Genomic DNA, 72,089 nt, shown 5'->3' with positions numbered 1-72,089 from the left:
CTCTCCAGTTATTACTCTAATTGATTTGCTAATTTGTGCTTATTAGGCGTATGTTAGATGATTAACATAGTACGTTGATAATATGGGTCGAGGAAAATAAGGCTACCGCCTGGCTCTGTTCCACCAAGTAGTACGTCAATAGTGCACGCCAGGTTAGAGTAAATGTCCGAAAAAGCGAAAGACGTGATATGGTGTGATTGAGAATAAAAAACTTCGCTTGCCCTAATTGGACGACAACTGGACATATCTTTGTGACTGAATGGGTTAATATTAATGGGTAAAAATTTTAAATTTTTTAATATTACAACTCTTAAGATTGGATTTGATTTGATTTTACTTTCACTTTGACCGAGACATATCCGAGAGAGTAGCAACACACTGTTTTTAAAAATATTATAAAGTTAATATGTGCAATTAATTTTCCTAGCCTTGTGGATAGATGGTAGGTGGTCTGGGCATAGGCAAAAGGACTATCTATTTTAATCTGGCTCGTTGGATGTCTGAATTTTAATCTTAGCCGTTGATACAAAAATTGTGTAGGATTGAATTTGAAGTTGAACATTATTAGTGGGTCCAAGTTGTCAGTAGAGGTCTGAAAGCGTATAAGGTATGCAGGTGGACGGTAGCAGATAAATGTCTGGTTACTTTCGCTTTCACCGAGAGATATTGGAGAGAGTAACAAGACACTGTTCTGAAATAATATAAAGGTAATATATCAAGAATAGCAATTAATTTTCCCAGCGTTGAGGGTAGAGGGTAGGTGGTCTGGGCATAGGCAAAAGGACTGCCCATTTTAATCTGTATCGTTGGATGTCTGAATTTTAATCTTAGCCGTTGATACCAAACTTGTGTAGAATTGAATTTGAAGTTGAACTATACTTGTGGTTCCAAGTTGTCAGTACAGGTCTAAAAGCATGTAAAGTATGTAGGTGGACAGTAGGAGAAAAATGTCTTTTACTGAGAGGGCATAATCGGTAATCTTGCAATATATGAATGTCATTGCATTTGTAAGGCTTAAAACAACAGCATGTAATAATAATAATATTTATATTTTATTTCATGAAGATCACAAATATTGTATCTTTAATGCTAGTATTTAAATTTATACACATATATATTAATTTTAATCTAATTTAATTTCAATTCAAGTGTTGCAATTTAATAAAATTTCAAATATAATTTAATCAAATTTGATTTAATTTAATTTCAGTTAGTAATATTTTAATGTAATAAAACTTCAAGTATAACGTAATCAAATGTAAATTAATTTAATTCTAATTTTAATTAAATTAAAACTTCAAGTGTGACTTAGTCGGATTTGATTTAATTTAATTTCAATAAGGATATCTCAATTTAATAAAATTCTAAATGTAATTTAATCAAATCTACTTTTAAGTGTAACTTAATCAATTATTACTTAATTTAATTTTAAATGTGGCTAAGTTTGACTTAAGCAATGGTGGCTCAATTTAATTCAAATTAAAATGATTCACTTTAATTCCAATTAGGTTGTTTTAAAATCAATTTAATTTCATACATGACTTAATTTAATCTTAATTCTTATAAAATTCCAAGTATAATTTAATTTAGTTGAAATTAGAATGTCTTAATTTAATTTCAAATGTAATATAACACTTAATGTAATTTCAAACGAGTGTCTTAATTTAATTTAACTTTAAGTGTACCTTAATCCATTGTGATTTAATTTAGTCATACTTAGTTGTCTAAATAGAACTTGAAACGAAATGTGACTTAATCAGTTTATTACTTAATTTAATTTTAAATGTGACTAAGACTTTAATAAGGGGAGCTAATTTAATTCAATTAGCATGTCTTGATTTAGTTTAATCTCAAGTCAGGTATGGCTTAATTTAATTTCAAGTAGGATGTCACAATTTGATAAAATTTCAAGTATGACTTAATCAAATAACTTAATTTAGTCCCATGAAGGTATTTTAACTTAAATTAATTTTATTTCACATGCAGCTTAATTTCATTATGATTAAGGTGTCTTAGCTGAATTCAATTTAGTTTCAAATGCGACCAAATGTAATTTAATTTAGTTCAAATGAATATGTACTAATTTAATGTAATCTGATTTCAAATGTGGCCACTCAATCAATTATAACTTAATTCAATTACATTTGATTATTTAAATAGAAGTTTAAAATAAATGTAAAAATCAATTGTTATTCAAATTGACTCCAATCTTTAGGTGTCTTAATTTAATTTCATTTAATATAATCTAATCAAAAGAGACTTAACTTAATTCAAATTAGAGTGACTTGATTTGCTTACTTAATTTAGTTGCAAATTAATTTTAATTTAATTCTATTTCAATTTAATAAAATTTCAAGGTTGATTTGATTTAACTCCAATTATAGTGGCTTAGTTTAATTTAATTTAATGTCAAAATGTGACTAAATGCAACTTAATTTAATTTCAACCGGATGTCCTAATTTAATTTGATTTCAATTGTGACCAAGCGTAGTTTAATCAAGGTGACATTATTGTCTAAATAAAATTTAAAATCAAGTGTGACTTAATCAATTATTACTTAATCCAATTCAATCAGTGTCTTGATTTAATTAATCCTCAAGCCTGATCAGATACGACTTAATTCAATTTCAATTAAGTTATCTCAATTGAATAAAATGATAAGTTTGACTTAATTTGGTTTCTGATAATATCTAATAATAAAATATATAAAACAATAATATAGAAAGATACTAAACTCCTAAATAAACTCTAACTAACAGATAAATTAGGATTCATATTATCCTTATTTAACTATAAATTATTTCTCCATCAATATAAATATTTTCAATTAAGCTTAGAGGAGGGCTAATTCACAATTTCTTGTTTCTCAATTTCTGAGAACCTAGCAGGTCCAATTTGGGTACTTTAATTTAAATTAATTTTTATTTCAAATATGACTTAATTTAATTTCAATTAAGTTTTCTCAATTTAATAAAATTTCAAGTGTCTTAGTTTACTTATAAGTAAGCTGATTATTTTAATTTCAAATGTAAAAAAATATATGTCACTTCAATTCCAATTAAGGTGTCCTAATTTAGTGTAATTTAATTTCAAGTGTTACCAAGTTTGAGGCAGTCAAATGTAACTTAATTAAATCACATTTGATTTCTAAATAGAACTTGAAACCGAGTGTAATTTATGAGTTGCTACTTAATTTAATTCCACTTTAGATATTTTAATTTAATTTCATTCCAAAGGCAACTTAATGTGATCTAATTGTAATTAAAATTGACTTAAATTAATTCAATCCTAAGTCTGATTAAGTATGATTTACTTTAATTTCAATTAGAATGTCACAGTTCATATTTCATGCGTAACTTAATCAAATGACTTAATTTAGTTTTAATTAGACTGTTTTAATTTCAATTAACTCAAGTATCATTTAACTTAATTTTGCGTTCCCACACCAACTCTTCTCACCTCAACATGGAAATTACTAATAAACAGTTTGATATTTAATTACTCATTTATCCCTCCCCCTCAATAGATATACTTTTAGGCATGATTTTTTTGTCTGATGCGGTTAAGTTTTGATTTGATTTTATTATCGCTATTACTTTCTCTTTGACAGAGAAGTAGGAGGGGAAAGTAATAAAATACTGTCTTAAAAATAATATACAATTAATACGTCAGAATAACATTTTATTTTTCTTAAAAAAAAGAAAAAAGAAAATAGGCTTGTGTGTAGATGGTCAAGGCAACGGGCAAAAGCACCGGATCGTGGCAGCAGCAGCCTGTGCTATATCAGTTTCCAATATATTGTTAAAAGAATCTGGATCGTTGATGGCTAAATTTAAATCTAAGCCGTTGATTAAAAACTATATAGAACAAAAAATGTACATAAATGTAAAAAAAATTATTTATGAATGTAAAATTTTTTTATTTAGTATATTAATGTTTATAAAGAAATTTAAAATTTATTTATAAAAAAATTTTATAAAATTTTCCCTGTTTCTCAACAATTTCTTTGCCTTTGTGTGTTTCATTTCACATTTTCTGTTCTCAATTTCCTTAGCTTTATTTATTTCTTTCCTTCTCTCTCTGTAAATCTAACCTAAAATAATTTTTTTCTCAAAATGCACTTTCAGAAAATTCTATTATGAAATCAAACTATGAAAAATTCAAGAATTGGAAGGATCAAATTCATCTTTCTCTGTTCCTCAATCAATTTCCTTATCTTCGTGTATTTCATTTCACATTCCTCTGTTCCTCAATTTTTTAATCTTTATTTATTTCTCTCTGTAAATTGAATCCAAAATAGTTTTTTTCTGAAAATGCACTCTCAAAAATCTTATTCTGAAATCAAACTATGAAATATTCGAGAATTAAATGGATGAAATCCAAAAGAAAATTCAAGAATGATATGAAATTAAAGTTTGAGTTTATTATATTTAATTTAGACTTTTGTTTTCATGACAAAAGTTATACTTTTGATTGTCTGATCTCAAATTCTTTTGTTTAAAAAATCAAAGTTTCATAATAAACTTTCATTGGGAGTGTTAAAAATGTATACATTTATGTAATGTGCAGAATGAAAGTTATTTTTGTCTTTTCTGTTTCTTTACCTTTGAACAAAACATTTTATATTTTTAACATTTTCTTCCTTATTTTTACATAAAAAAATAGATTACAATTGTCTCTCTAATAGATAAGCTTCATTTTTCAAGTATTTTCTATTTTGCTTTTTCTTAAGTATGTCTATATATATATTAATGGAAATTTTTTATTTTTTTAATAATTTTGAGATTTAATTCTTTTTTCATGAACTTCTATATATATATAAATTCTAAAATTCAGTTTTATCGCTTACCATTTTTCCTCACTTTTTTTTTCATCCATCTAATTTATTGTTTTTAAGTTTGAATCTGTAAAATGACTAAATGAATTTTTTTTTACAGATTATTTAAATGAATTTTTAGGCTAGCATATAATTATTAAAGTAGCTAATAGTATACCGTTAATTATTTTTCAATGGTTGCATTTTTATTCTCTCCATATTCATTTTGTCTTTCCCCTCTCCCTCTCCTTCCCGTTTTCCGGTCAAACGACCATTGTTTTTGGCGAGTGAGGCTCTAAAATCATCTATTCGTCGCAAAGAGTTCGATTCAAGCCTTGGTTTGCGCGATTTGAGCCCGGATCGAGAGAAAGTTCGACCGAAAGGGTTTGGCGCCGTCGCAGCAACTTTCCCAGCCATTCACGCCGTTTTAGGCGACCTAAAACTTCGAGGTAGGTGTCGATCGATTCCTCTCCTTTCCCTCTTTCATTTGACTGTTTCGGTGTTGTGTATGGTGGCCGGAATCGGAAAACCCAAAGCGGTGTCCACCGAACACTCTAGGTCGATTTCCGGCCAAATGGTTCACACCCACCTTAATTTGATCACATATCAGCGATCCTCTCGTCCAAACGAATAAAATATTGTATTGTTTGTAAATTTGGGTGAAGGTTCGATTTGCCGGCCAACGTGCACGGCTGCCGGCGGCTACGGACCAGTGGCCGGTTGCTGGGGACCCTAAATGCAGAATCTCGGGCTCTTCACGTAGAACACGATGGTACCGGCTATATCTTGAACCGGGAGCAATAACTTCAAATTCTAAATAAATTGCAAATTTTTTCGATTTAAATTGTTAAATTCTCATTATGCGCAGAGGAAAAAAAGGCTGGCGCCTGGCTCTGCTCCACCAAGTGTAGGACAATAGTGCACGCCAGGTTAGGGTAAATGTCCGAAAAAGCGAAGAACGTGATATGATGTGACAACGTGGGCATATATTTGTGACTTAATGGCTTAATATTAATGGTATTGCACGTTTTTGTGCACGCTTTTGTTCGGTGATTAATTGGGGTAATTGGTTGGAATTACAAAGGGTAAAAATTTTGAATTTTTTTATATTTCAAACTCTTTAAGATTTGATTTGATTTGATTTTCACTTTGACCGAGACATATCAGAGAGAGTAGCGGCACACTGTTCTAAAAATAATATAAAGGTAATATGAATAGCAATTAATTTTCTTAGCGTTGTGGATAGAGGGTAGGTGGTCTGGGGACTGGGCATAGGCGGGTGGAGGGTAGGTGGTCTGGGGACTGGGCATAAGCAAAAGGACTGCCTATTTTAATCTGGGTCGCTGGATGTCTGAATTTTAATCTTTGCCGTTGATACAAAAATTGTGTAGGATTGAAGTTGAACTATATTAGTGGGTCCACGTTGTCAGTAGAGGTCTAAAAACATACAAGGTACGTAGGTGGACAGTAGGAGAAAAATGCCTTGTCTTGAGAGGGCATACTTGGTAATCTTGCAATATATGATTGTCACTGCACCAAGTGAAATCGAGTTTGTGTCCCCAAATTTCCAAGTAAAATTCCAGCTGTCCACGTCCAATTTTTCTTTTTTAAATAAAAAGTTAAAAAATAGTTTACTATTAAAAGAAAGCATATAAAAACACATCACTTTCTTTGAACAGGTTTTCACTTTCTTTCTCTGTCCTTCTGAGAAATTAATGGCAGCTGAACAGGTTAATAGGCCACCATCACTCCCTTGTTACCTTGGGTATAAAAGCATCACCTATTTCCATTTTCACTGTCTTCTGAACAAAGAGAAGGAGAAAAAAAAAAAAAAAATGAGAAAGGGAAATATTTTTCCATTTATCATTCTTATATTTTTCAAAATGATAATAATAATATTAATTTTAATAATTTCGTGATTAGATTTTGTTCTATCTATAATTGGTCTATTATTTTTCATCTGTAATTATTTTTCTTTATTTATCTGACCTTTTTTTTTAATTTTTTTTTTGTTTTCTTTTTCATGTGTCTAGAGATGAGATTATACCCAGTTTGAGTTTAGAGCGGTTTCTGGAAGCTCTTGTTTAACTTCTTAAGTAAGAAGAAGAAATAAATTTGGGGTTTTTTGTTTGGGATTTTTTTATTGAATGTTTTTATTATGGATTGATAATAAGAGGCTGTTGCCTGTTTGTAATTTGAATCTTTTTGTTTAGGTGTATGATTTGAGACTCTCATTTGTTGATGCTGCTTATTTATTGTTTCTACTTTGATGTCTGCGTATCTGTGCATGAATTTGGGCATGCCGTTTCTGCTGCTAGGTCACTTCTTCTTTTAGTTTTGTTTTTCTTTGTTCTTGTTTTACAGAATTCCTTGGTGATAAACATAAGTTTTACAGAATTCATTGAGTAACAACGGTGTTCTTGTTTCCTTCATTTGATGTGGCAGCTTCCTTTCCCCTTTTTTTTTTTTTTTTGAAAACCCATTCGTAGCCGAACTTTAGATATTCTGAGATTTTCAATAGATTATTTCTATATATTAAATTTGTCTTATTACTCTATATATTAGCTAGGTTATTAACTTAGTTTAGCCTCAAGCTCATGATTGAATATGGATATACATTAAAGCTTGTTGTTCACTTTGTTGGATTCTGTTCTTGTTTGCTTTTTGCTTAGTGTGTTAAACATTTCAGTTCTGTTATTCTTTTTTTTGGCTTTTAAAATTATGAAAGCATGGGATTGTCTTCTTTCTTGATTACTTTTATGGCCTTATTTTTCCAGATACCAATTTTTTTTTTTTTTAATTCTTGAAGTTGCTGTTTCACCTAAGTTCTAGAGATATTTGTTTGCGTTTTTTTTTTTTTTTTTTTTTTTTTTTTTTTTTTTTTTTGTTCTAACAATACTATATCAGCCTAGAGATTGGCTACTGAACTTGTTAACTATGTATGCAGACATATCACGATGCTAAATTCAATCCTGTCCTTTTGTCTGAACTTCATTTGTCATGTCATTGTTTCTAAAATCTTTTCGTTTATTTTGGATTGTAGGACAAAGGAGCAACTTGGTTATGTTGATAAATGCAGCCCAAAAGTTATACTGCTAGTTTTATGGCTTCTGGTAACTAGTTCTTTTCACCTATGCTGTCTAAGTTGTATGTTTATTGGTCCAATGGTACAACCTTCGTGTTTAATTAGATGCAAAATCATATTATGTTCTAAGTTAGACGTCCAAATATAATTTACCCATAATAATCACACCATTAGTAAAATATTTTGAACTCAAAAGTATAACAAAGTAATTGTCTTCATTAATCACATAATTATAATGGTCTTAATAATTTAATCATAAGCAAGGAGTCATTTACTTTTTTCCTCTTCTTCTTGACTTGTTTTTATTAAATTAATCTTAATATTTAATCTTGAATTTAATATCTCTTTAAAAAATCTTAAATCTTAATGTAAATTCTTGACACATTTTAGATTGCAATTTGTAATTAAAGAAATTTAATCGTATTCTTTTTAAAGAAAATCTTAATTATTTATATGTATTTATTTAAAATAAATGTTAAGAAAATAAAAAATTTCAAATGCCTCATATTTATGTATATTTGATTATTTAACTCAAGTATCATTTAATTTAATTTCAATTATCTCAATATTAATAAAATTGAAAATTCAGTTTAATCAAATGCGATATTAATATTACCAAAAGTAATTTACCGGCAAATATTTGCATTCCGAGATTAACTCTTTTGACTTCAGAATGGAAATTACTAATAGATATTTTGGTATTTAATTACTCATTTATCCCTTATCCTCGATGAGCATATTTTTAGACATGACTTTTTGTTTGATGCGGTTAAGTTTTGATTTGATTATATTATCGCTATTACTTTTGCTTTGACTGAAAGGTGGGAAGAAAAACAATGAAATGCTGTTTTAAAAATAATGTAAAATTATTATGTCATAATAGCAGTTAATTTTTCTGAAAAAATTAAAATAAAAATAGCGAATAGGCCAATGGAAATGTGGTCAGGGCAATGGGCAAAAGCCCTGGATCAATGTAGTAGCAAATATCTGGATCGTTGATGGCTAAATTTAAATCTAAGTCATCGATAAAAAAACTGAGTAGAATAAAACTTTTTATAACTGTAAAAAACTGGAAGTTATTGATAAATGTAAATTTTTTTTTGTTTAGAATATTAGTGTTTGTTTTGAAATTGAATGTTTATATATAAAAAAATAAATCTTTTGTTGTTCCTCAAACAATTTTTGTGCCTTTGTGTTTCATTACACTTTTTCTGTTCTTAGTTTCCCTAGCTTTGTGTATTTTGTTTCTTCTCTTTCTGTAAATCTAACCAAAATTAATTTCTTTTTCAAAGTGCGCACATAGAAATTCTTATTATGGAATCAAACTATAAAAAATTAAAGAATTGGAAGGATCAATTCCATCTTTTGTGTGTCTAGTTCACCTTGCTCTGTTCCACATTTTTCGTGTTTTTGTTTATTTCTATCCTGTCGTTATAAATTTAATCCAAAATAATTTCTTTCTCAAATTGCATTCTCAAAAAATCTTGTACTGAAATCAAACTATGCAAGTTGAGAATGATACGAAATTCGAGAATGATGCGAATGATCCATCTCCAAAAGAAAATTCGAGAATGATACGAAATCAATGTTTCAGAAGCAACTTTTTTTGGGAGTGTATGTTATTTATGTAATGTGCAGAATGAAAGCTATTATTGTTAGTAGTTTTTCGTTTTGACATCTGAACAAAATATTTTCTACTTTTAACTATCTCTATATTTTCACATAAAAAATATATTACAATTGTTTATCTAATGGATATGCTTCAATTTTCAAGTCTTTTTTGTTTTGCTGTTCATTAAAGAAGTCTGTATACACGTTAATGAAAATTTGTTATTTTTCTAATAATTTTGAGATTTAATTTTAATTAAATAAGTTATAAATCTCAGTTTTATGGTTTATCATTTTTCTTCTCTTTTTTTCTCATCCATTTAATTCTTGTTTTTAAGATAAAGTTTGTATAATGACTAATCCTGGGCTTAAAGTTGGAATGTTAGAGAATTTTTTTTCTGTGTAATGTGTGCTGGGGTGTTTGCTGGGATAGTTATTGTTTTGTACACTATTTAGATGGATTTTTTAGCTAGTCTGTTTTTGTTAACGTAACTAAAGGTATACTGATAATTGTTGTAGCATTTTTAAATAGGTGGCACAAGTTAATTAATTTTGAATTTTGTAAATATAAAATTGGTGTGTTTTGATAGCTTTTGTTTGCACAAAAGTTAATAATAATACAAAATTTTCATTGAATGCATTTTTAAGGAATTTAGTGCTTAAACATGGAACTGTGGGAGGAGAGGAAAATAGATAACAAAATAGGGGTGATGGTGGTGACGATGACTGAGAAGAAAATGCCTCATTTACTCTGGAATTTCAACTAGTGGGCATCTTGAGTTTTAATTTAAGTTATTTTATTTACTGATATTGAAAAATGGGGTTACTTGAAAGGAAGAGAGTTATGCAATGTGCTAGTGTACATGGTAAAATTAAGGGGGAGGGAGATAAGACAAGGTCGGATCAGCAAAGCTGACATGGTTATATTTTTTAAAAATTAATTTCATTTTTTGTTAGCTTTCTGAGAAATCACCAGTGGAATTAAGCAGGATTATTATAATTAGATGGGGTATTTTCATCTCTGCCCTGTGACCATTATCAACCCTATTTTGTTCTGTATGTTTCTCTTTTCTCGCAATTCGTTGTTTATGTATTCCATTAAATTCCTGAAACCATGTATGACTCTCAAAAACGTGGATAATGTCTTGAATTCCTGAACAAAGGCAAAATTTAACGAAATTATTTGTTGGAGCAAAGTTATAGACTAGTGTTGCAATTAGGAATGATGTTCTGCCTTGCCAATAGTTCAAATTTTGTGTTCAAACTGACTGACTTGTGCCATTTCTTCTAGAATGATGCAACAATTAAGAGTATATCTTTAGCTATATTAATATAAACATACAAGTCCGAAAATTCATCTTAATGGTCTGTAAAAAATTTAGTGAAATGGAAACAATAAATCAATTTTGGGAAATAAAAACAATAGCTATTCTCTCAAACGTCATGACATATATATGACATAGAAAAAATTTTCTCTAGTATTCTAGCTTTAAGTTAATACTAGCTTTAAGTTGGGCAGGTCATTTTACAATTTTGAAAACAAAAAATTAAATGGATGAGAAAGAAGAGGGGTGGGTTTCAGAGCTTATATATTTATATATATATATATATATATATATATATATATATATATTTTAAGATTGCTTTCATTTTGCACGAAAAATAAAAATGCACATTTTTAACACTCGAAAAAAATTTCATCTGGTACTTTGGTTTTTTAAGCAAAAAAATTTCTTCTGGAACTTTGGAAAATAGAAAGGTGAATTCGATATTAGAAACTCAAAAGGTTAAACTATTGTAATAAAAACAATCGCTTAAATGAAATGGGTTAAATTCAAATTTTGATCTCGTATTATTATTAAATTATCCTTTGGATTTGATCTATTTAATTCTTGAATGTTATATCTGTTGATTTCAGTTTAAGATTTTTTGAGAGTGTATTTTGAAAAAGAAATTATTTTGGGTTAGACTTAGAAGGAGAAAAATAAACAAAGAGAAGGAAACTAAGGAACAAGAGCCAGGTGAAATGAAAAACACAAAAATAAGGAAAAATGAATTTGATTCCATATAAGATTTTTAAAAAGTGCATTTTGAGAAAAAACTCTGTTCGGGTTAAGAGTTGCTCAGAGAGAAGGAAGGAAATAATCATCAAAGCTAAGGAATTAGAAATGGTGAAATGAAACACGTAATTTTGAAGAAATTGATTGAGGAACTGAGAATATTTATAGATAAAAAAATTTTTTGTCAATAAATTTTAAATTTATAAATAAGCATTAATATTCTAAATAAAAAAGTATAACATTTATAAAAATTTTTTATTTTACACAGTTTTTTGTTAACGTGTAGATGTAAATTTCACCGTCGATCCAGATTCTAGATTCTTTTCACAGTACATTGGTATATGATATTGCACAGGCAGCTGTTGCAACGATCCAATGCTATCTGCTATTTGTAATTTTTTTTTTAGAAAAATTAATTGCTGACATATTAATTCTATATTAATTTTAAGACTGTATTTTATTACTTTTTCTTTACTTTTTTAGGTTGAAGTGAAAGTAACAGCAGTAATAAAATTAAATTAAAAATTAACCGCATTAGAAAAAAAATCGTGTCTAAAAGCTCTCAAGAGTGATGGGTAAATGAGTAATTGAATATCAAAATGTCTATTAGTAATTTTCATGCCTGGGAATGCAAAATCAAATTAAATGATAATTTAGTTACTTCTAATTGAAACTAAATTAAGACGCTTGATTAGGCTGGGTATGGAATATGAGATCCTAATTGAAATTACAGTAAATCATGCTTGGTTAGACTTGGAATGAAAAGAAATTAAAATATCTGAAGTGGAATTGTATTAGGTAACAATTGATAAATTACATTTGGTTTCAAGTTTTATTTACATTTGATTCCGTCACAATTGACAACACTTGAAAGTAAATTGAAATAAAGGTAAACTATTGATCAAGTCATATTTGAAATAAAGGTAATTTAAGTTAAAGTGGCATTCATATATTGCAAGATTACCAATCATGCCCTCTAAAAAGAAGACATTTTCTCCTACTGTTCACGTAAACACCATTTATGCTTTTAGACCCCTACTGACAACTTGGATCCACTCATATTGTCCAACTTCAATCCTACACAATTTTTATATCAACGGGTAAGATTAAAAGTCAGACATTCAACGATCCAAATTAAAAAGGGCAGTCCTTTTGCCTATGCCCGGACCACCTGCCCTTTACCCACATGGTTAGGAAAATTAATTGTAATATTAAAAATATTAAAATTTTTAATAGGCTCCCACGAAAAACCGACGCGGATTTACCGTTTCACCCTCTGGCTTGCCAACCATTTGCACCCAATTAATGACCAAACAAACTCGTGCAGTACCACTAATATATCAACCCACGTTGTCGCCCAATTAGTGCACGCCACGTTCTTTGCTTTTTTGGGCGGTTACCCCAACCTGGCGTGCACTATTGACCTATACTCGTGGGGCAGCGCCAGGCGCCAGTCGCCAAGCTTATTTTCCTCCTCGTATGTTATCAATGTACTATGTTAATAGTCTAACGTACGCCTAATAAGTACAGGTTAGCAAATCAATTTGAGTAATAATTGGAGAGGGAGAGCGAACTAAAATGTGCAGTTGGTGCTTGGGTGACAACCAAAGCTGAGGCTCCAAAATGACAGGTACTAGCCTTTCGCCCGTTGTTTTGATAATAACCGTTACGGTCTGTCTGGGAAGAAGGGAAAATTGGAAGGAAAGAAAATAACCTCTAAAAGTTACTTTCCCTTGTTTGAAAACTTTGGAGAAAATAAGGGTGAAAGGAAAATTTATACCATTTTCCATCCGGGCCCACCACTTTTTAATCTCTCCAAAATGGAGAGAATTTGTGAATTCTTGATGGAGCATAACAAAGAAAGGAGCATTAACATTGAAAAGTTGCATAACAAAAAGTTGCATAACATTGAAAACTGACATCCCTCAAAACTGTAATATCTCCAATTAGACTTGCTTTGATTTGAAGCAGGAAGGATTAGATTTGCACTTATGATTTATATATAAGCCTCCAAAGTAGAAATGTAGGTATAATACAAACCCACAAATTGCCATCTTTAATGGTAATAATTATATATAAGGCTGTTGTGAAAAACTTTAATTACAATTAAATACTCTTTTTCCGTCGGCCATTGGTCTCTCTAAATCCATCTCATCAATGAAATGTGTACATTCATTAAACCCTTCTACGAAACGCAGCTCAAATTCTTCAAGACATTGCAACATCTTCGACATTTTGGAGTACAATTTGTAATAAAAAGAATTTAACCATACTCTTTTTAAATAAAATCTTAATTATTAAGATATATTTATCTAAAATAAATTCGAAAAAATAAAAAATTTTCAAATGCCTCATATTTACATATATTCATTTAAAAGAATAATATTGAAAATAAATTACAATAATAGTAAATTAAAATAAAAATAAAAAGATTTATTATTAAAATTATTAATTTATTATTAATAATTTATATAATAATATAATGAAATAAAACATAATTAGACATAATAAGATAATAATATTAATCCTTAGTCATCTATATGTATTTATCTATTAAAAAAACATACAATCAAAATTATAGAGATATTATATATAATTTTATGTTAAAATTTTTGAATTAGCTATAACTAAGGTTATTTTAGAGTATCTAAAATTTTGTAAACACATTATAGGAAATCTCGCTATTCTCCCTCGTTCCAACCCTTATATACAGTATAGATTAATTTAATTACCAATGATAAAGAACAGATTTCTTCCCATAATGTTAAGAGAAACTAAAAATAAATCTTACCTTAATTGTCGTAAATGATTTCTCAAATCAAATTGCATCTCAATAATATTAATACATCTAAAATATATTTAGAAATGTATATCAGAGAATGATTTTGTTCTAAAAAAAGAAAAAAAATGTATATAATATCAAAAATAAGCAAAAAAATAAAAAGAAAGAAAAGAAAGAAATGGAATCCTTTTTAATTTCCTTTTCTTTTAATGATCAAAATTAATTAGGCCAAAATAGTTCACTTAAATTATTAGTTCGGTTATATTTGGTTAAGTCAAAATTTTGGTTAAAAATATTATTACAATTGACGGAATAGGTCGAATGCTCACCCTTAATCATAATATTATTGAAGCTGTCAAAAATTTATAAAAAGGAATTGAACTCATAAGATATGATTCAAACTGATAAGACACTTGAATTCACAAGAAATGTCAAACATCAAAATCCATTTAGAGAAAATAACAAAGATGGCATAATTTTAGGATAACACTGTATTAGTATTAATAGTGGCATTAGCCAACTTGGACACAGTAAGTATCACCTTTATTGTTTTATTGTAGCCATAAGCTGTTTGAAATTACATATATATTAAGAACACTGGACCAATGATTCAACTGAGTTGAAATTAAATTGAGAATCCCAAGCATAGTTGAAACTGAATGATTCGAATCCATGAAGAACACCTGAATTAACTTTTACCACGCACGTTCCACCCTCCAAGGCAACGATTGAAGCGTTAAGTTTTTCTGTAGTTTGAAATCCATTGCAACGTATTGCAATGGAGGTTCGAGTACATACACAGTTATTCTTTACAGTCACTTTCCACTCTGACTTGTTTACCACTTTCACTCCTGTTGCAGATTGACTAATTACAAAATTTGACTTATTATCACATTGTTGGCCATTCCCTGCAAGTTTACAACATAAAAAAATGATGTTAATTGAAATTTAATTTTATAAATTTGTTTAAACTGTTATTAAAAAATTATCGAAAAAAATATTTTGGAGTTGATTTACCCTTTTCTTTTAAGATAACACTTAATATATACACGAGATAAGGACAGAGACAGGATACATTATTTTTTCGTTTATCAAGATAACGACAATTTTGTAGTTTAACAAATTTTTCAATTTGTGAACAGTTAGATAATGGCTTTAAACTAATTTTCAAATAATTTGAAAAAAAAAATAATCTCAATGCAAAATGAGATCATGATAATATATGTTTTGATAAAAATATTTTATAGGAAAAAAGAAAAAACAATAATAAAGTGGGCAAAAAAAAAAAAAAAGTGAAGAACTTTACCTTGGCTCACAAGGATGAGGAACAAAAGTGCACATAGAGCATCAAAGAACTTGGCCATTGCAAATGCACAATATTTTTGAACTAGACTCTCTTTTTGCTTATGTTGAACGAGAATGATTAGCAAGGAGCGATTAAGGTAAGATTTATTATTAGTTTCTCTTTACATTATGGTATTCCAACTTTGTTTATCTCCTTCTTTTTGTATTCTTTTTATGTAGAAGTCACTCCTAAACTTGTTCCTCAATTAGTGGATTTCAAAGGACTAATCATTTCACATGTCAAAAGTCATCTTCAATTCCTTATTTCTTAACCCGTTTTTTGAAAATTTCTGATTTTTTGCTTTATTTTATTTTAATGTTACTTACATGGGTCTTGCTTTGTTTTGACCAGATGTACAGAAGTTTGAGAATTGATCTAAGCAAACAAGGTATATTCTAGAAGGATTTGTTGGTGTTTTTTTATATAAAGACCATCCCAAAATTTTTTATGTTTAAAATCTGCATTGGATTCTGAATCATCCATTCTTGTTAGTGTGATCGCATAAATGGAAAACCTTGTATTATACTTTCCCCTAATGGTTCTTATATGGAACAGAAAGAAAGAGTGTATATGAGCTATAAAATTTTTTTAATATAATGTAAGCCATATATCATCCACGTGTGTTTTTCAATTTTTGAACTCCTTTGAATTCAATTTCATTATTTACCTTTCATCTAAAAAAACAGAATAAAATGGAATGAACCTTTAAATTTTAAAAAAATTTTGCAATTAAAATTAAAAAAATAAATAGATCTTTTGAATATTAATGAGGTTGTTGTAGCATTTTTGTTAGACATGTGAAATATCTCCAGCTTATATCATATTATGTTTGATGATTAGGAAACTAATTTGCTAACTATCCCCTAAATTAGGTGCTTTTAAAGGAATTCAATCAAATCGAAATAATACATCCCTTATTTTTCCTTTTTCTTTTTTGATTCTTTTTTTTTTTTTTATTATTTGAAAGGTATTCCAACACATCGGGCTAAGAATAATCTTACTCATGTAGAATTTTTTCTATTACTTTACCTCTTGCTTAATAAACCTGAGTCATTTTTAACCATCGTTGGTTCTTTCTTTTTTATTGTCAATGAGTCTACAATTTTAATAAGTCTACAATGGTGTTTACTTGCAAAAAATAATTTTTTATTTCCTGTTTTCTATTTTCTAAGAAAATTATTTTCTTAAAAAATGAAAACCAAAAATTAAAAAAATGGAAAATACGTTCACTCAGTAACAATAAAAAATCATCATATTTTAATTTAAAAACTTCTCAAACATTATTCATAACTTCCATAATTAAAAAAATAGAATATTATAAAATAAATTTAGAAATTTTTATTTAAAATTTTTTGAATTTTCATTATTTGATTGTTTATAATAATATTATCATTTTTTATCATTTTGAAAATTTTGGAACATCCATATTATCTCCAAAAGAAAAATGATACACAATATGAGAAATATATAAAATAAAAAATGAATACAAAAAGGATCATACCTTTCTTTTAGTATTCCACAGGACAAGAGGATCCTCAATAGTTAGATATTCAATTTTCAATCCTTCATTGAGGCGGTGGCAAAGGAAAATTATTACTTTGACACGGTCTATTTTGAAGCTCGATTTTCATTTTTGATGGTGTCTACAAGTCCCATTGCATCTAAATGAATTTCAGCATCTAAAATTCATGACAGATAATTCTTGCCCGAAATATCAAGGGCCACAAATTCAAATTTTGCAAGGTTTGCCAGAGAGAAGAAAGAAGGAAATAAAATTATTTTACCTTAAAGTTATTTCAAAATAGCAGAGTCTCGTTCGTATAATATATTATAAAACTAAAAGATTGAGATGGGAAATATTTATAGAATAATAGTATGGAAAGAAAATTGAAAGAAGACAACAAAGAATATTTCACAAGAATTCCACTTTCATTTCTATTCAAGTATATCTCTTTATACAAAGCACCTCTATTGATAGGCTCTCGATCATAAATATACTTTTATAGTTACAAAAATATAAATAGGATAATTAATATTCATAACTATAGAACTTAAGTATGTTGGAAGTTGCAAAATTTATGATATTAAATTGTATATTAAATTTTATTCCAAAGGATATAACTTATGAAGAAGATAAATAATTTCTTTAATAAACTTAGTGGACATCCATTATATAATATAGTATTTATAATTGTTCATATATTTTTGGGAGTTATAAAATTGAATTGGGGGTTATGGATATCTACATAAATATATTATTTATAACACTCCTCTTGGATGTCCATTAATAATATGCCTCATTAAGACCTTACTAGCAAAAACTATGTGGGAGAAAATCCAATGAAAGAAAATGAGTATACAATATTTATAAGGAATATATTCTAAGTTATCTCATTAAAAACCTTATCAGCAAAATCCAATGGGACAAATTCTTGATTAAGAAAAAAGGAAAAAAGAGTACAACGTGTCTTTTTCGAACTTATGCATTTGAATTTTGTGGATTCATTCTTCAAAAGTTTGTAATAAGATGTTCTTAATAAGCAAATCAGTAAAATTTTGGCTTGAGTGAATTTTTTGAGCACCAATATTCCCATTTTTTTTTGTAGATTGTGTGTGAAGACTTTGGTGAAACATGTGTTGTCTTGTCTCTTTTAGCATACCCTTTCTCAATTGATGTATGCTTGTAGCATTATCTTTGTACAATATGATAGGAAATTTTATTCCAGATAAATAGATAATATGTACTTCTCAAATTTTGATTATGTACTTCTCAAATTTTGATTAGTGTAACTTCCTCTGCATATAAGAAATGGTCTTTACGGGATCTATCATTATGTGGATCAAATAAAAAACTTGCATTTTTATTGTCAATCAATTATAAATTTAACATATTATTATAATATAAATCTAAATCGATGATGTCATGGAGATATTAAAATATGTATAGCCCCAATAATTTCTTCATTGAAGAAGAACCATATCTTACCAATAAAATGTTATATTGATTTTATCAAGAGTACCGTGGAAATTATTGGTTGCTTTAGGGTTTCTCTCCTCTTCTTTTCTCTCTGGTTTAACTAACCTTAGTTTTTGTTTGGAGCTGTCACTATTAATCAGAGGTAGCCTCCTCCTTTTCTTTTTTCTTTTTATTCCTAATCTTTTATTTGATATTAATAAATTCAGATTTATTTGCTTCTAATAGATCCGTTTTTCTTTGTTTTTTTTTTTTTTTTTTTTTATCATTGTTGCTTTGTCTCCATATTTTGAGTTCTTTTGTCCCTTCTTATGTGAGAGTTTAGTTCATTCTTTGTGAAGGTTTGTTATCAAAATGTATGATATTTGATTTTATTTGGTTAGAAAATTTAGATCTTATTTTACTGATTTGTATCTTCGATCAATGGAGCCTGATATTGCGGCATATTCCTCTATTGATCTGTGTACATCATATGCAACAAGCTTTTAGAAAAACAATCCAAGTATAGAAGATTCAGAGAAGTTATTTTGTCGTCCAAATCAATTAAAAGACCAGTTGCTACTATGATGATTTATATCGGTCAAAGTTATCTTCAAGCGGAAAAATCCAATATTGTTTCTTTTAATTTTAGTTTTTGATTATTCAAAAGAATATAGATAATTATTTTGTTATTAAAGGATCATCTAACTTTCTATTAATTATAATAGTAAGTTCTATATCTGGTTTAATTGAGTATTTGTAATATTTAATTTTATTATTAATAAATTATATTTTCAAAAAAAAAATGTTCTATCAAGTCAAATATGGCCAGCAAGATAAATTTGTCAACATTATTCAATAAATTATGGTACTTCACGGCAAAAAATTCTTCATCATTTGCCTAAGGTCAAAAGATGATTTTTTTATCTTATTAAGTGACCTCATAACTATTTATGTACTATGTCTATTATATCCCTATAATTCATTATAATATCTTGAATTATATATATATATATATATATATATATATATATATATATATATATATATCTATATATATATATAGAGAGAGAGAGAGAGAGATTATTAGATAAAAGTTCCATTATCAAGTGCTCGATCTTTTGATCGAGATAAAACTTTATTACCTAATATTTTTTATCTCAAATTCTTTCTTTAAAGAAGCTATAATTTTTTAAATATTCTTCAAGAGTTCTAATAATATTTAAATTAATAATAACAAATTCAAATCTAAATCTCCTAAAAATGCAAAAACATTTATAATAACTTTCAAATATCTTAAAGATCTCTCGTTAACAGCTATCGATTTGATCATTGATGAAAGGAACAGACACTTAAACAAGTTCAATTATGGCACGTATCATATTGAATTGGGATCCCCTATGATTCAAAGAAAATATGGTGTTTTACGTGGTATGAGCAAAAGCAGGTTGCTTCTTTCTTTTTCTTTTTTTTTTTTTTTAAACCATCGATATCCGGACTCCATTATCAGCGATCGTCTAATCTGGTTCGGGGTTTAGTCACAGTTAAGATTCATTATCATTCCCTGCAGATGCGTTTAATGAGGATCAAATCCAAGAGCTCTTCCCTGCACGTCAATGTAGCAGGTTGCTTCTTTACTTTGCTCAAACTTTCATATTTTCACTTTTTTTTTTATATTTATAACAACCTTATCTTTTTTTTTTTTTAGTTTAATTATGCAAAAGATTCATAAGCTTTTTTCAAGGATTTGGTACATTAAATATTTTTCAATTCTTTAGCTTGATTTGATAATGGTTGGAATCTTATTTCTCTTTCGACCAGCTTTACTAATTTATGGAAATGGTTTATAAGAAAGATTTGTAAAAATAGAGAAATTTCCATCATCGATGCAAATCTCTAAGTAATAAATAGAAATTTCACCTTAATATCTAAATTATTTATAGAGAGAAGTAATAACTAGGGATAGAAGTGGGCGGATACTCACAAAATTTGTACTATTACATACAAATCCGATTAAATATTTCAATACTCGTATTCATTTTAAACCCATTTAAAATTCCTTTTTAAATATTCATACCACCACCTATGTAAAATTTTAAGATAAACAGAAAAGCCCGTTTTAGAAAGAGTTTTCCAAAATCTAAATCTATGGCAGATCACATTCAGTGAATCAGAAATTGTGTATAGAGACTTAAGTAACACAACAATTTCCACACACATTATATTGCATGCTTGTGCTACGTATATATCACGACCCGTTTCCAAGGGCCAGATCGGCAATAGGATCTGAGTGGGCTTAAGGCCTTATAAGCCTGTAGTAAGTCTATATTAGTTAAACTCATATTCTAATCATAGTCATGGCTTCAGGCCCATTAATTATATTCCATAGACATATCAAAATACAATTCACATAATTAATATATGTACCCATATTATTCAATTACAACCCATTTGAAATACAATTGTGAAACTCTATAATTTTCAGTCCTTTACATTTACGTGCTTAATACTATTAATAAACTTCTTATATATTGTACATGCTAATTTAATCTCATTATAATTCTTTAACTAAACAATTTTCCGTAAACATTAATTAATAAAAATAAAGATAAAATTTTTGGAATCAGTGTAGGAGGTTGTTCTAAAGTGCCTAGACCTTATCCTATGAACATGAACCTAAAATTCCAGAGCAGTTCCTTTTTAGATCATGAGTTCGTATAGTTGGATGTGCCCCAAACCTTAGTCTAATGAACATATACTTTTAAATTATAAATTATTGACTATTTGACATTTTTATAATCTGAAGTGATACTTGGAATTTGATTTTTAAGTTAAATTTATAAGCATTTATAAATTTTAATGATCAATATTACTGTAATAGTGTTTGGGACAAATTCTTTTGGATTTGACTCTTATAATATACCTACTGCTTTAAACGATAAATAGGGAAACTTTAAACTTTGTAAATCAACTTTTAATTTTTTGCGATATAACCTATTTGATTTAGAAACATGTGAGATTAATTTTATAAAATTTTAGAAAAAGGTTTTGATGTTCGAAGCAATTATTATTTCTCGACATTTTGAAATGATTGGTAATAAAAAAAAAGGATTTTTAAAATATTAAAAAATAGCTTTGAGCAATTTAAAAGTAATGTGCTTACCTATATATATATATATATATATATATCACGATCACATTTGTTTCAATTAAAAAGTTTTAAGTTTTTACTGACAATTGCTTTCTTGAATACATATTAAATTGTAATAAATTTGAAATAGAGGAATAATGGGCTTAAGACCTCCTAATCATGTAGTAAGCCTATATTAGTTAAATTCATATTTTAATTATAGTTATGACTTCAGGCTCATTAACTATATTCCATATACGTATCAAAATACAATTCACATAATAAATATATGTACCCATATTATTCAATTACAATCTATTTAAAATACAATTGCGGAACCCCATAATTTACCGTCCATTACATTTACGTGCTTAATACAACTATTAACAGACTTCTATATACGTTATAAATGTTAATTTAACCTCATTATAATTCTTTAATTAAACAGTCTTCCGTAAACATCAATTAATGAAAATAAAAAAAATAAAAAAAATAATTAATCTAATTATCTAAAGATACGTCGATAAAAATTCAGCAACATCTCCCCTGTAATTGAACAATCTGCCTGTTTCCAATTCAAGGAAGTTCAGCATATAATCGCAGCCTATCCGTCTGGCAAATCAATCAATTAAGCCCTTCCTCCTTCCATTATCAACACAATCTAGAACCAACCATTTCAAGTCATCAATTTTGATTATATTATTTCTCCTGCTTAATAAGTTTCTCGACAGTTTTTTTTTCAGTAATAGAATACAACATAACGAGTACTTCATCTATGTAATAATAAATTATACTCATTTAAATCCCAACTAAAATAAAGTTTAACTAGAATAACTTGAATTAACTAGTTCTAATTGAATTTCTTAGGAGAAAATTCAAAGGACTTAGGGCTTACCGATTAAAAATTAGATCGAAGATTTGCGATCACCACGGAAAAGGAAAAATTATGTCTCTTGGGTCCTCGCCGGAGCGTCACAGGCCGGTCACCAGACCGCACGGTGGCCGTAAAACCGAACCTTCACCCAAATTTACAAACAATACATCATTTTATTCGTTTCGACAAGAGGATTACTAATATGTGATCAAATCAAGGTGGTGTGAACCATTTGACCGGAAATTGACCGGAAAGGTTCGGCGGTGCCCATTTTGGGTGTTCCAATTCCAGCTATAACAGTCGGCGGGAAGGCCATCAAATGAAAGAGGAAGAAGAGAGGAGTTGTTTGGTACTGAACTCACGCCCTGGGCTTTCCCGAAACGGCGTGAATCGCCGAAAAAATGAGCCGCTATGGTACCAAACTCTTCTTCTTCTTTTTTAAGCGATTTCTCTTGATCCATGCGACTAATGCGTGAACCGAGGTTTGATCGTGCTTCCTTGCATCGAGTAGATAATTTTAGAGCCCTCACTCGCCTGAAACAATGGCCGTTTGGCCGGAAAACGGGAAGGAGAGGGAGAGGGGGGCTGTCGGTGATGGGGGAGAGAAGGAGGAAGTGTTTTTTTTTTTTTGTTGATTTTTCTCTCTCCTTGATTTTCTTTAACTGGTTTGGTTCATTCCAAAGGTTCGGTTCAATTATAAAAAGCTTCTAGGTTTATTGGTTTGATTTATTACTTTATTTTTATTTATTTATTTTAATTGGTTTAATTAGATTCTAGAACATTTTCTCAATTTATTCAACAATAATTATATTATAATATAATACAGTAATTATTTAAAATTTAGGGTAATCAATGTCAGTAGTATATATATATATATATATATATATATATATATATATATATATATATATATATATATATATATATATATAATAATTAATTTAATATTTAACGTCTAATAGTAATCTTTGAGAAATTTAGAAAATTTTCGATTAGGTATTGCGATAATATGCTTTAGGCTTGGTCCCAATTTGCAAATTTGAACTCGGATTAAAATTATTTAGTATTTATAGTCCATGTAATCGAAAATCTAAAATTTTAAATTTATTAAAATTCAAAAATTTTAAAAATAAAATTATAGAATGTTTCAGTACATAATTAAATATTTTATTTTATAAATTTTAATTATGAAATTGAATTAATTATTTATTTTAGATGATTAAAATAATTAATGACAATCAATAGTTATTTCATTCTTCCAAGTTGAGTTTTATGAGAATTAATTAAAAATAATATTTATATGACAATAACTATAAGAAAAAGAAATGTCAAATTTAATAGTAACCTTTTTTTTTTTTGTTATTTCTTGTTTCAATTAAACTTGTTTAAAGGTTTTTATCATAGCTTGAACCTATGAACCTATCATAGCTTGAAACAATTTATGACATATAGGTTCAAACAATTTGTTCACTCAACCTTGTTTTATCTCTCTCCTCCTTATGCCTTACCATGGACACTCAACACTGTATCACTCTCCACCCTTCTTTATCTCAAGCTGTCTCGGATCTTACTCACAACAACATGTAATTCAAATTTTATTTCAATAATGATCTTTTTTTTGCAAAATCAAAAACTTAGACAGGAGGGAGTAGCATTCTACCATAATATTTCCAAAAGAAGAAATATTTCACAGTTTCTCTGACAAATTTCATTAATTGAACTGAATAATTCCCTTAAAAGTATTTCTTAGGCAAAATCCTATTTTCCAGAATTTAAATGTTTTAAGCATTTAAACCCAATTGCCAAAAGGAGAAAAAAGGGTCACACGAACAAAATCTATCTTTCCCATTCCAATTTCAAACACAGATTGAGAAATCAAATCTCAGATATTTGAGATAAAAATAAACTCTTTTAAGAATAAATAAGAAGAATCCAAGAGATTTAAACTGCTAATTTGTTGATTATGGAGGAGATGGTGAGCCTGAGAGAGTCGATCCACGAGAGAAAGGATTCGCACGTTATCTGCACACACTTGATTAACAGACTCAACTTCTATCTCACCCAACTGAGTGCAAAGTCGCTCCTCCACCACTTAGAGTCTCTGCCATGCCTCCTGCAACTCTTCTCTCATATGCTCTTCCCATTGCTTGCTTTCCTTGAGCGCTCTTTCTAGCTCTTCGTTTCTTCCTTTAGTTTGCTTTGCTTGAGCGCTCTTTCTAGCTCTTCGTTTCTTTTATTTAGGATAAACTGCTCCTTCTCTTCTACCTTGACTATGGCCATTGCTTGCTGTTGCTTTTTTTTTACGAAGCTTTGTTTATTTATTTATTAATTCCAAAAAATGGGGATGCTTCTAAAGGAAGAGAGTGATACACTGTGTTATGTGTGCATGGTAAGACTTGAGGAGGAAAGAAATAAAATAAAGTTGGGTGAGCAAGGCCGACATGGTAAAATTTTTTATTTTAAATTAATTTAATAACGTCCATGTCTGCTTTCAATTTAATGTTCAATGGAAAATTAGACGGAGTCCTTTTTGTGTAACACTAATTAAAGTTTATTTATTTTTGCATAACAAATTGAATTTTAGAGTTATAATCCAGAAATCACCAGTAAAATTAGGCCGTTATTTGTACTATTTCTCTTACGTGTCATTGTCTCATTTGATTTAAAATGGTTTACTTTTCAGAAGATATACTTTCAAAAAGTACCCTTTGGGAAAAGTTAAAAATATGATTCACAAGTGTTTAATATGCAAATCAGCTTTTCTAAAAATGAGTTGTGCTCAGATTAAAAATGACAATATAATAAAAACAGTCAATAATTATTTGTAGAAAAATATTTACGAGATCTTTGACAATAAAAAAAAAAATTTCATCGGTGTTTGATGAGTAATCGTAATTACCGCTCAAATTTTAAAATTTATTATATAATTTTTGTATGAAGTATCTACGATGGCATTTTCTGTGACGGAGTCAGGAGAGCCACCGCCCCCACTAAAATTGAGTGTAGAAGATTGTTAAATGTCCTTCCGAGGTTAATTGAGCTGCACTTTTGTAGTTTTACTGTTCTTGATTAGTTTTCAGATCGAGCTGCGCTGTAGTTATTTTAGACATGAGTTCGAGTTACGCTTTTGTTGTTTTCTTGTTTTTGGTTAGTTTTTAAAGAAGCCCCGCCTTTAGTTATCTCATACTCTAAAGCAATAATTTCTGAGTGAGTTATTGCTTAGGTGGCAAAAATATAACAATTTTATTAGTTCCGGTATGCCATGTCATATGTCCGACACATTCTCCATGTATAGTCCTTTTAATGTTACAAAGTGCTAAGTTTAAATAGTTTTAAGAAACAAAAGAAAGACACAGAACAAGGGATTACCATCTCAAGTGAGGAACACTAGGTGAAATTAAGCGAGAGGAATGACGTGTATTAAGTTAAAATATCATTGAATGTGAGACCCACTAAAAATAGTATTTTGTAATTGAGGATATGAATTGGATAAAATTAACATAAAAGTTAAAATTAAATTGAAATTGCAAAAGGCAGTGAAGTTAAGGTATATACTAGGCCTATTAAAACAAGAACACAGATATTCGATTGGTACAATTACATATTTATCAAATTTACATTAATTAACTTACTGATCGAGTATTTTATCATCAATTACGTGAAATTATTAAAGAATTTTACTATAACCTCAGTTTTACTTGGCAAATAAATCAGTTTTCACTTATTTTAGCGACCCCTACTATTTCAAATATCAATTTTAATTAAACTCATAAATACTTTTTTTTGCCCTACCACAATTTCTTTTTCACGAAACAAGATAAACAATTTAATAAGCAGCTAAGACGACAGCAACAACAAATAACAAAGAACCTTAAAACTAATATCAGTAATGCCAAGCATTAATAGCAGAATTAATATTGTCTTTGGCTTTTAGGATTTTTTTTTTTTTTAAGTATCAAAAAGTGATCACAAATCAAAAAGAAAAGATGGACTATCTTTTTAGCACGGAGAGAGTATAATAAACAATGATGAGCTGGTGGAACCATGGGTCTCTTGCTTGGTAATATAAGTTGAAACAAATCTTGAGTGATATTTCAGTCAACCAAAAGCTTTTGTGTTTTGAAGGTTAAGTTCGTGTCTCCATATTTGCATTCTAAACCTTTACTCTACATTTTTATTCATATATTCTTTTTAATTTTTATATTAAGAGTCCATAAATGTGTGTTCACACATTTATTAGATTTTTATATTATATATTAATGTAATTCTTAAATATAATTAATTTTTATAGAATTCCTAATAAACAAAATTATAAATCTAACGATTATAAATAAATAGCCTAAAAGTTTATTGTAGAATATATATATATATGCAAACTCAAAAAGTAATTATTTTAAAATTAATTAATTAAATTATACTAAGATAAATTTTTATTTATAGTACATTTGTTTTATATAACATTTCCATAACTGTATATAATTATATTCTCAAGACATTTATTGGAGTTTTGTATTATATATTGATAGAATTCTTAATGCAATAACTTTTAATAATATTCTTGTAGAATTCATAATAAACAAATTATATACCCAATATTATAAATAAATAGTCTAAATTTTTATTATAAAGTATATTTCAATTTTATATCCAAACTCAAAAAGTAATTATTTTAAAATAATTAATTAAATTACATCAAAATGTATTTATATTGCAGAACGTTATTCCTTTCTCTCAAATTATTCTCCAATAATTATATAATCAACGAAAACTAAAAGCCGGTTTGTTATTGTTTTGCTTTTTAGTTTTCTTTTTATTTTTATTGAAAAAAGCAAAACTTGTTTGTTTAAAAAGCATTTAATTTTTTAACTCCTATCAAAAATAGAAAACACGTTTTAGAACACCACAAATTGTGGTTGTGGTTTACGTAACTAACAATTGTTTGGCCATCCACTCATCTTTCTCACGCTCATATCAAATTGGTGATAAGCTGTCGTATCAAAACTTTATCTTTAATATATTATTTTTATTTCTATTCTTTAATATATTATTTTTATTTCTATTAGGAGCTAGTTTTTTAATCTGAAAAGGTAATATTTATTAATAATATTTCTAAATAAAAATACATTTGTAATCCAATATATTCATTTTTATTATAATACTCCTAAATAAGAATTTTTAAAAATGAAATTAACTCTTATCCAAGTTATATTATGAAAAATATAACACCTAAAATATAAAATTAAAGAGTCGCGATGGATTGAACTAACATAATAGAGTGAGAATTTAGGCACGAGAACTATATGATCTATAGAATACTAGACGTCTTTTATTAATTACTAACAGACATCATTTTTAGGTAAAAACATTTCATATTGTTTCCTACTAATGTACTTCGTGCATGTTAAGTTATTTGTCATGTAGAAACATGTGATCAACATGATACTCGGGAAAAATTAAATTCTTTCTGAGTAATTGGTTTTGTTTCGTGGGTTAGAGCCGAGAACTAGCGATAAAAATAACATTACAAATGACTAACATACATATGTAAATTCTAAAACTCAGTTTTATCGTTTACTATTTCTCCTCTCTTCTTTCTCATCAATTTAATTTCTTGTTTTTAATTTGAGTTTGTAAAATGACTAACTGGCCTAAAGTTGGAATACCAGAGAAAATTTTTTTCTGCGCAATGTGTGCTGGAGGCGTTAGCAAGGGTAGCTATTTTTTCTATTGTACTAGAATTTTTAATGACGGTAAAAAAGATCTTCGGGACTGGTATTTTTCTATTATTGCAGCTAATGCTATACTATTATAGCTACAATACTATTAATTGCTGCATTTACTGCATCATTCTTAAATGAAAATATGAAATAATTAATGAATTTTATAAATTTTTATTTATATAAAAATTATTCAAAATTATATAATTAATAATAAGATTGAAAATTATATAATTAATTATTCAAAAATTATAAATTTTCATAAGAAAATATGGAATAATTTTTATTTTATAAATTATTCATATTATTTTTATTTATATAATTAATGAATAAGTTAGGAGTTAGGACTAATAATTATTCAAAATATAAAAACTATAACAATAAGATTGCGACTAATAATGTCACAGATTAATAATACTTAGTATTTATTAGGAATTTCCATATTAAAAGTCAAATTACTTATTGGAAAAACTCATTTATAATAATTATTGATTTAATTTTGTGTTTCTTTACTTCCATCCATTTAAATAAATAAAATTTTCAAAAGAGTAATTGAAATATTTATATATAAATAAAAAAGTTATATAATTCATTAATTATTCCATATTTTCATATGAAAATTTATAACTCGTGCCACTTCTTTAAGAATGATGTAATAAATGCAACAATTAACAGTAAACCATTAGCTACATTAATTAAAACATACAAGCCCAAATATTCATCTAAATGGTCTGTACAAAATTTAATGGAATAGAAACAAAAGCTATCCCCAACATACATTACACAGAAAAAAATTTTCTTTAGTACCCCAACTTTAAGCCCAAGGTTAGTCATTTTACAAACTTAAAAACAAGAAATTTAATTAGTGAGAAAGAAAAGAGGAGAAATGGTAAGTGATACAACTGAGTTTTAGAACTTAGTATATATGTTAGTCATTTATTAATGTTATTTTTATCACCAGTTCTTGACTTCAACCCACGAAACAAAACAAATCACTCATAAAGAAATTAGTTTTCCAAATATCATGTTCATTACATGTTTCTATATAACAAATAACTTAACATGCAAGAAGTTGTTAGCATTGATAATTGGTAATTACTGAACATTAATTTCCACAGTTGTATTCACCTTACGATAGCATCACCAGCAGAGGATTTTTTGCTTCATTATCACTATTAACTCTTTGGATTACTGTTACGAGATTACTGTCATATTTGTTCATAGCCACAACAGATACTTCGCATCAGTTGCTCATAATTTGTTACAAAGAGCCTATAAATTTGTTGTAATATTGTACAAGGATATACAATTTCTTACTGAAAATTATTCATTACTTTCCCATTTACTTCCCTTTTCATGGTATCAGAGCCTGGTTATCGAATCTGATAAATTACTTTGCCTTTTCTTAAAACCCCAATTCACAGATTTCTCTATAACCTAAACCTTACTACCATCATGGATCCTCCCAATCAAACAAACCCTACCGCAGTGAGTGACTCTGTGAATGACGCAATGTTCTTGAGCAACTCTGATTCGCCGGGAACTGTTCTCGTGAATGCGTCTTTAACTGGTCCTAATTATTTGTCCTGGAGCAGATCGATGTTGATCGCTCTTAAGGCCAAAGACAAGCTGGGTTTTATCAATGGCAAATACCCAAAACCTGCCCTTGATTCTCCTATCTTTGACAAATGGACAAAGGTAGATAATATGGTGATTTCTTGGATGCTTAATTCCATCTCCAAGGAATTGGCTGATGCCTTTTTATATACTGCATCTTCAAAGGATCTCTCGGAAGATTTGGCTGAAAGGTTTGGGGAAAGCAACGGTCCACTACTTCTTCAAATCAAAAAGGAAATAGTGAGCTTTACTCAAGGTAATTCTGCTGTTTCTGTTTATTACACTAAATTAAAGAAAATGTGGGATGAGCTTGCTTGTTTAAAGAAGTATCCTGTTTGCAAGTGTGGTGGTTGTTCATGTGAAGTTGCTAAAGAAATAGCAGATTTGGATAATGAAGAAAAACTTATTCAATTTCTCATGGGTTTGAATGAGTGTTTTGAAAATGTAATCAACCAAATTTTATTAATGGAACCTTTTCCTAGTGTTAGTAAGGCTTACTCTATGGTCCTACGTGTGGAAAAAAAGAGGGAAATGCACTTTGTTACCATAGATTCCAGTGAAACACCTACTGCTTTGTTAGTGCAGCACCAAGGTTCTAAGAATCTTGTAGGCAAGAGTCTCTACCAAAAAAATGATAAGCAGAAGAAAGCCGATCGGTATTGCACGAATTGCAAAGAAACTGGACATATTAAGGATGCATGCTTCAAATTGCATGGGTATCCAGATTGGTTTTTGGAACTTAAACAGAAGAAGGGTCAGTCACGGGCTTATCATGCTGCACTTGACACGCCAATTGACCATCCAGAGGCAACACCGCTTCATGGGAGTGGCGAGATGAATGAAAACCTATCTAGCTTAATACAACAGGAGTGTTTGAAGGCAATGAAAGCCCATGGTATAGTACCACAGCAAACTGAACAACCAAGTGTTAATTATGCCAACTCAGGTGTGGGATCTTTCACAGGTATGTCTCATACAAACTTGACTGTTAATTCTACAAACAGAAGTAAAGGCATATGGATTATTGACACCGGAGCTACAGATCATGTTACTTGCGACAAGAGTTTATTTGATACAATTTATAAACTTCCTAGGCCACGACTTGTGAGGATGCCTGATGGCAGCTATAAACCAGTAACACATATCGGGAACATTACGCTCCATGATAGAGTTATCCTTTATAATACACTTTATGTCCCCGCCTTTGATTGTAACCTACTCTCCGTTACTGCTTTATCTCGTACCTGCCATGTTGCCGTAATCAATCTACCTGATTGTTCTATTTTGCAGGATTTGCGGAGTAAGGAGATTCTAGCCATTGGGGATATGCATTCTGGTTTATACCACCTGTCTACAAGCTCTTTTCACCTCAATAAAGCCACTAGTTCAATAAATTCTGTATGTTCTAATCATTCTTCACATCTGTCCTTGTTATGGCATTCTAGGCTAGGACATATACCCTTACAAAGAATGAAACATACTGATGTAATAAGTTCTTCTGAAATGAAAGAGTTTTTTTGTCCAGTGTGTCCTTTATCAAAGCAACACAGACTTCCATTTCCAAAGTCCACTTCTCAAAATTACAAATTGTTTGATTTGGTTCATGTTGATCTTTGGGGCCCTTATGCCATTGAGTCTATTACAAATGCTAAATACATGCTCACAATAGTTGAAGAAACCAGTAAATACACTTGGACGTATATGTTGAAACTTAAAACTGATGTACCTAGCATCCTACAACACTTTCTTGCTTATATACAAACCCAATTTCAGCATAATATTAAGGCAGTCTGAACCGATAATGGTTCAGAGTTTATTAACCAGATTTGTCAACAATTCTTCATTAAATTTGGAATCCATCATCAGAAAACATGTCCATATACACCTCAACAGAATGGCACTGTTGAAAGAAAACACCAAACTCTCTTGCAAACAGCTCGCTCTCTCATGCTTCAGTCCAACATGCCTAAATCCTTTTGGTCTGAAGCTTTACTTACTGCCACTCATTTAATAAATAGACTGCCTTCTGTTGTCACGGACTGGGTTTCGCCTTATCAATTACTTCACCAAACTCCACCAAATCTATCATATCTTAAGGTTTTTGGATGCCTCGCTTATGCAACAAATACTTCACCTCATAAAACCAAGTTCGATCACCGGTCTATACCTGCTGTTTTCATTGGTTATACATCACAACATAAGGCTTATAAGCTTTATAATTTAAATAATCACAAGATTTTTTATTCTAGAGATGTGGTCTTCTTTGAGTCTAAATTTCCTTATCACTCTTCCAATCCTCATACCATTACTCAGTTCGTTTTACCCACTTGCCTTGATGTTCCAGAATCAGCCACTGCATTTGATCACTCCCACACTACACCTGCTACTACTTCACCATCACATATGGCTGCTATACCTACTCCTACTATACTAGGTACTCCACCTGCAATAGACACTATTTCTACGCCTTCCATACCTGATGTTATCCAACCACCTTTGAGACGGAGCACTCGGCCTACGGCTCCACCGGCTTGGCTTAAAGATTTTGTTGCATATTCTTCCACTAATGGCTGTCTCTCTCCTCCACAAATCACTGCAGGTACTAATCTCTATACTTATTCTCCTTCTTTTTCATCCTTTTTTGCCAATATTACTAAGCTTGCTGAACCAGCAACCTATAGACAGGCTAGTAAAGATCCTAAATGGGTACAAGCAATGGAAGTTGAACTCAAAGCTCTCGAAGATAATAATACCTGGATCGTGACTTCTTTACCTCCTGGTAAGACGGCTATTGGCTCAAAATGGGTATATCGAATTAAATATTTCCCTGATGGTACCATTGACAGATTTAAAGCACGACTAGTGGGCAAGGGGTTTAATCAGCTGTTGGGTCTGGATTATACAGAGTCTTTTTCTCCTGTTGCAAAATTGGTAACTGTTCGGTTATTACTTGCCGTTGTCACTATTCAAGCCTGGCCTCTTCATCAAGTTGACATTAACAATGCATACTTGCATGGCTACATTGATGAAGATCTTTATATGCAACCACCTGCTGGCTACACCAAAGCAGCTCCAGGACAGGTTTGCAAATTGGTCAGGTCTCTTTACGGCTTGAAACAAGCCGGACGACAATGGCACAAAGAGTTCAAGAGTGCAGTAACTGCTTTTGGGTTTCAACAATCGGCTCATGATCATTGTTTATTTGTTAAAGGTTCTGGGGCTGATCTACTTGTGCTTTTAGTGTATGTTGACGATGTTCTTTTAACAGGTCCAAATGAAAATCTTATTATTGCAGCCAAACAACACTTGCACCATCACTTTACAATTAAAGATCTTGGTTATGCCAAGTTTTTCTTGGGACTGAAAATAGCCCGTTCTGCTGATGGGATGCATATCACACAACGGAAGTACATACTTGATTTAATCCAAGCTGTCGGTCTTCAAGATGCCAAGCCGGTTCCCACTCCTTTAATCCAAGGTGTTAAGTTGCAGCCAAATCAGGGTATTTTGTTAGTCAATTCCGATCAATATAGGAGTTTGGTGGGTAAACTACTATACTTGAGCCTGACCAGACCTGATATTACGTTTGCTGTTCAACAACTTAGTATTCATATGCAAAATCCTACTGATTGTCACTTAAAGGCCGCTTTGCATGTGATCAAGTATCTTAAAGGGTGTCCTAATACAGGTCTCTTTTATTCTGCTGCTAGTTCTCTTGTTTTAAAGGCATATTGTGATGCGGATTGGGCTGCCTGTCCACAGAGCCGTCGATCCCTTTCCGGCTATTGTATTTTCTTAGGTAATTCTATTATTTCGTGGAAGTCAAAGAAGCAGCCCACAGTAAGTCGTTCTTCTGCCGAAGCAGAATACCGCAGTATGGCTCTCACTGTTTGTGAATTGCAGTGGATTACTTATATTTTACATGATCTTAAACTTCATGTTCAGGTGCCTATTTCTCTATTTTGTGACAATCAAGCCGCCTTGCATATAGCAGCAAATCCTGTGTTCCATGAAAGAACGAAACACATTGATATCGATTGTCATATTGTGAGGTAACAATTAGATTCCGGTTTTTTGAAACCGGAACACGTCAGTGGTTCTGAGCAACTGGCTGATATTTTTACTAAATCACTTCCATCTCCTCAGTTTTCCAGACTTTTGTCCAAGATGGGATTGGTCGAACTTCCACCACTACCATCTTGAGGGGGGCGTGTTAGCATTGATAATTGGTAATTACTGAACAGTAATTACCACAGTTGTATTCACCTTACGATAGCATCACCAGCAGAGGATTTTTTGCTTCATTATCACTATTAACTCTTTGGATTACTGTTACGAGATTACTGTCATATTTGTTCATAGCCACAACAGATACTTCGCATCAGTTGCTCATAATTTGTTACAAAGAGCCTATAAATTTGTTGTAATATTGTACAAGGATATACAATTTCTTACTGAAAATTATTCATTACTTTCCCATTTACTTCCCTTTTCAGAAGTACATTAATAGAAAACAATATGAAATGTTTTTACCTAAAAATGATGTATGTTAGTAATTAATAAAAGATGTCTAGTATTCCATAGATCATAGAGTTCTCGTGCCTAAATTCTCACTCTATAATGTTAGTACAATCCATAGTAACTCTTTAATTTTACATTATATTTTAGGCATTATATTTTTCATAATATAACTTGGATAAGAGTTAATTTTATTTTGAAAAATTCTTATTTATGAGTATTATAATAAAAATGAATATATTGGATTACTAATGTATTTTTATTTAGAAATATTATCAATAAATTTTACCTTTACATATTAAAAAACTAGCTCCTAATAGAAATAAAAATAATATATTAAAGACAAAGTTTTGATACGGCTTATCACCAATCTACGAGCATGAGAAAGATGAGTGGATGGCCAAACAATTGTTAGTTATGTAAACCGCAACCACAATTTATAGTTTTCTAAAACATGTTTTCTATTTGTAAAACCATTTTGATAGAAGTTAAAAAAAATTAAACACTTTTCAAAAAACAAATTTTCGTTTATTTTCAATAAAAATAAATAGAAAACTAAAAAGCAAAACAATAATAAACCAGCTCTTAGTTTTCGTTGATTATATAATTATTGGAGAATAAATTAAATAATTTGAGAGAAGAATAAGGTTCCGCAATATAAATACATTTTGATGTAATTTAATTAATTATTTTATTGATTTTAAATTTTAAATAATTACTTTTTAAGTTTGGATATAAAATTAAAATATATTTTATAGTAAAAATTTAGACTATTTATTTATAATATTGGATATATAATTTGTTTATTATGAATTCTACAAAAAATTTTTAAAATTTATTGCATTAAGAATTCTATCGATATATAATACAAAAACTCCAATAAATGTCTTGAAAATATAATTATATACAATTATGGAAATGTTAATATAAAAATATAAAACAAATGTATTATAAATAAAAATTTATCTTGGTATAATTTAATTAATTATTATATTAATTTTAAACTTTAATATAATTACTTTTTGTATTTGCATATATAAAATCAATGTATATTCTACAACGAACTTTTAAGCTATTTATTTATAACGTTGGATTTATAATTTTATTTATTATGAATTTTATAAAAATTAATTATATTTAAGATTTATATTAATATATAATACAAAAATCTAATAAATGTGTGTGTATACACATTTATGGACTTTTAATACACACACACACACACACATATATATATATATATCTTCTTTTTACCTTTATGGGCTTTTTTAATGGGCTTACTGGATGAACATGCACCAATTGCTTTACTTGACGAAGTTTTTATTCTTTGGTCCGCACTAGTTGTCAAATGTTCGAACATTTCTTGGCAAATGAGTTTATACTCCTCAGGAGTTTTAGCAGCTGCTAACCGGGCCTGGCATTGGGCTTTTTGGATCCCAAATTGTGAGTTTTCAGGAATGGCCAATGTAGATGCATAGGTTAGAGCTGATCCATTTTAAAGCTGCATTTAAGGGTTTATAATTTATTATCAATCTGGGAACACCACGTTCTATTTCAGCATTTTTATTGACATAAAAAGCTGCACAAGACCATTGGCTTCTAGATGGCGAAATTAATTTTTTATCAAGTAAATCCTGGATTTCTTTTTACAGTGTTCAGTCAATTCAGGGTTCATCTGAATTGGTCTGGCTTTAGTTTTAATGGATTTTTCATCAAAATCTTTTTCATATGGTAAATCTACTATATGCTGTTTACGACTCCAAAAGGCATTTGGATGATCAGCACAAAGTCTATTTTCCATATCTTCCTTTAAAGTTTTGATTTTAGTTTGTATTTCTTCAATTTCTAATTGCTGTTTAATTCTATTTAAACATGCATTATTGGTTATATCTTTTATGTCTTCTTCTTTAGATTTTATTAAAGAATTAATTTCTAAAATTTTAATAGAATGAGCTTTTAGTAAATTTAATTGTTTCTTTTTAGGTTTTTCTGTGAATTCCAAATAAATTTTATGATGTCTTATTTTAAATTTAATACAATCTTCTTTAACTGAATATGGTGTGATTAGGTTTATAAAAGGAGTTCCTAAAATGACCATATAATTGATTTCAGGTGATAATAGAAGTACTGAGTTTATTTCTAGACCTTGATTTACTATTTGTGCATCTGTTTTACCTATAATTTCGAGTTTAGATTTATTTGCAGTTCTAAGTTTTTCATTAGTTTTAGACCAATATCTCTTAGGTATTAAATCTGATTTTATACAATTCAAATCTGCTCCTGTGTCAAACAGTGCAATTGCATCTAAAATAAAATCATTTATCCTAAGATTGATTTTTACTAAGTATTTCCTAGAAGTTATTTCTTGTAATAAATTGAGGAAATTACCATCTACGTCTTCATTTAATTGGTTTATGTCTTCTTTTATATCATTATCTTGTTCGTCTTCAGAAGAACTAGATACAAATTGGGATTCTAATAATTTTAGTAATTTATCATGCAATTGAAATCCCTTTTTTAATTCTTTAACTTCATTTTTTAGTGTTTTAATTTCTTTATATAAATCTTTATTTACATCTTCTACATCTATCTCTTTTCGTTTATTTTTATTTAAAATAGTTGTTAAATCATAAGTATTAGTTTGAATTTTAGGAGTTATATCTTCTTTTACTGGTTTATCTTCAAAACTTTTAATGAGTTGTTGAAGTAATTTAGCTTTAGTTTCTTGATCGTCCAATTTACTTACCACTTCTAAAAGTGTATACTGATCTTTAGTTAATACATTTAAAGATTTGTCAGATCAACTAGTTGTTGTTCCTAATTCATCAATTTCATTCTCACTTTCTATATATTCAGATTCTGAAGTGTCAGAATCAAGATATAGAGCATGAATTTTATTCAACACTTCATCATCTAAATTTAATTCATGTAATTTTTTATTAAATTTGCAAAATTTAGATGTATGTCCTTTTTTACCACAACTATAGCAAGTTAAATCTTTAAAAGAAGTTTTATTTGAAGGTTTAGAAGATTGTTTGCGTTTATATTTTCTATAAGGTTTTAACTTTTCTTTTTGGTAATATTTTTCTTTACTGGGTGTAGACCTATAATGCTTTCTATAATGTTTATTATATTTATGTGTATAATGTTTTTTAGGTTTATGTATCCTAGAACACTGGCCATCACATCTTTGAGAAGATGTTATGCCATAATCAAATTGTTTACAAAATGAGCCTAATTCTTTCTTAGTTTTAAGCATTTCATTTTTTATCGTTCTTTGCAATTTTAAATCATGACATATTTGTAATCCTTCTTTTTGTACCATGCTTATGAGTTGTCCATAAGTCAGTTTACTATAAGGAATTGGATTACCAAATTGTTGTTTAATAGAATTCCTAACTTTTTCACTTAAAAAATAAGGTAGTCCTGCCAAAAACTTTTCTTTCCAAAAAGCTTGACTGGAATCTTCCCTTAACATTAATCTAGTGAGAAAAGTAGTTTTATAATTTTGAAAATCACTTAAGTATTTACATTTTAAATTACTTAGTAACTCTGCATTTTTATCTTTTAAATGAGATGGATCGCCAATAAAATGTAATGAAATAGTGAGAATTAAAGATGACACAGCATCCTGAATTACTTCACCATTTTCATCGTATATAGGTTCTCCTTCATCATTTACTTGAATTGAATTTAAAATTTCCAAGTGTTGTTGGTCAGTTAGGTGATAATCCCACCAACCTTTTAATTGTCCTGTAAAGCCAGCAATTAAAATTTCTGCTATAGCTTTATCAGATATAATTGACTGAGTTTTATAAGCATTTGCAGCCATTGTCATTTGTTGCAATATGCTTAATATATTATATTCACTTAAACCATCTATGTTCCATTCATAAATAGTTGAAGCATTATATTTAAATTGATTTATAGCATTAGGTTTATCGATTATACCTAAATCTGGTGCTCTATTTACTATCTCTCTATGATGATTTATGGGGTTTAGTTCAAATTATTTTATATCTTCTGACTCTGATTCACTAATGTCAGAGGTAGAAGTTTCTTCTAAATTATTGATATTTCTTGATGCTTGAGGGGTATCAGGAGCTGCTTGTTGAGTAGTCGCTGAATGCACTTCAAGCCTACTTAACTGATCTTTTAACTTGTTTACAAATTCAGTTTGACTTGTTTTAGAAATTTGAAAAGGTTTAAACATGTGAGTTTTTACAGTTTCTTTTTCTTTTGTATTTTCTGTAATTAACGGTTTATCTCCTAATAAATGTTCTATCCGTTTTAATCGTGAATTCAAACAAATTAAACTGGCATTACTAAAGTTATTTTGTTCAATTAGTTTACTATTTACATCGTTTTCTCTAGTAACTTTATAGGGTGCACAGATAATTTCATTATCTTGATGTTTTAATTTACTAATTGTTTTAGGTGGAAAATCACTTTTTATTGTTTGATTATTTACAATGAATTCTAGTCTTTTATCTCTAGCTGTTATTGGATTTAATTCTTTATTAGATTCATGTTCTCTAACTAAGTCATACCAATCAAAGAATTTTATATCATTTTGTGTATTTAATTTATACTCTAAATATTCATATTTTAATTCTTCAAAAGTATAAGTTTTTAATATCTGTTTCATTTTTATTAAGTTTTTAATTTTAGAAACTTCTTTTATTAAATCTTTTTCAGTATCGTCTTTATTTAAAACATTTAATTCTCTATTGATATCACTAACATTTTCAGTTATAGCTGAAGTTGTTGGTGATTCAGGTGATGAATTTACTAAATTGGATTGTTGATTGACATAGTTATCTACAGGATTATAAACTGCCTGTGGAATATGAGAACTATAATCAACACCTTTCATTTTATTAGGAATGTCCGAGGTAGAGTACCTAGGTTTTACTAAAGTTTGAATTATTGGTTTATGCTCAGGTTCTTTATATTTAGCATAAATCATAGAAGGTATGGAGGAACTGGGTTTATCATTTTCATCTGTAGTAACAGAGGAAAATGACCCTGTATACCTCATACTTTGACTTCTATTAAATTTTAATGTTACTTTACCATCTTCAAATTGTTCAATTTTTTGTAAATTGATATTTGGTTTTAATGGTTCTAGTACTGGAGGAGGTACAACTCCTTCCAAAATCCATTCATCCGGAAGTGTGATGTCTTTCCATTGAATGGTTTTAGGTATCACAGTGTTTGTTTTAGTTAAATCCGTTTGAAGAAAACGTGTTTCTCCAATTTTAGGTTGTAATTTATATTTAGTACCAAAAGCAGAGTTCATTGCTTTATAATGAATTTTATATATTAAAGCTATAGGAATAGATCCTTGTTTCATTTTATAATTATGGGTTTTAATTTCCAAAACAATACTTTCTAAAATATTTAAATCATTTAATGAGACAGTCATATCTGGATAGACCTCAAAAGAGATCGGTCCTTCACTTAAGCTAGTCTCAACAGATCCTAATAAAGAATCTTGAAAGTTTAAAAATCTAGCATCTCTTACAACTGCAAGAATACTAGTGTTTAATCCTTCTCTTGTTAAAGGTTTTATTCCTACTTGTATTAATCCTATATGAATATATTTATATTTTTTACTTTTATGGTGTTGCAAAGTTTTAGAAGATAAAAGAGTTATCCTTTCAAAAGGTTTACTGAGTTGAAAATCTCTTTCTTCAGTTTTAATCACATAATCGGTTTTAAATAAGTTAAATTTATTAATTTTATAAATCTGTTCTTTATCAACTTTAGGTATTTCCCATTCATCAATTGCTTTACTAAAATCCTGTAAAATTAATTCATTTCTATTAATGACCCTTTTAATTTCGGAGTTATCTGAGTCTTCAGATCTATTACTACTAGCCGATCTACATAACAAAGGATCCATTTTATAAGATACTATAAACCTTAATGACAACTGTTCCGGTTATACCCTTCCTGTTATACCCTTCGCTGCCACTCACACATGGGTCTTAAGCACGGGTTCAGACGAAATAGGTTCAATGGAACAAAGTCAAGACTGTTTATAATATATTATAAAATGAAGTCTTTATATGTATACCAACAAGCAGATCTAAATCTTTAGGCTCTGATACCAACAAAAGGAAAGGACCGTTTAACAAATCTCAGATTTAGATCTTACAGGTTTAGAAACATATCATACATATCAAAACCAACATAAGCATTTACTAAACAACGATCTACATCAATATACATATTAATGAACATATCATTAATATATATATCAAGTAAGATACTATTATCAATTGGATTTATTATCATATAAATCATTTAATATGTTTAAGTATGGTACGTAGCGTTGTAGCACAAAGTTTCCCTTGTTTATCAAGTGCAATGATAAACACCAGGAGGTTATGTGTTTCCAGCTGATATACCAATACTATTTATAAACAAATACTGTTTAGATCTAATATTTTACTTCAGAATCAACATACAATTTAAACAGTTTTTCTGATGTGGAAGATTAGACTAAGCTGCATCCATAGAGCATACTTATACAACAATCAAAACACAAACAAGTTTTTAATTTATGGTTTAGGGTTCCTGCAACCTTGACTTGGGATCCCCAGAATCAAGTCAGAGTGTGGAGAAGGAAGAAGAAAGGTGCCGTTAACACGGACTTATAGAAGTAGCAGTTTAATATGATATACAAAATAAAACTTTTATTTTATTACAAAATTGAAATACAAGATTTAAAATATACAAATTTAATTGATAAGTTCAGACTAACCTGAATCTTCTAGCCTTGAACCCTTACAGTAAAGGAGAGGAGAGAAACAAGGTAAATCTAAAACTTATTCCTTCACAAAGAGGAGAGGCTCTCTTTAAATAACATAGATTGGAATCTTTACTATTTGCTTTACACTGTGGATGAACAGTTCTTTGTCTGCCATCGAATCTTTACTGTAGTTGACTTTACTGTGGATGAACAGTAAGTTGTCTGCCTTTGAATCTTTACTTTTTACTGTTGAAGATGCTTTTACAAATTATCCGAGGAAGAGGACGAAGAAGAGGATGATGAGTTGTCCTGCTTTTTCTTTTTAAGTCTGTCTTTTACCTGTTTTTTGCTTTTCCCTTTCAGTTTTAACTTTGCTTTAGATTTATCATCTTTACTTTTAATTTTTATGGCGGATGTAATGCTGTCTTCATCATCACTATCACTGGTCGAATAGTTGGAGGATGAGGAAGATGCTACGGAGGCCCAAGTCTTCTTTTTACCTTTATGGGCTTTTTTAATGGGCTTACTGGATGAACATGCACCAATTGCTTTACTTGACGAAGTTTTTATTCTTTGGTCCGCACTAGTTGTCAAATGTTCGAACATTTCTTGGCAAATGAGTTTATACTCCTCAGGAGTTTTAGCGGCTGCTAACCGGGCCTGGCATTGGGCTTTTTGGATCCCAAATTGTGAGTTTTCAGAAATGGCCAATGTAGATGCATAGGTTAGAGTTGGTTTAATGGGCTGAGATAATTTACTGCGGATCCATTGATTAATTTTAAGTTCAGTGGTGGTATTTTTGAAGGATCCCCACCATTTAATTTTATGGCGTTTTACTATCATGGGAATGGAGGTTCCCTGGAGAGGCTGAGAATCAAAAAACCATTGATAAACCCAGGGTGTGAAGAAGGTCATACAGTAATACATTAAGGATGGTATACTGATTTCTTCAGGTGTGGGTTTATAATGGGTTTTAAAATATTGAAACAGATAATGGATTCCATGAGGAATAATCTCCTCAGAGAGTCCTTTATATTGCCACCAACGTTTAAACCAATTGGGGATATTACTGATTTTAGTAAAAGTGGTTTGATCAAAATAGATTAACCATGAATGAGTATAAGTGGGATTTTGACTACAAAAAACTTTGTCCCACGCTTCCATATAATCAAAATAATTATAAACAGTACTATGTATATGTTTATATAAAACTTTGAATTTTACTGGAGTATAAAGAGATGGTGCAGGCCAACTTTGAGGATGAAGAATCCGTTGGATTTTAATAGAGGAATATAAAATAATAGATTTATTTTTAGTATCAAAATTATGTTTAATTTTTACGGAGTCAGTATCAATCAAAATATTATGATAATATTCCTGGGATTTGGAAAGGTCATTTGGAATAAAATACCAATCCTCAGGGTAATATCGTTTTGAAATCAACCAAGGATTTATATTATTATAGCCATCCTCGATCGGAATTTCATAGTCAAAATAATTTTTTACAAACCATTTATGTATATTACTGGTTTTATGATATTGGATTTTTAGCAAATCCACAGCCATTAACGGATTTGATAATTCTTTACCGTCTACCGTTTGAGACGGAATAGCCGTACCATGGGCGGATACGATCGCCTTAGTTGTAGAAGACATACCTGTGTCCCCCGCTGAAGAGGATGCCATTGACTGTAATGCTTTAAGAACTTCTGGAGATTGAGAGAGTTCCTCAATCCATAGTTTAAGGTCTTTAGTAGGGGTGGATATAGTGTTTAGGTTTTTACTAAGGTCATCTGAGTGCTCAGAAAGAGCTTTACTAGGGGAGGAAGATTCCTCTTTAGATTCTTTGCCCTTGCTTTTATCCTTCTTTCGTCCCATGATACTGTAGGAATTCGCGGGTGAGAAAGTCAGGGATACTATTTTGATTGCCAGGAATAAATTCAATATCAAAATCAAAAACACTTAATAATGCTTGCCATCGTGCAAAAATCTGTTTAGAGGCAAGATTTTTAACATCCTTTTGCAAAATATCTTTTGCAGATTTACAATCAATTCTCAATAAAAATTTTTGATTTAAAAGATCAGATTGAAATTTATTAATATATATGACTATACTTAAAATTTCCTTTTTAATAGTAGAATAATTAAGTTGAGCAGGAATCCAATGACCAGAAGTATATTGGATGATACGCTATTTACCATTTATTAGTTGTTTTAAAATACCACCATATCCTATGTCCGAAGCATCCGTTTCAACGATTTTAAATGCTGTAGGATTAGGGATATACAAATAAGGTATTTCTTTGACTAAAGACTTGATCTTTTTTACCAATTGAGTATGCTGATTTGTCCAAGGACCAACATTTTTACGTAAACGATCATGCAAAGGTTTTATCATACAATTTAAATTGGGATAAAAATCAATAACATAATTTAAACAACTAAGAAATCGTTGTATTAAATTTAAAATAAGACATCATAAAATTTATTTGGAATTCACAGAAAAACCTAAAAAGAAACAATTAAATTTACTAAAAGCTCATTCTATTAAAATTTTAGAAATTAATTCTTTAATAATTAAACGGTCCTTTCCTTTTGTTGGTATCAGAGCCTAAAGATTTAGATCTGCTTGTTGGTATACATATAAAGACTTCATTTTATAATATATTATAAACAGTCTTGACTTTGTTCCATTGAACCTATTCCGTCTGAACCCGTGCTTAAGACCCATGTGTGAGTGGCAGCGAAGGGTATAACAGGAAGGGTATAACCGGAACAGTTGTCATTAAGGTTTATAGTATCTTATAAAATGGATCCTTTGTTATGTAGATCGGCTAGTAGTAATAGATCTGAAGACTCAGATAACTCCGAAATTAAAAGGGTCATTAACAGAAATGAATTAATTTTACAGGATTTTAGTAAAGCAATTGATGAATGGGAAATACCTAAAGTTGATAAAGAACAAATTTATAAAATTAATAAATTTAACTTATTTAAAACCGATTATGTGATTAAAACTGAAGAAAGAGATTTTCAACTCAGTAAACCTTTTGAAAGGATAACTCTTTTATCTTCTAAAACTTTGCAACACCATAAAAGTAAAAAATATAAATATATTCATATAGGATTAATACAAGTAGGAATAAAACCTTTAACAAGAGAAGGATTAAACACTAGTATTCTTGCAGTTGTAAGAGATGCTAGATTTTTAAACTTTCAAGATTCTTTAGTAGGATCTGTTGAGACTAGCTTAAGTGAAGGACCGATCTCTTTTGAGATCTATCCAGATATGATTGTCTCATTAAATGATTTAAATATTTTAGAAAGTATTGTTTTGGAAATTAAAACCCATAATTATAAAATGAAACAAGGATCTATTCCTATAGCTTTAATATATAAAATTCATTATAAAGCAATGAACTCCGCTTTTGGTACTAAATATAAATTACAACCTAAAATTGGAGAAACACGTTTTCTTCAAACGGATTTAACTAAAACAAACACTGTGATACCTAAAACCATTCAATGGAAAGACATCACACTTCCGGATGAATGGATTTTGGAAGGAGTTGTACCTCCTCCAGTACTAGAACCATTAAAACCAAATATCAATTTACAAAAAATTGAACAATTTGAAGATGGTAAAGTAACATTAAAATTTAATAGAAGTCAAAGTATGAGGTATACAGGGTCATCTTCCTCTGTTACTCCAAATGAAAATGATAAACCCAGTTCCTCCATACCTTCTGTGATTTATGCTAAATATAAAGAACCTGAGCATAAACCAATAATTCAAACTTTAGTAAAACCTAGGTACTCTACCTCGGACATTCCTAATAAAATGAAAGGTGTTGATTATAGTTCTCACATTCCACAGGCAGTTTATAATCCTGTAGATAACTATGTTAATCAACAATCCAATTTAGTAAATTCATCACTTGAATCACCAACAGCTTCAGCTATAACTGAAAATGTTAGTGATATCAATAGAGAATTAAATGTTTTAAATAAAGACGATATTGAAAAAGATTTAATAAAAGAAGTTTCTAAAATTAAAACACTAAAAAATGAAGTTAAAGAATTAAAAAAGGGATTTCAATTGCATGATAAATTACTAAAATTATTAGAATCCCAATTTGTATCTAGTTCTTCTGAAGACGAACAAGATAATGATATAAAAGAAGACATAAACCAATTAAATGAAGACGTAGATGGTAATTTCCTCAATTTATTACAAGAAATAACTTCTAGGAAATACTTAATAAAAATCAATCTTAGGATAAATGATTTTATTTTAGATGCAATTGCACTGTTTGACACAGGAGCAGATTTGAATTGTATAAAATCGGATTTAATACCTAAGAGATATTGGTCTAAAACTAATGAAAAACTTAGTACTGCAAATAAATCTAAACTCGAAATTATAGGTAAAACAGATGCACAAATAGTAAATCAAGGTCTAGAAATAAACTCAGTATTTCTATTATCACCTCAAATCAATTATATGGTCATTTTAGGAACTCCTTTTATAAACCTAATCACACCATATTCAGTTAAAGAAGATTGTATTAAATTTAAAATAAGACATCATAAAATTTATTTGGAATTCACAGAAAAACCTAAAAAGAAACAATTAAATTTACTAAAAGCTCATTCTATTAAAATTTTAGAAATTAATTCTTTAATAAAATCTAAAGAAGAAGACATAAAAGATATAACCAATAATGCATGTTTAAATAGAATTAAACAGCAATTAGAAACTGAAGAAATACAAACTAAAATCATATAAAAGCCTTTTGTATGGTTATTCAACAAAATGGGTGTGTGTGTGAATAAAAATGCAAAGTAAATGTACAAAAGATTTAGAATGCAAACATGGAGAATCTAAACTTAACCCTCAAAACACAAAAGCCTTACTTCACTGAATTATCACTCAAGATTTGTTTCAACCTATCAACCTATATTACCAAGCAAGAGGCTAATGGTCCCACCAACTAATTTATTTAATATACTCTTTCCGTTATAAAAAAATAATACATCATTCCTTTATTGTTTGTCCCAAAATATAATTTGCTTTTCTTTTTTGCATTATAATTATTTCTTAAATTGTATATCATGTCTTTGTTAAATTTTATCTTAGTTTCAATAATCCTCGTAAATTCTTACTTATTATTTCAATATAATAATTCCTCATATATTATTTAAGATGACATAATAGAAAAGTTATATAAATAAACTTGTTTTTTAACTATAATAATCACTACTTTCTTAATCTATGTAAAAATAGAAAGTGGACTATTCTTTTGGGCCAAAGAGAATAGTTTTTTTAAGGATCATTATAAATAATATTTTTTAAAAAAGGATATACAATTTATCGTAGTTATATGCATACTAAAAAAAAAAAAGCAATTTACCAACGAATTGTGTCCCTTGATGCATATATATATATGAATCCAGAAATTTCAGATTTTGGAATGGCTAAAATTTCTTGAGTTGATCAAACTCAAGGAGATACTAGCAAAATTGTTGAAAAATAGCAAGCTAATTTGCTTTATATACTCGACTAGAAAATGAGAAAATATTGAAAATAAGAAAAAAATAAAGGGCTATATTATTGCTTTTTAATTTTCTAATTAAATATAATGACCGGAAAATTAAATAAGATAAAAAAATATTCGACTCAAGTATCACTATTCGTTAAAAATATTAAAAATAATTTAAAAAAATAAATATATACACCTTTTCAATTACAATTAGTGCAATAATTATATTCGATATTATAATTCTTATTTGGTTTTTATTTTTAAAAAATAAAAAATAAAAAACTTTTTGATGTTAAAGAGGTACCTAAACGGATTTGAATCCCTTACTTATAATCGGACTTGGATTCTGGCAGTAATATTTTAAGTGGGTAAAAGACCTGCTGCCATACTTTTATAGGACCAATTTTTAGTACCTTTTAAAAATAATAGTTTTATTATATGAATTATAAAATGGTCTCAATAAAATTATGAAAAACAAAAAAGTAAATATATATACACACATGAATAAAAAATTAAATTATTTATATTTTGTATCACTAAAATATTACTATAAATGTTAATAAAAAACAATTAAATTACTTTATATTTTGTACCAAATAAAAAATTACATTTATTGCATTATATATAAATATTTTAAAAAATAATTTTTCTAAAGTTAAAAATGAAAAATAAAAATCATCAAGTATTTACATTAAGATTTAAGATTTTTTAAAGAGATATTAAATTCAAGATTAAATATTAAGGTTAAATTAATAAAAATAAGGCAAAAAGAAGAGGAAAAGTAAATGACTCCTTGCTTCTGATTAAATTATTAAGATAATAATTATATGATTAATCAATACAATTAAGTACTTTATTATACCTTTGAGCTCAAAATATTTTACTAATGGTGCGATTATTAGGTGAATTGACTATCTTAGAACATAATATGATTTTGCATTTAAGGTTGTACCATGGGACCAATAAATATACAACTTAGACAGCATAGGTGAAAAGAACTAGTTACCAGAAGCCATAAAACTAGCAGTATAACTTTTGGGCTGCATTTATCAACATAACCAAGTTGCTCCTTTGTCCTACAATCCAAAATAAATGAAAAAGATTTTAGAAACAATGAAATGACAAATGAAGTTCAGACAAAAGGACAGGATTCAATTTAGCATCGTGATATGTCTGCATACATAGTTTACAAGTTCATTAGCCAATCTCTAGGCTGATATAGTATGGTAAGAAAAAATTAAAGAAAAACAAACAAATATCACCGGAACTTAGGTGTCACGACCCGATTCCACGGGCCAGACCGGCACTAGGGCCCAGGTAAGTTTAAGGCCCCCGAGGCCCGTAGTAAGTCTGAAACACTAAATTTGCTATCTTAATATAAATTTCAAATATTCAGCCCATATTACAAAAAAAATAAGCCTCAAGATTTATTTCATCTCATTTCTAATATAGGGTCACAGAATCATTTCATCTACGATAATACACGACTAAATGTAAGTAAATTCTACAACTGCGGAGTCACTAACTGTTTGATATACATAGCCTTTTATACATACAGTTACATACTGGAATAATTATGGAACTAAGGAAAATTTCTTTGATGCCTTGCGTCGAAGAAACGTAACCTGAATCGAACTAAAGAGGAACTTACTTCCTGAAAAATTAAACAAGACATGTGAGTTTTTCCTAAAGTGATAATTATTGCACAACACATACAGTCACACAAATGTATAAATATATCAATCTAGTCATCCGATTAGTTATATGCTCACACAGCCAGTCACACAAATGGCATATCACCAGCACTCACAATTATTAACATCTTCATATAATCACATCACGTGAAAATTGGTCTGTGGCGTCACCGAAACCCCGATGAGCCGTCCTCCCACATGGCCCATCCTCTCATAACGTGTGCACCAAGGAGCCGATCCCCCATACTGGCCGACCGGTCTAATCCTCACTTGACCAGCCCCCTCATTGTTTTTCCATTCTCTCTTTTCTTTCCCATACCAACAGGAGGCAACCTGATCGTCTCCATCAAATCTAGATCATCAGGCGCTCACAACAAGAGGCCACCCTGCGGGCTGCGATCAAATCTAGATTATCAGGTGCGCCCAATAAAGAAGTCAACCTGTGGTTTTCCATATCATACAAATCACGACAGTAGGTACACACGGAGGCGCCGATCTCCCATTTACCCGGCCGATGGTCCAACCGTCCTCACAAACCCATGGTGACCCACTTCATCCCAATTCCACACAGCAAAGCACGACATTATCACAACACAATTAATCAAGTATTGCAACTAAATGCAAGCATATTAATCAATTAAACATCGTAATGCAATGCACAATTAGACATCCAAAATCAAATGCAAATAAATAAATAAATAGTCTTAACAATAAACAACAATAATAAAATAAATAACAATAATAACAATAATAATGAAAATAAATAAATAAATATGTAAAATAATTATATGAGTAATAAAAATAATAATAAATAATCAGAGCACTCTATTTATTATGTACCAAGTCATAGAATTAATCTAAATGAACTTATTTAATCATGTCATTAATTAAAACTAGTCTAGGTTCTATTGAAATTTCGGCAGCATCTCCCCTAAAAATAGGACTATCTACCTATTTAAATATCACAATAATATATATAATATTAATACACACAGCCCATCCGTCGAGCAATCAATCAAATCGAATACCCGTCCGCCTTTAAATGACAATATCGCCATTTAACATCCATAACAACTTACATGAGCTTAATTCATATTCTAAATAACATCATTTATCAGTCATTGGATACATACGTATGTATATACAAGCATATGTGCATAATTAACTTTCATGATTAATTCTTATTCCATATCTTTTCATTGGTACCTAGGCATTTAAGACTTCAAGCTTAACCTCTTCCCACACATTTATATGAATATACCTCATAAGTCGTACATAAGCTTATATGTGTCTTTCTTTCTTCATACCAATACAAAAACCAAGTTTCTAATCAAACCTACAACCTACATGCTAACAAATTCGCCATTCGGCAAGAAATTTATTTATCGCATCAATTCTCATCCCATCATTCTCAAGGTCCAAGTAATAGAATAATGCGGAAGCAATTGTAACAATAATCTAACCTTTTCTTTATAAGGATTCAACTCATAGCTTCAATTACGTAACAATTTAAATACTTCTCCTAGAATTTTGTTCAACATTAGCTTAGCACCTAGTTTTTTCCTCCAATATCATGATTCATAGCAATAATCATCTAAGTAAATTTTAACATTACTTGAGAAGTTAATCCTAATTGTACTAAATTGCTCATTAAATTAGTTATAGCCTAAATTTAGTATGAAGAATTAAATTTCTCTAATAAAATAGCATGAATAAAAGCTAGAAATGAAAATCCCTTCATAAACTTTGATTTATGCTCAATCCTTCAATCAAATTAAAAAAAAAACAACATACATTACTAAAAGAAAGGTTGGAAATTGCTTATACAGTTGCGAAAATACCGAAAAACTGAATATTTTGGATAAAAGTGACCGGAAACAGCTCCAATGAGCAAAGTCTGATTCTGCCGTCGCTAATTTGGCCGGAGGAAGGAACAGTGACGTGGGGTAAAGAGATGACAGCGAGGGAGGAGCTGGTTCCGCCGGCTGGTGGGGGGCCTCGTCGGAAAAGTGCAAGAAAGAAAGAAAAGAAATGCCACTGTCCCTGCCGAAGAACGATGTCGCAACTCCTTGCGATTTGCTGCACCAGTAGGTGAATGACGATGGAGAAGGAGGGAGCGGAGCTACGCTGTCGACGGGGATGAAGCTGGAGTCGATCGATCGCCGGAGGGTTGAGCTAAAGAGACCACGCGATTTCCCGATCACAAACTCGCAAGTCTCCTGTGAGTGTACGCCAGAAACGAAAGGAGAGAGAGAAGAAGGGAAGCGAGGGCTGCTGCAGTGACGAGGCGACAATGAGGTTGGCGATGGTCTCCGGTGGTCGGAAAAAGAAAAGCAAAAAGGGGAGGGGGAGGGGTGTCGCGCGCATGGCGCTGGCGCCAGGAAGGAGAAAAGAAAAAAAAGAAAAAAAAGAAAAAGAAAAAGAAAAAGAAAAAAAAAGGAAAAGAAAGAAAAAATCTTGGGCTTCTAGACCATTCCGGTTCGATTCGAACCGGTTTGGTCTAATTTCAATGATTCGGCTCTATTTTGTTCGGTTTGCAAGTTTTTCACTTATTTTTCAGATTATTCGTGTGGTTTTCGAAAAATCAACTCCCGTTTCGGGTCCAGTTCAATTTATTTTAATTATTTTAATTAAGTTTCATAACATTCCTCCGTTAACTAAATAAAATAAAAATATAATTAGTAATCATATTTGATTTTTAGGAAAATTAATTTATATATATATACATAATAGATCAATTGCTGGACTTTCATTTTATTATTCGAAAATTTCACTGTTCTCGATTCAAAATTTTCGACATTATATTTGGGCTTGGGCCCAATTGCAAAAACTTGAACTCAAATTAGAATTGTTCACTATTTACGGCCCATACTGTCAAAAATCGAAATTTTTGATTTAATAAAAATTCAAAGGTTTCGAAAATAAAAATTCGGGGTATTTCATTAGGTGAAACAGCAACTTTAAGAATAAAAAAAAAATTGATATCTCGAAAAATAAGCCATAAAAGTACTCAAGAAAGAAGACAATCACATGCTTTCAATTTTAAAAGCAAAAAAAAGAATAATAGAACTGAAATGTTTAACACACTAAGCAAAAAGGGAACAAGAACAGCATCCAACAAAGTGAACAACAAGCTTTAATGTATATCCATATTCAATCATGAGCTTGAGGTTAAATTAAGTTAATAACCTAGCTAATATATAGAGCAATAAGACAAATTTAATATATAAAAATACTCTATTAAAAATCCCAGAATATCTAAAGTTCTGCTACTAATGGGTTTTCACAAAAAAAAAAAAAAAAAAAAAAGGGAAAGGAAGCTGCCACATCAAATGAAGGAAACAAGAACACCGTTGTTACTCAAATTCTGTAAAACTTATGTTTACCATCAAAGAATTCTGTAAAACAAGAACAAAGAAAAACAGAAGTAAAAGAAGAAGTGACCTGGCAGCAGAAACGGCATGCCCAAATTCATGCACAGATACGAAGACATCAAAGTAGAAACAATAAATAAGCAGCATCAGCAAATGAGAGTCTCCAATCACACACCTAAACAAAAAGATTCAAATTAGAAACAGACAACAGCCTCATGTTATCAATTCATAATAAAAACATTCAACAAAAAAACCCCAAACAAAAAACCCCAAATTTATTTCTCCTTCTTATTTGAGAAGTTAAACAAGAGCTTGCAGCAAACCGCTCTAAACTCAAAATGGGTATAATCTCGTCTCTAGACACATGAAAAAGAAAACATAAAATAAAAAAATAAAAAAAGTCAGATAAATAAAGAAAAATAATTACAGATGAAAAATAATAGATCAATTATAGATAGAACAAAATCTAATCACGAAATTATTAAAATTAATATTATTATTATCATTTTGAAAAATATAAGAATGATAAATGGAAAAATATTTCCCTTCTCTTTTTTTTTTTTTTTTTTCTCCTTCTCTTTGTTCAGAAGACAGTGAAAATAGAAATAGGTGATGCTTTTATACCTCAAGGTAACGAGAGAGTGATGGTGGCCTATTAACCTGTTCAGCTGCCATTAATTTCTCAGAAGGTCAGAGAAAGAAAGTGAAAATCTATTCAAAGAAAGTGATGTGTTTTTTTATGCTTTCTTTTAATAGTAAATTATTTTTTAACTTTTTATTTAAAAAAGAAAAATTGGACCTGGACAGCTGGAATTTTACTTGGGAAATTGGAGACACAAACTCGATTTCACTTGGTGCAGTGACAATTATATATTGCAAGATTACCAAGTATGTCCTCTCAAGACAAGATATTTTTCTCCTATTGTCCACCTACACGTGACCTCTACCACCAGCGTGGACCCACTAATATAGTTCAACTTCAATCCTACACAATTTTTATATCAACGGCCAAGATTAAAATTCAGATATCGAACGATTCAAATTAAAATGAACGGTACTTTTATCAACGCCCAAACCACCTACCACTCAAGGAAAATTAATTGCTATTCATATTAGCTTTATATTATTTTTAGAACACTGTGCTGCTACTCTCTCTGATATGTCTCAGTCATATGAAAGTAAAATCAAATCAAATCTTAAAGAGTTGTAATATTAAAAAAATTCAAAATTTTTACCCTTTATAATTCCAACCAATTACCCTAATTAATCACCGAACAAAAGCGTGCACAAACGCATGTAGTACCATTAATATTAACCCACTAAGTCAGATATGCCTACATTGTCACATCATATCACGTCACATCATATCACGTTCTTCGCTTTTTTGAACATTTACGCTAACCTGGCGTGCACTATTGTCTCACACTTGGTGGAGCAGAGCCAGGCGCCAGCCTTATTTTCCTCTGCGCATGATGAGAATTCAACAATTTAAATCGAAAAAAATTGCAATTTATTTAGAATTCGAAGTTATTGCTCACGAGTCAATATATCGACGGTACCATCGTGCTCCACGTGAAGGGCCGGAGATTCTGCATTTAGGGTCCCCAGCAACCGGCCACTGGACCGTAGCCGCCGGCAGCCGTGCACCTTGGCTGGCAAATCGAACCACCCAATTTTACAAACGATACAATATTTTATTCGTTTGGACGAAAGGATCACTAATATGTGATCAAATTAAGGTGGATGTGAACCATTTGGCAGAAAATCGACCTAGAATGTTCCGTGGACACCGCTTTGGGTTTTCCGATTCCGGCCACCATACTCAACACCGAAACAGTCAAATGAAAGAGGAAGAGGAGAGGAATCGATCGAAACCTACCTCGAATTCTTAGGTCACCTAAAACGGCGTGAATGGCTGGAAAAGTTGCTGCGACGGCGCCAAACCCTTTCGGTCGAATTTTCTCTCGATCCGGGCTCAAATCGCGCAAACCAAGGCTTGAATCGTACTCCTTGCGACGAATAAATGATTTTAGAGCCTCACTCGCCAAAAACAATGGTCGTTTGACTGGAAAACGGGAAGGAGAGGGAGAGGGGAAAGACAAAATGAACATAGAGATAATAAAAATGCAACCAATGAAAAGCCTGAATCCTCATTATTAACTTTTGGATAAACAACAACTATAATAACAAACGTGCAAAAGTTCTGATCCTGCATTGACAACAGTCCAAATTCAATCCTACTCAATTTTTTGTAACTAATATTACAATTCAGACATTCAACTATCCAGATTAAAATATATAATTTTTGCCTATGAAAATATATAATCTTTTGCCCTCAGACCACCTACCATCTGCCCATAAGCTTAGGAAAATTAATTGCACATATTAACTTTATAATATTTTTAAAACAGTGTGTTACTACTCTTTCTCATATGTCTCGTCAAAGTGAAAGTAAAATCAAATCAAATCTTATAAGAGTTGTAATATTTAAAAATTCAAAATTTTTACCCTTTGTAATTCCAACCAATTACCCCAATTAATCACAGAACAAAAGCGTGCACAAAAGAATTCTTATTGAAGAATTCTGTAAAACTTATGTTTACAGAAAATGTCAACTGCAGCCAAAGAAAATGTGAACTTATGTTTACCACAAGTTACTGTCGACAGCTTCAAAACCACAAAGAATTCTTATTATAAAGAAGGAAGCAATTTGTGCGAAGAACTGTTGTGCGGTGCCCACTCAATGGGATCCACATTTGAAACAAATAAAATAAAAAAAAAAGAAAACGTGGTAGGAACCACACGTAGTTGAAAAAGGAAAGAAGGAAATGAGAGATTCCTTTGGTAGGTGACCTGTATTTCGGTGGACGCATAATTAACGCGTCCACCCTCTCCTATAAATAGGAGATGGCTCAGCCATCTCAACACACACAACCGAGCGAAGAGAGTGTTGTTTGAGAGTTTCAGTTTTAGAATTGGGTTTTAAAAATCGGGTAGAGAGAATAGTGAGGATAATTTGGGAAACACTTTTTGAGTGCCACTATTTTTGAATTACTTTCTTTGTAAGCCTACTATTTTTAAATAGTGGAAGAATTATTCGGTTTTTATCCCGTGGACGTAGCCCTAAACAGTTAAGGGTGAACCACGTAAATATCTGTGTGTCATATTTCTATTTTTTCGCTGTGTTATTATTCTCATAATTTTATTGACGGGCCCTAACAAATGGTATCAGAGCCGAAGGTTTACCGGATCCGTGGATATATTTTGAAAATAAATATACCACGACGACGAGAAAATTACGCCGAGTCCATTGGTGCAGTCAGTTCGGATAGACGTTGCAGAATCGACTTAGTGATGAATAGTAAAATAGTAACTCAAAGTTGATGGTGAACAGTACTATTGGCATTACTGTTGCTGAGTCCGTTTCAAGTAAGCCCAGCACTATTCACGCATAGTACTATTCACGTATACAGTTACTATTCACGAATACAGGTACTGTTTACGTATACTGTTACTATTCAGTCATACGGTCACTATTCACGTATACTACTATTCACGTATACGGTTTTTGTTGGTGATAATATTCTGCACAAGTCAAAAATGGACGATAGAACAACAGGCACAATGGTGAAGCTCAACTCATCAAACTATGCAGTATGGAAGATATTAATGGAAGATCTTCTATGCTGTAAAGATCTCTTTGAAACGATTGAGTTGAAAGGGGCCAAACCAACTTCAATAAATGAGACTGATTGGAAATCGACTAACAGAAAAGCAGTCGCAACCATCAGACAGTCTGTTGAAATGAGTGTCATAAATCATATCGCTCATGAGAAAGATGCCTATTCAATTTGGAAGAAGTTGGAGGACATGTACGAGCGGAAGAATGCCCAGAACAAAGCCTTTTTAATTAAAAAGCTTGTAAATCTAAAGTACAGAGATGGCGAAAGTGCTTCAGATCACTTGGGCAAATTTCAAGAAATAGTAAACCAACTGACGACGTCAAAAATAGTGTTTGACGACCAGGTGCAGACACTATTCTTATTGAGTTCGTTGTCGGACAGTTGGGAGACACTGACTGTTACGCTCAGTAATGTGTCGGAGGGGAATCTGACCTTAACCACAGTTAAGGAAAGCATTCTGAATGAAGAAACCAGACGTAAGGAGAATGGTACGAGTAGCAACTCAGATGCACTCGTTACAGTTACAGAAAGGAGGGGGAGAAGCAAAACTAGATATCCCCAAAATCCAGACAAATGTGACCATTCACGGAGAAGATCCAAGTCAAGAAAAGGTGTCACTTGTTATCATTGTGGCAAGCCCGGTCACATCCAAAGGCACTGCAGAAAGTGGAAGAAGGAACGAGCCAAAGAAAATGATGAGGAAAAAGATGAGACGGAGGTAGCTTCAGTAGCTATTGATGCTGACGCACTTGGTGATGGTAGTGCGCTGATTTCTCATGCTGGTCTCAGTGAGTGTTCCACTAGTCAACAATCTCTATGGATTATTGACTCTGCATGTTCTTATCATATTTCTTCAAAGAAGGAATATTTCTCTTCACTTACCCTCGGAGATTACGGCCATGTCAAGACTTTGAATGGCACTTATGTGGAAAATTGCGGCATTGGAACAGTATGCATCAAAACCAATGCTGGTTATGATCTCTGGTTGGAAGATGTAAGATACACTCCTACAGCAAACTTCAATCTGATCTCAGTTCATTGTCTTGATGAATTGGGATATGCAAATCTGTTTGTTAACAGAACGTGGAAGCTTTCCAAAGGTAACTTGGTGTTCGGTCGAGGAAGAAAGTTCAACACCCTCTACTACACCCAGGCCAAAGTTTGCACAGGAGTAGTGAATGCAGTTGAAGATTCATCTGTTGAGTTATGGCACAAACGACTTGGGCATTTGAGTGAGAAAGGAATGGAGACTCTCACTAAGAAGAAAATGCTATCTCTGAAAGGTTTGCCTCTAAAGATATGCACCGATTGTTTGTCTGGTAAACAACATAGAGTTTCCTTTCAAAGATCTCCTTCTCCATCTAGAAAACCTGGTATTCTAGATTTGGTACACACTGATGTTTGCTCAATGGGTGACAAATCCTTGAGTGGTTGCTCATATTATGTTAGCTTTATTGATGACCATTCTAGAAAGGTGTGGGCTTTCCCAATAAAGTCAAAAGACCAGGTGCTGGATATGTTTAAAGTCTTTCATGTCAGTGTTGAAAGACAAACGGGAAGAAAGCTAAAATGTGTTAGAGCTGATAATGGTGGTGAGTACAGAGGTCCATTTGAGAAGTATTGCTCAGAACACGGCATCAGACTTCAGAAGACAGTTCCCAAAACTCCACAGCAGAATGGAGTTGCAGAGAGAATGAATAGAACCATTGTTGAAAGGGTTCGATGTATGCTCTCTCATGCTAAACTTCCTAAAACCTTTTGGGCTGAAGCAATGAATACTGCAGTTTACTTGATCAACCTTTCACCTTCAACCTCCCTCAAAGGAGATGTTCCAGAAAAGGTGTGGTCAGGGAAAAATATTTCTTACGATCATCTTAGAATATTTGGCTGCAGGGCTTTTGTTCATGTTCCAAAAGATGAAAGATCCAAGCTTGATTCGAAGTCAAAACAGTGTATCTTCTTGGGTTATGGAAATGATGATTTTGGGTACAGATTATGGGATCCAGTTGAAAAGAAGCTCATCAGAAGCAGAGATGTCGTATTCCTGGAAGACCAAACCATTGAAGACTTTGAGAAAAATGAACAGCCAAAGTCCATCAATGAGTTTCCTGTTAGTCTTGATGCAAAACCTCGTATAGAACCACAAAATGGTGAAGAAGATGATGATGAAACTATTCAGAATGATGCTGAACCAGCTCCAATAGAAGAACTGCCTCAATTGAGAAGATCTGCAAGAGGCAGGATACCTTCCCAGAGATATTCTCCTAATGAGTATGACTTGTTGACTCAAGGGGGAGAACCAGAGAACTACCAAGAGGCAATGGAAGATTGTAAAAAGAATGAGTGGTTGAAAGTCATGCAAGATGAGATGGAGTCCTTGCATGAGAATCATACTTATGAGTTGGTGAAACTGCCTCAAGGTAAGAAAGCACTGAAGAACAAATGGGTGTTCAGGTTGAAGACTGAACAAAACAACTCACAGCCAAGGTACAAGGCGAGACTGGTTGTGAAGGGATTCGGTCAAAAGAAAGGAGTTGACTTTGAAGAAATTTTCTCACCCGTTGTCAAGATGTCTTCTATCAGAGTTGTGCTCGGATTAGCAGCTAGCTTGAATTTGGAGATCGAGCAACTTGATGTAAAGACCGCTTTCCTCCATGGTGACTTAGAGGAGGAAATTTATATGGAGCAGCCAGAAGGGTTCAGAGTCAAAGGCAAAGAACATTTGGTGTGTAAATTGCAGAAGAGCTTGTATGGCCTCAAACAAGCACCCAGACAGTGGTACAAAAAGTTTGACTCTTTCATGATAAATCACGGGTATGAGAAAACTACTTCTGATCATTGTGTGTTTGTGAAAAAGTTCGTAGAAGGTGACTTTATTATTCTCTTGTTATATGTGGATGATATGCTTATTGTGGGCCAAGATGCTAAGAAAATTGAGAGCTTGAAAAAGGAGCTTGGAAAATCCTTTGCCATGAAGGATTTGGGATCAGCAAAACAGATACTCGGAATGAAGATCTCCAGAGACAGGAAAAAGAGAAAGTTGTGGCTGTCTCAAGAAAAGTATATCGAGAAAGTTCTCAGCAGATTCAATATGAGCAATGCGAAACCAGTTTCTACTCTACTTGCAAGTCATTTCAAATTAAGTCTCAGTCAATGTCCTTCAAGTGAGAAAGAAAAAGAAGAACTGAAGAAGATTCCTTATGTATCCGCCGTTGGCAGCTTGATGTACGCCATGGTATGCACAAGACCGAATATTGCTCATGCTGTTGGTGTTGTTAGCCGATTTCTTTCAAATCCAGGTAAAGAACACTGGAATGCGGTAAAGTGGATTCTCAGGTATCTTAAGGGCACTTCCAAAATCTGCTTATGTTTCGGTGATAATAGACCTGTGTTAGATGGTTACACAGATGCAGATATGGGTGGTGATGTTGATTCTCGCAAATCAACTTCGGGATATCTGATGACCTTTGCAGGAACAGCAGTTTCTTGGCAATCAAAATTACAAAAATGTGTTGCACTCTCATCAACTGAGGCAGAATATATCGCCATTACAGAAGCTAGCAAAGAACTCTTGTGGATGAAGAAATTCCTACAAGAATTGGGTGTAGAACAAGAGAAGTACATTCTGCTATGTGATAGTCAAAGCGCAATACATCTCAGCAAGAATTCGACCTTTCATTCAAGGTCAAAGCACATTGATGTGAGGTATCATTGGATACGTGATGCGTTGGAGATGAAGTTATTTCAAATTGAAAAGATTCACACTGATGATAATGGCGCTGATATGATGACTAAAGCTTTACCTACGGAGAAACTTGTCACTTGCAGAAAGATAGTGGTATGGCTAATGTCCCCACTTGAGTGTGCAGGGGGAGATTTGTTGTGCGGTGCCCACTCAATGGGACCCACATTTGAAACAAATAAAAAAAAAAAAAAAAACGTGATAGGAACCACACGTAGTTGAAAAAGGAAAGAAGGAAATGAGAGATTCCTTTGGTAGGTGACCTGTATTTCGGTGGACGCGTAATTAACGCGTCCACCCTCTCCTATAAATAGGAGATGGCTCAGCCATCTCAACACACACAACCGAGCGAAGAGAGTGTTGTTTGAGAGTTTTAGTTTTAGAATTGGGTTCTAAAACTCGGGTAGAGAGAATAGTGAGGATAATTTGGGAAACACTTTTTGAGTGCCACTATTTTTGAATTACTTTCTTTGTAAGCCTACTATTTTTAAATAGTGGAAGAATTATTCGGTTTTTGTCCCGTGGATGTAGCCCTAAACAGTTAAGGGTAAACCACGTAAATATCTGTGTGTCATATTTCTATTTTTCCGCTGTGTTATTATTCTCGTAATTTTATTTACGGGCTCTAACAAGAACTTCAGAGCTTACAAATAAACAAATATTGATTCATCTCATTAATGTCCTTCTTAGCTGTTAGTATCCATCATCCTCACCACTCTCAAGATGTGAAACCAAAGAGCAAATCAAGAAATTTAACAAATGAAAATCAAAAGCATCTCACTCCACCAAACAAGATGTCAAATATGAAGCATCCATCAACTCTTCCTCTTTTCTGATAAATATGGAGTTTCTTTCAGACTTAATCTTTCATTTCTCATTTATATTCTATTTCTTAGAGTGATAAAGAACTTCCATCTCACTTGATAAAGCGAATTTTGTTTTCCTTATTTCAAATTTAGAGCCAATTATTTTTAAATTTTGAGGAAGTAACATTAAAAATTGCTCCAACAACATTTATACATGAATCAATCATAAACATTATCACAGTCCATAAATCCAAGCATTATAGAAAAAAACTTTCCAAAACAAGAACAAAGAAAAACAAAAGTAAAAGAAGAAGTGACCTGGCAGCAGAAACGGCATGCCCAAATTGATGCACAGATACACAGACATCAAAGTAGAAACAATAAATGGAAAAATATTTTCCTTCTTTTTTTTTTTTTCCTCCTCTTCGTTCAAAAGACAGTGAAAATGGAAGGAAAAAGGTGATGCTTTTATACCTCAAGGTAAGGAGGGAGTGATGGTGGCCTATCAACCTCTTCAGCTGCCATTAATTTCTCAGAAGGAAAGAGAAAGAAAGTGAAAATCTGTTCAAAGAAAGTGATGCGTTTTTTTATTGTTTCTTTTAATTATAAATTAATTTTTAACTTTTTATTTAAAAAAGAAAAATTGAACGGCTAGGAAGTAGGAATGGGTTAGTGGGTGAAGATCAAGAGGTTATTATGGTGTCACTGAGATCAGTGACTTGGCAAATGTTAAAAATTAAAATGATTTATTAAAATTATGATTATTATCCATTGTTTTTGGTGGGTAGTTGTATCATCAATCTTGCCTGGCTTGTTACTTTCCTATAAAAACAAAAATAAAAATGTAAATATGGTTTCCGGCTTTACTGCCTTAAAGGACATGCTTGGGAATAAGAGAATCCGTGTGTGTGTCTATATATATATATATATATATATATATATATATATATATATAATCCTAAAAATAATAATAATAATAAAAGAGTTAGGCTTTTTATTTTTTAAGTATTCCTATTTTTCTATTTTTATAAATTTTTTGAGCTTTTTTTTTCTTTTATATTATCTTTTTCTTTATTTATATAGTTTAGTTGGCTATCGAAATAATTTTTAAATTTATTTATATTTATATTTAAAGAGTTGTATTGATACCATATCTTTGTTTGAAAATTGAATATAACAAATTTGATTATATTTTCTATGTATCTTTTTATTTGAAAGCTTTTGAATTTCTCCTTTTTTTTTATCTCTCTAACCATATATCGACTTCTATATTGTTTGTATTTATTGTGCCTTTTATTTCGTTACTGCAAGATCAGGTGAACTTTTTATTTTTTGCTTTTCTTTTTGGATTGAGTTTTTATTTTGTTGATATTTTTCTTGGATCGAGTTTTTTAAAATTTTTGTTATTTTGTTGCCTTCATACTCTTTGATTACAGGCCACTTTGATTATTTTGATTGCAGTTTCCAATTATAGGTTGTTTAAGCATTAAAAAAATATTATTGGTGACTCACTAAAATGCAGATTAAAGGTGAGTTTGATACCCATTAAATATAAAATTTTATATTTTTTTATCGCCTTTCTTGCCTTTCTATTTATCTCCCTAAATAATAACTATGAATTTAGAAAAGAGTCAAGGAGTTAAAAAATATTAGCTTAAAAATGTAAAACCATGGCTCTGACTTGTGAAATTATAACATTTTGTTATTTATACTATTTAAAAGTTTACTTTACCATTTGTATGTTTTCTATATTGCGGAGACAAAAGATTGGATAGCAAAAGGATAGAAAGTTAATGCTATATATATATATATATATATATATATATATATATATATATATATATATATATTCCAATTTGAATTTGGATTTACAATTAAAAACCATGTATACATGTAGTGATACAGATACCAGGATTATTACATAATTTGTTTCCAAACAAAATGACAATGACTCAGATACAAAGGATAATTTGTTTGTAGATATGAATTCTCTTAATTTGTGTTTGATTTAGACTTATCAACTATAAAATTTATTTCACTAAATATAGTATTAAAAAAAATTACCTTAGAAAATTTGACAATGTTAAAGACATTTCAATGCCAAGCACGCTAATATTTCAATGTTAAAGATATTTCAACGTTTCCTATTATAAATTAAAAGCATATACACATAATATACAAAGTAATGTGCGTTGGATTTTAATAGCAATAATACGCAGCAGAATAAGATAATTATAATAAAATAATTATTCAAACAGGATCCGTTTAAATGACTAAAGCAATAAAATTGTTTAGAAGAATATCTTTTTTTGCTGATTCTTCAAAAAAAATTTTCGATCTATATGGCTTGGTTGTCACAAACCACAAGTCGTCCAATTGTCCAGCTTTTAGTAGTATCCACACAAATCCATAATCGAAAAACTCTAAAACTATTTTAAAAGATTAAGAGACTAGAGAGTATGATGATGCTATCTATTTTGCACTCTATATTTAGTTTTGTAATTATATGCAACAACAATCTTTAGACTGTCTCTTAAACCTTATATATGAAAACTTTAGGTCATAAATAAATAAATTATAATTATTTATTAAGTATTTTAAATAAATAAATTATAACTAAAAAATATGTGTTTATTTATTTATTTAAACAATATAAATAAATAAATCATAATACATACAATAGGATTTTCAATTTAGTCAATTATATTTATTTATTTAACTATTTAAATAAATCATAATTAAAATATTGGGTTTATTTAATAATGTATCTTAATAAACTTTAGACATAAATCAATTAAGTCAATACTTAATAATTTAGGTAAATTTGTAATTAAATATAAATTACAATTTTGCCCTTAATGTCCCAAAACTTATTTGTAATCAAGTTATACTTTATTCGATTTCTCATTTTCACTTTCTCATATACATTCTCATGTGCGTGACCTATTAGGTTTCAAATATATCGACGATAAATATAAATTAAATTAATTAATTAATATTTAAAGGTCAAGTACATTATCTAGCAACATGTCATGACTATCCAAATATTTGAAAAGTCAAAGTGGTTTAACTTAACCTTCCAGTATATGATTTATCATTGTAATTAATATTCCTTCATCATTAATATTCTAATTTAGTGATTAGGCATGATATGTGTTTGCATTATTAAATCATATTAGTTATTTTAATCTTAGTCATTAATCATTTGAATAAAATTCTAAATCTGATTTGCTAATTTCATTCCCCTCGCGTAAGAATTTATTAATCAATACTAATAGAGAACAATTAGAATATTTTTCCTAATTTACCTAAGGTGATGAATCCTATCTTAATTACACAAATATCTCCACACAATTCGTACTATATCCAATTAATCATTGCTTATTATTCATAAATAAATAATGTGAATAAAGAATCAAAACTTAATCATGCCCATACAAGATAGTTGAGTAATTTCAAGTCAAAAGGTCACTTACACAACCATCACTTGAGTATTTCATAGACACAAGTGACCCTGCATATGAAATTCTCATCTAGGTCTATTCAGTGGACTTGTTTAATAACAAGCATTACATATTAGTTCTAGATATTACATATATCTCAGCTTACGAGAACAACTGCTTCCTTTCACAAAGGAAAGAACATAATACGTATCAGTCTCAACAACTCTAATCATCATCCAATAATGAGGAGAACATTGACCAAGAATATTTAGAGACATTGTTTTAATGCAAAATAAAACTCATAATTATAACCATATTATAATTTATTTTGCAAAACAATATTGTTTCATAAACTTTATCTTTTATCGAAATTCAATAAATAAAATATTAAAGATAAATAAATGTCTTTTATTATTATTTTTGTGTAAACCACCAGTATCTGGAGGGATTGCTAACAGGCTTTTTTGCGAGTATACGAAATTGCAAACAAGTAATAAAGAGTGAGTAGATTATCGCCCATGAAGATTGTATACCAAGTACCAAAATTGTGTTAACCTATTATTATTTAAAAAACAATAAAGAGAATGTATTTGAAAATAAAAAAATTAAAGTAGAACAATGAGAATGGAATCAAGCAATAAGTAGTTAAAAAAGAAATTAAGGTTTAAAGGTTATAAGAGATTTTAACTTCACTTAATTCTATCAATTTATCTTATTTGTTTAATAATCAATTTTAATTATTTAAGAAAGAGAAATAACCCTAAAATTGCTAATAAGCTCTCTCGATATTTTATTAGCTATTTTAACCCAATTCAATTACCTATCTCTTAATGGTGCAACTAAAAATAGATTAAGACTCCGTTTTGTAAAGTAACTTATAGGAAAATATTTTTTATAATTTTCTATTGTTTGGATCATTAAAAGAAAATATGTCAAGGAAAATAAGTTGTTGATCAATGGAAAACAAGTTAACAATTAAGAAAAATAACTTGCTCTTGTTTGCATGGGAAAATATTTTTTTTAACTGATTTCATAATCCAAAACTAGTTTTTTTGGTCCATCAAGGAACACTCCCCTTGTTGAACATGTGCAATTGTGAGCCCGCGGCCTCTTTGGAAGTGTAAAAACGGTGCCAAGTGGCTTTTTTTTTGGAAAAAATATTTAAAATAATTTATTGATAGGTTCATACCATTTAAAATATATTTTACATGATAATTTTTGCATCATGATTATTTTAAAATAATCATTAAATTATTTTAACAATATTTTTTTAAAATATGTTAAAGCTCGTACCATTTAAAATATAAATTTTAGCAATATATTTTAAAGTAATTATAGTGCTTTATATATTGTTAAATTGTCTTAGATATACACTGTGTTGTTAAATAATTTAATTAAAAAGAATTAAATCATATTATTAGACTAAATTAATCATCATTATAGTAATTATACTATGAGAATACATTTTAAATAGAAAAATATAATTATTAAATTTATCTTTAATATACATTGCTTATGAATAATATAATAGGTGTAAATGTGTTATTTATATGATGGAAAATTAAATTTTTTAATGATATGTCAAATGGTGAAAAATATTTTCCAATAATGTTTTATGTAAAGCCAAACGTCGAAAAATAATGTGTTTTCCTATAAAATATTTTTCATGGAAAATATTTTTCTGCAAGTTATTTTCCAGCAAGTTATTTTATGGAAACAAACGGAGCTTAAATCATTAAGTTCTTGTGATTATTCAGGAATCTACGAATTAAAGCCATTAATTTTATGAAAACCTCCCACGAGTCAAACCATCTAACTCTCGCATGAAGTTGTTATTAACCTATTCATATTAAAAACCCTTCTTTCAATAATGATTAATGAAATAAATCAATTCAGAAGAGAAACTCTGTCTGGAAGCATTAAGATTAATAATAAATTTTACTTGAATAAAGAAAATCAAATCTAACATTATAAACTGAAGTTGAATTTAAGTTATATCATATCCCTAGTAAAAAGATTTAGATCGACATAGTAAATAAATCAAACTCAACTAAACTTGTAAATAATCTCATAAAGAATAATAAACAAAAAGAGAGTTTAGAAATAAAAACTAGTCAACAATTGGCTTGAGCGGCTTTATTGAATCTTAACTCTAACTTGAATACTTAAAGTCTTAAAAGAGAGAAAAACTAAAAAAATAGACTAGAAAACAATACAATAAGAGATGAAATGTACAATGAATATTCCTCAAAATAGCTAGTCTCTCTCTTTACATAGACTGTCTGGAATATCTTTGAATTATTTAGGAAAGTGAATTTGTATTGATGAAGAAATCTTTTGGAGATAGGAAACTAATTAGGCTTTGTATTTCTTCCCAATTAGGACTCTCCCAGCGTCTAAATAGGACTCCAGCTTTAATAAGACACGTCCCACCATATCTTCATGCAGATCCATACAAGTAGCACAAGCTTAGTCTACAATCTTAGCCTAAGTTGAACTTTGCAGAGTAGAACGGGGGTGCTAGGTAGCACACCCTGGGTGTGCTACTTACTGGAAGTCTTTGATAATTGATCTTCTTTTGCATTTTTGGCTGGTTTCCTATAAAAATCCTACAAAATTCCTCAAGATAAAATGAAATATGATTCAAGGAAACTTTAAACAAAAACATAAATAAAACTAAATAAAAACTAATTAAAGTAATTAAAAATACTAAAAATTCTAGTGAAAACAATATTAAAAATACTATAAAAATAACACCTATCAATCACCCAATCTAGCTCGAAGTTTAGTCACAGTTAAGACTCTTTGCCTCTCCCTGCAAGTGTGTAAAGGGGTGAGCATTAAATGGTTTAAACTGCAAAACCAAACTAAATCGCATCAACCGTCAGTTTTAAATGGTTTATCGGTTTAAACGGTTTGGTTTATAATTTAATAAATTGCTTTCAAAATAATTCGGTTTGATTTTCATTGTATTAAACCATTTAAAATTGAATCAAACCGCATTAATATTCTATTATGTCATTGTGTTATTAATTTAACTGTTATATGTTTTATCTAGTTTGAAACGTTGAAAATACACCCTGTGAACATGACAAATTCTTTTTTATGTTATTTCTTATGTTTTTAATGCTATTGAAAGAAATTTATTTGTTTACAAATAAGTTCTTATTAGTAGGTTACACTTTGGTGGATCATGAATATTAATTATATATAATCTTATTATTTTTGTAAATTTAAATTGCAAAAATTGATATCTTATTTTATATGTTATACTTTATATTGTCAAACAACTGATCACTTTTTTGCTAGTTATATTTTTTTTTTTTGCTTATGTTACATATTATATATTATATATCATATATGAATTCATTATGTTGTTCAATTACAATTAAAATAATAATTAAATTATTTTAATGGTATCAAACCACAAATCGGACTGCACCAAACCGCTTTTTGCAGTCTGGTTCAGTTTGATTTCATTGATTAAATGGTTTGATTTGGATTGAAAAATCTATAAACCGTAATTTATGGTTTGGTTTGAAAATTTTTTCGAACAGCATCAAACCAAACTGTGCTTACCCCCTAAGTGTGTTTAGTGGGACCGAACTCAAGAGCAATTCCCACATGCCCAGCCTACATTGCCAACTACGTTGCCAACTAAGCCACAGTCCATAGGTAATAAATGTTTTTATTAAATATTATATCCAAAAAATAACTAAACAACTGACTGTAAAGCATATATAACTAACAATGTGATTATATAAAATTTAGGGGTATCTGTCTCTGGTAAGCTCTATTATTGCATATATAATACAAGAGAACACTTAAATTACAGACATTTAACTGGAAACTTGTAGCATTTTCGAAACCTTCCTTTATATGGCAGGAAAGGTTTCTTGAAATATACAGTAAGAGAATTATTCAGTTTCTTCCTCTATACCATACTATATATATGAAAGTAGAATTTGAAGTTTGGAACTATCCCTAGATAGTAACGACGTGAGATATTATACCGAGATTATTGGGCATCGGTTTCACAGTTCCACGGTGAAGCAAATGTGGTTGCTCCGGCGACACAGTAGGGTCTACGTTCTTGAAATGAGCCTTTGCTGCCAATTCATTTATAGCCTCATAAATTTTCTCAATGCATTGCAGAACCTCTAGCAGAAGCGTAGCCACCGTAGCTGTTGGAATTATATAAACTAGAAGTGCTCCTTCCGAAAGGTTTATTTGGAGAAGGAATTTGACATTTTCGGCTGCAGCTTTTGCATTTGCTATGTGGATAGCAGCTGAGTTTGATCTTCTCATTTTTTTGGTTGCTGACGCTATTTCCTTTAGTGCTTTACCACATTCCACGCTGAGCTTCGTGCATGGCTCCACAAATTTGTTTTGGATTTCCATAGGAGTCTGCAATAGAAGAAAATTTAAAATTTTGAAACAGAAGAATCCTAATTTGCTTTTAATATATTCGATAGTTTTTTTTCCCTAATTTTTTAATAAGTTTTGACTGATATTATTATAAATATTATATCTTTCTGTCATTTTATACAATATTTTTAAAATAAATTGTATCAATAATGTTGAAAAAATATTGATTTTTTATCACTATAGACAAGTAGATTTCGGTAACAAGTACCCCATGGATGCATTAAATTTATACATGCTACATGATTAGAAATGATAGACCAACTAAAATGATCATCTTATATCCTAATTAGATGACTTACAATGAATGATAGACCACAAATCCCAAAATGAGATTAATCTCATAATCAAAAAGTATGTAAATACTTGTGGGAAAAAAAAAAAAAAAAAGAAAAATCATCTTATAACCTAAATATATATAAAACTCAAGACTCTTTGTCATACTACTACTAATCTGATTTTCATTCAATGAATTTATGTTTCCTTTCGTGAAATATAATAAAATATAATATAATCAAATGTATTTCTAATATAAATATTATAATAGAAATACATTTGATTTTATTATACGATATTCTATTATGGCTCAATAAATGAAATCTTAGTGTATTTATAAGTAAAATATATACTTGAATATGAGGATTAAGGTAGTTGTTAAGAGCTTCAATTTTGTAGGCACATTCCCGAGCTAGACTTCCAATTTTGAGGTATTGTTTCCAAGGATGAAAGAACCTGAATCGACCATGGCAAGGTTCCCATCTAGCTAAATTAGCCTGCAAAATTGTTAGTTACATAAGATAGTTCAAAATGCATTAAATTTTAATTATATATTTCTTTTGAAAATAAGTGAGAAAACTGTTACTTACCATGGATTCTTCACTGCTCTTGGAAGAAAGGACACTTTTATAGTTTTTAAGGAATGGCTTGTCATTATTAGATTGCTTTTCTTCAGACACCTTAAAGTACTCGTTCCCAAATCCTATACATATTTATATATAGTGAGTTTTTTAAATCAATTACGTGTATATATAATTCTAAAGAAAGAGTTAATCAAACAAATTGCATTAAAATGCAATTCGTCTTTTCATCATTGATATCAAATACTCATTGAAAATACTTTACTCTTTAACGAACCAATCCGACGTAAATAAAACTTAGTCCTTGCCCAGTAGATTGGAATACATGTTTAGTTAATATTAAAAAAAAAAAAACAAATATCTATTTGCCTTAATATAAAAGCTAAATTGTATTTGTTATAATTAAATTAATTTCATATGATTCTTATATTGAGCTCCTGAGAGACTTTAGTGAGTATATTATGTTAGAAACAAACCCTAGTTTCCTCCCTAAACTTGTCATTAAAGAAAAAAGTCCAAAAATCAAACTTTGAATTCAATTTACCTTCTAACTTACATTCAAACAATACAAAGAGTTCCCTGATACCAGCTTGTGACCTGTGTGAATTACAAGTTCAGGCAAATTTTGTACAGCCGTGTGTAACCTAGTTGTAACTATACGGTAAATCTACAAAACTTTCCAATGGGTAAAATATTTTAGCCCAAAAGTCCAATTCTCTGCATGTGAACATAACAAAACTAGCCTAATTTTTTTTTTTTTTTTTTTTTTTCCTATAACTACGGGTATCCAAAAGGCCATTGAGACTACGTCCGACTTGAGTACTATGTGGCCCATACAGGTTCATCCCAACCAAACGATGGTACAAAACTAGCCTAAATTCTGACAAGTCCTGAGTTTATAACTAAGTATAAATAACTTCTCTGTAATATTTAACTTCAAACCTAAAAAATAGTTGAAGTGCCTACCTTCCAAAAAGTTTCCGAGCTTTTCAATGTTGCCAACGACCAAATTGTGAAGATCCTCTCCGATCCAAACAGGGCAAATACCGATGCATACAAATATAGCAGTAAAACTACCAATGGCTATTGTTGATACTCTTGTGTGAGTCGTGCCCAATAATTCCTCGTCTCTGTAACCAGAAACTGATACCAAACAGAAGGTCAATATGAATATGGTTAGCCCATAATCGTACCTTGCCTTTAATGCTGGGAAAAATCTTGCAAATGTTGCTATGGCAGCTGCATATATAATAAGCAAAAAGTAAGAATTTCCAGTGATTTGAATTCTGATTTTCGACATGAGAAATATTGAAGTGTGAAGACAAAGAACAAGAGTTAGTATTTTATATTTTATATACAGATTATGAAGACAAGGAAAGCAATGAAGATGGGTTCTCCTCCGCGACCGGAAAGGGCAGCCAAACGATGAGCTCCGAAGCCTAGAAAACCAGCTATGGATGTTGCTACCATCCTATTGAAACCTTTCCCGAGTGTTGCACCTGAAACAAGAATTTTCAACATTTAACAATTTTTAATAATTTCTAGATAAATAAGCAATTTTCAAGATAATTATTTTTAATAATTCAACATTATTTTATCTTGAAAATAATTTTTAATAATTTTTTAACCACTTATTTGTTATAAATAAATTTAAAATATAAAATTTGTTTATAAATGGTATTGTTGGTTTAATTATTGTATTAATTTCATAAAAGTTGAATTTATAAAAGTGAAATATATATTTTTATTTATATTAAATAAAACAATAAAATTTCAGATGATTAATTTTATGAAATTCATTTGTACATGAGTAGGGATAAAATTATATTTGATTTAAAAATATTGAAATTATGTTTTCTTCTTCTAATTTTCAAGTTTAAGAACATACTGTTCATTTTCAAGGAAAAAACAATTTTCTTTAATTTCTTGAAAACCCAAGAATGGAAATTCTGAGAACAAAATGGCAGAATTGGTTTGCTATATATAGATTAAAATCTTAATGAACCTACAATAGTTAGAATTTTGAAGCAACATATATATAGCTTACCAACAGAAAATTCAAAGACAACCACAACAGTTAGAACAGCCCACATTGCATTAACACCAAAACCCTCATAGAGTGGATCATTAGAGTATAAAAGAGTAACCAAAGTGAGAGCTAATCCTGCTTTTAGAGAATGGATAATTCTTCTTGGATCTTCCTTTCCAATTTCCTTTCCTTTCTTTCCAATCTCAACTATATTATCCCATAATCTATTAGGCAAAACCCTAACCCACCTGCACCTCATGACAGTTTCTCCTCCCTCACTTTCTTGATTTTGAGATGCCATTTCTGTTGCTTCTGTTCAGAGCCAAAGAGCAATGAATTGGTAAATATAAAAGATTGTGTCATTATAAAGTAAGGCATAAAAAGTCCTCCATTTTCAAGTGACAATTGTTGGTTAGGGCTTCAATAGGTGTCACTCTGTTTACATAAAAACTTGATAAAACCCCAAAGGTCAACTAGTTTCAATGAATGTGGTTGGATTTGAGAATCTGGAGATTACCTAATTGGATTGCAACCTTTTAAATTCATATCTATCTATAGTTTTTGTAATCTATATATCTCTTATGAGAATGGGATTGCAAAAATTGGGAAGGATAAAAAAATATATATATATGGGTAAATGTAATAGTTATTGATTGATAAACTTTAGATAAAAAATAAGTTATATAATTTTTTACTTTGTTTAGCTTATTAACAAAATGGATGAACATGTTTAAATAGTTATTAAATCATTTTATTGAGATTTGTAAAGTTGAAGACCTGAATAATTTTCCTTGAATCCATTCGAAGATGTTGATAATTAGCGATCTGAACAACATTTTATTAGACAGGACAATATGGGAAGCGCTTTTTAGATACCCTCGGGTAATGGCTCCGCTCCTCCCGCAAATCCTGCTTCCTCCCGCTTTCCTAGATCTACCACTGAGCTAATAGCCCTTCATGCGGGCCTTCTGCCGGGGGCCTGCTATGCCAAAAGCAAGAGAAACCCAACCATTCATGTAGTGGCCACAGTAGCCTCTGATTGATGTAGTTCCCAATGGCGAACAACCTCATCTTGCCGGCTCCCTCAAAGGTTCGTCCCAATCGACCCGTTATGAATGACTCCGATCTAGCTATTGAGATCGTATAGGAAAAGTTGTTAAAAGTTGTGTTGGGAAAACTTTTTGAGCAAATGAATTGCACTTAATTGGATTAAGAGGAGAAAGTAAAT

General features: G+C 30.2%; 2 protein-coding genes, 3 long non-coding RNA genes and 1 pseudogene across 26 annotated transcripts; 2 read left to right on the top strand and 4 right to left on the bottom strand.

The window, feature by feature from the left end:
* The first annotated feature begins 4,849 nt into the window (after nt 1-4,849).
* On the top strand, nt 4,850-8,160 carry LOC105629695 (uncharacterized). 4 transcript variants are annotated; one of them, XR_005177371.2, is made up of 5 exons: nt 4,850-5,265; nt 5,482-5,588; nt 5,685-5,833; nt 6,850-6,912; nt 7,860-8,160. It is a non-coding gene; the product is annotated as an uncharacterized LOC105629695 (long non-coding RNA). The 4 variants fall into 4 exon arrangements; XR_002283906.3 differs by having other exon boundaries at nt 4,854-5,265; nt 5,685-5,745; XR_002283905.3 differs by having other exon boundaries at nt 4,854-5,265; nt 5,685-5,751.
* Nucleotides 8,161-22,052: 13,892 nt separating this feature from the next.
* LOC110009085 (uncharacterized) lies at nt 22,053-23,347 on the bottom strand. The gene is made up of 2 exons (XR_002283909.3): nt 22,675-23,347; nt 22,053-22,440 (listed from the first exon to the last, which is right to left on the bottom strand). It is a non-coding gene; the product is annotated as an uncharacterized LOC110009085 (long non-coding RNA).
* A 989-nt stretch (nt 23,348-24,336) lies between these two features.
* On the bottom strand, nt 24,337-29,204 carry LOC149494373 (protein RESPONSE TO LOW SULFUR 4-like; annotated as a pseudogene).
* A 1,299-nt stretch (nt 29,205-30,503) lies between these two features.
* On the top strand, nt 30,504-31,396 carry LOC149494372 (uncharacterized). Its single transcript, XM_089724699.1, has 2 exons — nt 30,504-30,951; nt 31,278-31,396. The coding sequence occupies exons 1-2, from the start codon at nt 30,519-30,521 to the stop codon at nt 31,289-31,291; spliced, it is 447 nt and encodes a 148-aa protein (XP_089580825.1). The 5' UTR covers nt 30,504-30,518; the 3' UTR covers nt 31,292-31,396.
* Nucleotides 31,397-41,297: 9,901 nt separating this feature from the next.
* On the bottom strand, nt 41,298-60,808 carry LOC105629701 (uncharacterized). 19 transcript variants are annotated; one of them, XR_016322129.1, is made up of 7 exons: nt 53,756-56,400; nt 52,676-53,528; nt 52,501-52,544; nt 51,947-52,232; nt 48,375-48,462; nt 47,815-47,884; nt 41,298-43,147 (listed from the first exon to the last, which is right to left on the bottom strand). It is a non-coding gene; the product is annotated as an uncharacterized LOC105629701 (long non-coding RNA). The 19 variants fall into 19 exon arrangements; XR_016322133.1 differs by lacking the exons at nt 52,676-53,528; nt 53,756-56,400 and adding an exon at nt 60,582-60,808 and having other exon boundaries at nt 51,947-52,051; XR_016322130.1 differs by lacking the exons at nt 52,676-53,528; nt 53,756-56,400 and adding an exon at nt 60,582-60,805.
* Nucleotides 60,809-67,330: 6,522 nt separating this feature from the next.
* LOC105629707 (aluminum-activated malate transporter 2) lies at nt 67,331-71,187 on the bottom strand. Its single transcript, XM_012211345.4, has 6 exons — nt 70,880-71,187; nt 70,191-70,331; nt 69,799-70,071; nt 68,842-68,954; nt 68,605-68,748; nt 67,331-67,957 (listed from the first exon to the last, which is right to left on the bottom strand). The coding sequence occupies exons 1-6, from the start codon at nt 71,160-71,162 to the stop codon at nt 67,535-67,537; spliced, it is 1,377 nt and encodes a 458-aa protein (XP_012066735.3). The 5' UTR covers nt 71,163-71,187; the 3' UTR covers nt 67,331-67,534.
* Between the last annotated feature and the right edge of the window lie 902 nt (nt 71,188-72,089).

This window comes from Jatropha curcas, chromosome 8 (genome assembly GCF_041381405.1).
Source record: "Jatropha curcas cultivar XTBG-Jc1 chromosome 8, XTBG_Jcur_1.0, whole genome shotgun sequence".
NCBI classification, from domain to species: Eukaryota; Viridiplantae; Streptophyta; class Magnoliopsida; order Malpighiales; family Euphorbiaceae; genus Jatropha; species Jatropha curcas.
Note: the sequence above shows the minus strand (reverse complement) of the source record. Positions and strands in the feature narration are given on the sequence as shown.

Coding starts and splice junctions, on each gene's coding strand:
- LOC149494372 (XM_089724699.1), top strand. CDS start 30,519: ATGCACTTTGTTACCATAGATTCCAGTGAAACACCTACTGCTTTGTTA.
- LOC105629707 (XM_012211345.4), bottom strand. CDS start 71,162: ATGGCATCTCAAAATCAAGAAAGTGAGGGAGGAGAAACTGTCATGAGG. Junction 68,955..69,798: donor GCTCGGAAACTTTTTGGAAG/GTAGGCACTTCA, acceptor AAATATGTATAG/GATTTGGGAACGAGTACTTT. Junction 68,749..68,841: donor AGAGCAGTGAAGAATCCATG/GTAAGTAACAGT, acceptor ACAATTTTGCAG/GCTAATTTAGCTAGATGGGA.